The sequence below is a fragment of the Chaetodon auriga genome, chromosome 17 (assembly GCF_051107435.1).
Source record: "Chaetodon auriga isolate fChaAug3 chromosome 17, fChaAug3.hap1, whole genome shotgun sequence".
Classification (NCBI taxonomy): Eukaryota; Metazoa; Chordata; class Actinopteri; order Chaetodontiformes; family Chaetodontidae; genus Chaetodon; species Chaetodon auriga.
The window spans coordinates 7307501-7368528 of record NC_135090.1 but is presented as its reverse complement, the minus strand read 5'-3'; the positions used below and the strand labels follow the sequence as shown (position 1 = coordinate 7368528).

At 44.0% G+C, this 61028-nt stretch overlaps 4 protein-coding genes across 5 annotated transcripts in view; 1 reads left to right on the top strand and 3 right to left on the bottom strand.

Annotated features, from left to right (window-relative positions):
• Positions 1-6876: 6876 nt before the first annotated feature.
• tent4a (terminal nucleotidyltransferase 4A) lies at positions 6877-22621 on the bottom strand. 2 transcript variants are annotated; one of them, XM_076755047.1, is made up of 13 exons: positions 21590-22621; positions 18453-18576; positions 16699-16745; positions 16480-16600; positions 15404-15511; positions 13471-13599; positions 13068-13281; positions 12465-12591; positions 12257-12360; positions 11817-11998; positions 11292-11450; positions 11013-11186; positions 6877-10236 (listed from the first exon to the last, which is right to left on the bottom strand). In XM_076755047.1, the coding sequence occupies exons 1-13, from the start codon at positions 22417-22419 to the stop codon at positions 10072-10074; spliced, it is 2484 nt and encodes an 827-aa protein (XP_076611162.1). In that variant the 5' UTR covers positions 22420-22621; the 3' UTR covers positions 6877-10071. The 2 variants fall into 2 exon arrangements, with proteins under 2 accessions (XP_076611162.1, XP_076611163.1); XM_076755048.1 differs by having other exon boundaries at positions 11133-11186.
• Positions 22622-25233: 2612 nt separating this feature from the next.
• srd5a1 (steroid-5-alpha-reductase, alpha polypeptide 1 (3-oxo-5 alpha-steroid delta 4-dehydrogenase alpha 1)) lies at positions 25234-31498 on the bottom strand. Its single transcript, XM_076753771.1, has 5 exons — positions 31013-31498; positions 30720-30886; positions 28930-29031; positions 26664-26814; positions 25234-26573 (listed from the first exon to the last, which is right to left on the bottom strand). The coding sequence occupies exons 1-5, from the start codon at positions 31324-31326 to the stop codon at positions 26507-26509; spliced, it is 801 nt and encodes a 266-aa protein (XP_076609886.1). The 5' UTR covers positions 31327-31498; the 3' UTR covers positions 25234-26506.
• A 441-nt stretch (positions 31499-31939) lies between these two features.
• On the top strand, positions 31940-41974 carry nsun2 (NOP2/Sun RNA methyltransferase 2). The gene is made up of 19 exons (XM_076755353.1): positions 31940-32163; positions 32908-33065; positions 33357-33461; positions 33539-33644; positions 33845-33916; positions 34096-34180; positions 34336-34528; positions 35191-35265; positions 35442-35572; positions 36817-36890; positions 37073-37203; positions 37952-38048; positions 38264-38478; positions 38606-38698; positions 38781-38916; positions 40007-40087; positions 40566-40704; positions 41147-41186; positions 41282-41974. The coding sequence occupies exons 1-19, from the start codon at positions 32098-32100 to the stop codon at positions 41580-41582; spliced, it is 2298 nt and encodes a 765-aa protein (XP_076611468.1). The 5' UTR covers positions 31940-32097; the 3' UTR covers positions 41583-41974.
• Positions 41975-60535: 18561 nt separating this feature from the next.
• ube2ql1 (ubiquitin conjugating enzyme E2 QL1) overlaps positions 60536-61028 on the bottom strand; it is a 13796-nt gene continuing 13303 nt past the window's right edge. The window contains exon 3 of the mRNA XM_076753831.1: positions 60536-61028. This exon is cut by the window's right edge and continues 3080 nt beyond it. The gene's annotated coding sequence lies outside the window, so the exon portion shown is untranslated.

Below are 61028 nucleotides of genomic sequence, written 5' to 3'. Positions count from 1 at the left end.
CATGCTAATTCTGCATCAACACCCTCCCACATACAGACAGAGGCACAGTGTCAGGACGGAAGCAGAGTGAGAGAATACGATGGAGCTATGCTGCCTTCATGTGCTGTGGGAAATACTGCAGTAATAAACTTTATTTGTGTAGCACAATTCATGCATAAAATGCAACGCAAAGTGCTTAACATTAAAATGAAAAATATCATGTGTGATAAAAGAATAAAAACAAGGAAAATAAAATTAAAATGAAAGAAAGTAGAATCTGAGGTCAGAGGCTGGTCCAGAGTTTAGTAACAGTTAAGAGGATTCGGTCAGAGAATCTAAGACAACAGGGAAAAGCCATTTTGTGATTTAAAAACCAATAAAATAATCTTAAATAATTCTGCGACAGACAGATAACAAATGTCAAGATTTTAAGATAGAAATAATGTGGACTCACAACACGTGCTGCTGCGTTCTGTACGAGCTGTAAGCTGTGAGTTTTAATCATGTTTCTAATGTGATGTTCAAAATTTAGGTCAAAATCAGTGATAACGCCAGGTTAACGCCAGGTTTATGGACTTGTTCCTTGGTGTTTAGTGTCAGTACGTTTTGGTGTTCAAACAGTTTCTCTCTCTCAGCTTTAGCGCCAGTAAGGATCTCGGTTTTGTCTTGTTTTAGCTGGAGGAAGTTCTGAGTCATCCACAAGCTGATGTCGGAGATGCATGCAATTAAGCTATCGATAGAACCGTAGTCAATTGAGCTTACAGACATATAGAGGTGGGTATCGTCTGCGTAATTATGGAAATTGATGTTAGGATTTCTAAGAAAATTGCAAAGTGATAGCATATAAAGACTGAAAATAACTGGACCTAAGATAGAGCCCTGCAGGATACCACATGCCAGGCCTGTTCTATTGGAGGAGTGATCATCCATGGCCACATAGAACTGTCCACCGGTTAGATAAGACCTGAACCATTTAAGAGCTGTGTCAGACAGACCAACCCAGCGCTCAAGTCGTTACAGGAGAATATTCTGATCTACAGTATCGAATGAAGCACTGAGATCTAACAGGACCAGCACAGACACCCTTTTCTCATCACTAGAGCTGTTTCTGTACTGTGCTGGGCCCTAAATGTGACATTTCAAGTAGGACTTGGACTCAATAGCAGACACACAGACAGGGAGTAAGGGTGCTGGTGCTGGAGAACTCACTGATTGAAAACACAGAGGGAAAATGACACAGGTGATGAGACACTGGGAATGGAATACACACTCGATGACAACAAACACTTGTAACACTGGTAACTGGCCAACTATCCCCCTAAGCAGCGGAAACAATCTGACAACGAGTCCTCTGCAGTCCACAGTCTTTATGCTGTGTTGATTGTGATGAGTCCCAGCTGTGTTGGAGCCGGCTCCCAAAGCCACCTGGAGAAGCAGCCTCTGCCAAAAAAAAAAAGGACACACAGGAAGCAAAACCTCACACCTCTACACAGCACACAATAACCAAAGTTCTTCAGAACACCACACTAAAACCAGACTGGACTTTTTCAAACACACTGTTGTCACAGAGGAAGTCATGAAGCTGTTTAAAAACAGGCTTTTTCTAAAATCTTACTCGGAAAAGGCAGGCTGGAGATCGGTCTGTAGTTAGAGATGACAGACCAAACTAAACAGTCGTTTTAAAAGTGCTTTAATTAGGGCGGAAAGGTTAGAAAGCAATTTTCAAAAAGTAGTGCGAGTGGGATCACAGGGAGCACAGGAAGAGTTTTAGTTTCTTGATCATTTCTCAGTCCACTGCTGTAAAGCAGTGCATGGTGCATTTGGATTTTGGAGTAATAATGTTTGTTCTGACGGCCACGATCTTATCTCTAAAATAGGCAGAAATTTAATTGCATTTTGTTGCGCCCGGGTGATCAGAGACGCAGTTACGGGCAGGACTCATGAGACTATCAACAGTTGAAAAAACTCTTGGACTGTTACAATTTTTATTAATAAGTTCAGAGAAATGAGATCGTCTGGCATTTCTGATTGCTGTATTATTTTCTGCCAGCAGTTCTTTTAAAATATCACAGCGGACCTGAAGTTTTTGCACCTGCCTGGTGCAATATGGTCGATAGCTGATTGTAGTTTTGGATTTAGATTATCCACTAGATCATCAACAGATGATGGGAGAGTTGGCAAAGACGCAGACCTATTATTTGTATCCAAGATAAAAATTTGTGCCAATTCAGATGTAAGATATTGGCGTTTGACAGTGCATCTAGAGTTAAAATTCAGCATTTGAAGAGAGACAGTAAATTCTTTGAAGTAGTGATCAGACAGAACCACATCCATGACTGATGAAATGTCAACAAAGTCCCCGTGTAATGACGAGGTCTAAGGTACGACCACAGCTATGATTGGTTCAGAGCATCAGTACATGTGGTGGCTGTCCCTGCAGCCCTCTTCCCTTGTCTGATGTAGTAAGAGTAGGAGAAATTATAATTCTGTTGTGCTTTGAGATGAGCACGCACAAATGCCCCCCTAATAAAGTGGTAAATAATAATGTGAAGGTTGTTTCTGAGGATTTTTACCTTGAAAAGAATCAATTTTTGTTAAAGCTGCATTAATGAGGGCGATCGACCACACTGTGAAAACACAACCTGACACATCATCCCCTTATAAAGTTTTCATGGTCCGTCTCAGACATTAAAACAAATGAAGTGCAACATCTCTCGACAAACATTTTCCTTTCCAAATTCTATTTTGGTAGTAATGTTAGATGCAGATGGAGTTCGTGCATGCTTACATGTGTGGACTTCGGTCACAGGTGCAGCATCAGCTTATCAATTTAATGTGCATGTTGCCTCTTTAGCCTACATATCCAGCAACATTAGCAACATTAGCACACCTTGAAATTGTGTTTCTGAATAACTGCTGCATGTAATCCAATATGCACTCTCCTTTTGGCTGTGTGTTGGTCTCCACCAGCTCCTGTGGTGATTGTCTGGTTCTTTAGCTGCTAAATGCTCCACTATGTTCACCAACTAGTGCTGGACAGGTAGCATACAGTGGCTTCATCACCTGCCTGCTGTTGCTGCTGGAAAGAATGATGACAGAGTTTGCAGGCCAGAAATCCAAAACAAATAGCTAAAATAGGCTATAATTTCCATCGACATCAGGGGAACTTCTCTGTGACTTCATCATTACAAGCAGCCCCCTTTTACATTACACTTAATGTTATATAGTCTACTGTTTATTTAAATATTGATCAGTGCGGCTTTAATGATATGATGAATAATTTAGAGCATATTTTTAGAAGATATCGCATTATTTGTTGTTTGTGGGTGCATTAACCCCCAAAGTATTAAATTATTAACCATATAATATGTATAAGGAAATATTTAAATGGTCTATCTATTTGTGATCAATATGCTCTATCGGTCCCAGGCTATTCCTGATTGAAGATGCTTGCTGACTGACAGTGACAAGTCGTATTTATAGATCGGGAGCTGGAAGAAGAACAGTGGAGCCTGAGGTGCAAAGTGAGAGACATCTGACCTGCTCAGATGCTGTGTGGTGGAGACAATGGGTGTGAGTCACACATGTGCTTGTTATTGTGCTGTTTTAACGCACAGCTCCAAGACATTTCCTCTGTGTTTAAGAATCAGGTTGTTTTACTTTTTAGCTTGTCTTGGATAATCAAATGAATAATTAGGATGCATGATGCTGGCAAGGCCTGCTGAGAGAAATCTGCAGCTTGTCACTTTTTTTTAAAAAAAAACAGAGAGCAGCATGAGCCCAGGAAGAACAGAGAGAATAACGATTGGATTCGAGCTCGGTCTCCTCTGCGTGCTGCCGTTTTAAAGGACACCGGTTACGGCCATACACCCACCAGGATTGTCACAAATCAGTGTATGGACAATCTGCTTGGTGTCACAGAGCCACCTTCACTCATATGGGATCCTAACAGGGACTGGGATCAGCCCAGTCTTATGGATTCACTGAAGCACACACATATTAAACGTCAAATACAGAATCTGCTCGCCTGTGCCCTGTCATGTCAAATAAGACTGTTGAAGATATCGAAGGCCAAAACGAGATCTAGGTTAAAAAGCATCTTGTGAATATTGAATTGGAACAGATGCAGCTGGGCACGAACGGTGATAATTACAGCAGGAGTGACGATGTGCTAGAAATTAAGCTGATTTCCCACCTTGATGAGAGAAAAGTGGGCTTCATCACCTAACTGGGTCTCTCTCAACCCAACGGTGATTAAAACACACTGAGAGATGACCTAGATAAGTAGCAATCAAGGTAGGAAGGTGGGAAAGAGAGAAGCAGTGATGGAGAGAGAGAGAGAGAGAGAGAGAGAGAGAGAGAGAGAGAGAGAGAGATACCACCCACACTGAGAACTCCTGATTCCTCATTAAGACGAACACTGTGGGATTCATTAAGGACCACATGCAATGTTTTTCTCAATCAAACACAGTGATTTAAACCACTCTGTACACTCAGCCTGTTTTGCATTTGATCCCTTGACAAAAATTCCTCATTGGAGAGATACACGGGAATTGACAAAATACTAAGCTAATCAGTCTTTTAATTGCCTTTGATTGCTATTCTTCGGGGGATTCTTACGAGCCTTGTTAAAATGCGGTTTGGCTCCGATTCCCGCCGCACAAAATCTCGAGAAGTGGACGATGGTTGAGTTTGAAGACTCCCCGGACAAATACCGGAGCCTCACAACGTCATTAAGTGCTGGAGACGGGGATCTCTGCACTGACACTGTAAATATAGTCCTAAATAAGACTGTTTGTAAGCGCTGGTCCCTGATTTGTTAGGTCTGAAAACTATCATAAAGCTTAAATAGCAGATATACTTACAGAAAATCATAACATCATCTACTTTAGCTTTACAGCTCACAGGGATTCAGTATCAATGGTAGTTATGTTAACATGTCGAGCACTAATTTCCCAACCTGGGGGTCTCGTCCTCCTCAGAAAAGAAGGGAAAACATGTTGTATTTATGTATTTATACTCTAACCTATATATATATTTATCTATAAAGTGCTGTCACCAATGCCACCAAACTCCATTTACAGAAACAGTCATTTTAACAAACTTCATTTAAATCCACACTCATCAAAAACTGTCTCGGACCTTTAATTCACCGGGTGAGATGTGAAAACATCGGCAGGGGAGTGAGAGTCTAGAGTTGCTGATTGTTGGAACAGCAGGAAGATGAAGTTTTCTTTTGTTTCAGTCAGATTTGAATGAAGCGTGTTGGTAGCCTCAGAGTGAGAGCAGCTGTTTCTGGTTAAACAATCAGTTAGCAAACAGGAGTCTATTAACACATCGAGCAGACACTGAGCAACGTTTGCATTCATCTGGAGCCAAGTTTCTCATCCTCGGGAAAACGTCACGCCCAGTGTTCAGTCTCCTTTGAGAGAATTGATTAGTTTGATTCATTTGATTAGTCCGCTATGTTCCTCAGCCAGTTGCTAGCTTTGCCTGTCTGCTGTTTGAAAACAATGAACTCAAAGATGCTGAAATGCTGCGTAGAACAGAAGGAAACTGCAGAATTGGGTGATAATTTTGTTACTACGAGTGACACCGTTCATATGTGTTGTAGCTGTTGCTCTCAGTGTGGTTTAGTTCAGCTTTGGCTGATGAGAGACTGCTGGCCTTGGTCATCAGGCTGTATCACTGACTCTACTCAGACATAAGCCAGAATATCTGTTTATTGGACAGATTCATGACCAGTTTAGTGATCATGGATGGTTTTCTGATGGTTTGAGGTGAAATTACAGTGGTTTTTAAGCTGAAGAGACAGGTTCAATATGTTAAACTCTTTACTCTCTCTGTTTTTGACTTTCTTCACCTTAAGAGCACTCCGGAAAACTCTCATTCCTTCACCTTGTTCCTCTCGTTCTCATCTATGTCATTCGACCTCACTTCATTCGAACACGAATCCATGTCTCACTTTTGGACATGTGGCAGCTTTACAATTCAAATGCTCTGACATTTTGGCCCCTTTCACCTCGTTCAGCCAAAGCACGGGGTCTAATCTCTTCAAGCTTCTTCTGCAGTTCATCCACATCACTTCTCAGAGGTCACATCGGCCAATTTAAGACAGGCAGATCAGGATTGTCACAAAGATGCCAGGGCAGGTGCTTCAGAGCTGGCTGGACTGACTCTTTTCTATTATGATAAGCACAGCTACCAGTACACCTAATCCTGAGCAAAACCTCACATACAAACACCTGACATCCGCTGACGGCCCGCTGTGACTGAATGTGAAACTTGTGGACAAAGTCTGGCAGTGTGGAGTTAGCGCCTCTATATTTGGTTTCAGGGTTTAAGCGTACTGAAGACACCGACGAGCTCAGCAATGTCGAGCAGCCTCGTGCTTGAAGGGTTCTGCTAATTCAGCGCCAGCAGCAGTACATGTGCGCCACCTAGTGTTGATGAGGAGGATAACATGTTGAGTGAGGACAAAACCACACAGACACTGCTGGAGGGAAACCATAAACCCTGGGTGGTTCTGCCTAATTACAGACAAATAGGCTGCTTTCAAGAATGACGAGTTAAAGCTGCACCAACCATATTTTTATATGAACAGAAGGTCAAATGACTGATGTGTAATGTGAAAGGAGTCACTCATAACGCTCCCACAGAGAATGATCACCTGACTCTGCAGTTCCCCTCAGCCCTACGGCAGTTTAGCATCTTTCAGCTCATCAGTGTTTTCATTTTTATTGCTCTGTATCTTGTGAAAGTGTACATAAACAACAGCATGTTGCACCATGACAACTGCATACGGAGATAAGGTACCAGTGTTCTTGCTGTGCTGCCGGCACAAATGGCAAATTCCACTTCTAAAAAAAAACAAACAAACACAGAACGACTGGCAGTTTTAAAATGTTTATTAAAAAATAAAATAGAAAAAAATATATTTACATAAAAATGTCAAAAAAAAGAAAAAAAAAGAAAAAAAAAGCTGGGCAGTGGTTCCCTCTGGCCACTGGTAAGCTAGTTGTCCATTTAGAGGGCCACTGCTCACATGAATCAGCCAGGACATAAAGGGGCTGCCACCTTTCTCTAAACAGCAGCCGCCAGTTTAAAATCCCTCATTGTATTGCAATGGGGGTAATATTACATTGCATCTACATGTACATGTGTACGTCAAAATCTCAGCGGGTCCCCCGGCCACTCTGTGTCGCTTCCCTTCCCCGTCACTCGCACCAATCAGTGTCGTGAAGGCAATGCGTCAGCCCAACCAAGACCTTAGCTTAATCACCGCCACCATCAGATAGAGAGAGAGCGATGAAGGACGAGTGAGCGCAGAGAATGAGCCGCATCGGACCGCTGAGATGCACAGAGATTTTAATCCATACAGACTTCCTAGGATACTGCATGTCAAGTCTTTGCTGTGAAGATGAAGGCAACTCTAACCCAGTCAACAACCGTCCGATAGCAATTTCATGTTCAGCCTCATCAATGCTGGTTCTCATCTCTAAAAGCAGACGTGACTGTCAGGGGTGCAGTCGGAAAGAGTTTGCCAACTACATCCACCTTGTTATCCAATTTATAGTGGGCGAGGATTGCATGGAACTGAGTGTTTCATGCACCAAAACATGATCACCTCCCTATGGGTGGATGACAATCATCCATAGGAGAATAATCGGGTCTGTGGGTCAAGTCATTAAAAGTGAAAGGAGTTTCTCCAGCTGGAGGAGACGATTAGCTCATAATCAAACCGGAAAACCCTTCATCTGAGATTGAATTGAAGCCCGGTGCAGGTTGGACTGAGGGATTGGAGTTGCCGTGGGTCAAAGAAAAAGATAAACAGTGTAACAGCACTGAGCGGTCTCAGTGGAAGGGAAAGAATTGTTGGTGGACACTTTGGCCCTCTCTGAAGTGCACCTGCAGAGTGCAAGTCGCTCTCTGGGTGCACTTGCTCATGAGCTGTCGGGCGTTTGATTAAAAAACCTGTGGTGGCAAGTCATGAGTCTCAATACTTTCTCACACACGTTTCACTATGTCACACACTACACAGACCCAGACCCAGCCATTGAAATGAACATCCCCCATTCCTTACATTTGGTGGATAACATGTAGAAAACTAGACTTTGAAACATGTCAGGACCTTCATACAAACACGAGGGGGGGGGGGGGTCAGGGGATGCGGTTCGGGTTCACACGAGTGTGACAGTCGGTAACATTACTCCAGTCCAACAAGCAGTGTTTGTCATTTGGAGGGGGGGAAAAAAATGGAAAGACAAGAGAGTTGACACAATAATTAGAATAATCCACTTGCATAGTAATAACACCAGCGTGTGTAGTGTTCAGGGCGAGTCACAGCCTCCGACAGTCCAGTCTGTAAGTGTGTGTATTTGTGTGACACGGTGTGCTCGCGGAAAACGACGTACACACACTCCAAGTAAACACAAAGAAAGGCATTGCAAACAATTAGCGGAAGTACCTGGCAATCAAATATACACAAGATTCCTGAATGGAATCAAAATATAATTCCCTTTCACTAGGGTCCTTGGTTCAGGAAGACTCCCCCTCCCTCTCCCTCCTCCTCCTTTGTCCAGGACCACAAAGGAGAAAACCTTATCGCTGAGCATCGTAGTGTTGGTCTGCACTGATTTACAGCTGCGGGCGAGACTTGACCTCAGCCCCGGGGATCAGCTTTCCACAACCGTGTCCCTCAACTCGAGAGAACAAGAGGATTTCTCTGACCTGGAATCAGTGGCTTTCTGCCCTCTTACCCTAATCTTGATCTTCAAATTCAAGTCAGATGAGCTGTTGCCTTCTTGGCCCCAACCCTCCTACGACGTGTCAGAAAAATAGACGAGCACAAAAATGAAAAACACGATAGCATATATGTTGAACAGAACAGACCAAAATCCTGCTCTGTCTGGAAGCTTATCTTTTAAAACGGCCTCCAGTGGAGAGAAAGATGGCCAAGACAGAACTAGCAGGCCACTGCCAGCCTTCCCCTGACTGACAAAATATGGCAACAACACGGCCCCATATGGGACACACACACACACACACACACACACACACAATCTCGAGGTGGTACTGCTAAAGCTCTACCTGCACACAAGCTACCTCTGTGAGGACAAAACAGACATCCTCTCCCCTCGTGTCTCAGGATATCCCAGGGTGCAATTTCCATCCCTCCACTTCCCCCCAGGATGCCTCAGACTAACTGGGCCGAGGAACAAAACTTCCACGAGGAATTTCACGTTAACCTCGCCCATTTTCACGAGACAGAGGAAGAAAAATGGAAGGAGTGTCACGACAGAGCTGCGTGTCCCTTTCTGCCCCGGCTTCCCTTTAGCGAACAGAACAACACAGGTGAACAGGAGAGAGAAGGAGGGGGTCCGTCTCAACCTTATGACAGACAAGCACATACACTCCTGCACACACACACACACACAGAAACGACAGATGAACACACACACACACACACACTCCAGAGATGCTGCCTGGGGAAAGGTTTCGTAAACAAAATTTAAAATTCTACAAAAATAAAACAGTATAAAAATGCCTTTACATTTACACACACAAAATTAAATAAGCATTTACTTTAGTTCCAAAAAGAAAAATAACATTATTGCACAAAATGAAAAACCGTTTGCTCTTAAGTGTATAAACTATTGAGAAAAAAAAAAACAAAAAAAGCCCTAACACTGAACCACAGGCAGCTTGGCTGCGAGGGTCAAGACGAGGTCAAGAACTTGGCAATGGCATCACCATCAAGTCCAACAACAAAAAAAAAAAAAAAAAAAAAAAAAAAAAAAAAAAAGTAACTGACCTGAAATGAATGAAGATGAGGAACAATACTGAAAGTAACATAATACTGAAACTACAAAACCGTGAACAAAAGTCATGCAGGAAAGGAAAGGTGGAGATAGTAGGAGGGAGATGCAGAGCCGAGGGCTGTTGATCCGTGTCGCTGCAGCCCCAGAGTGAAAACTGCTGGTCTCTGGTCCTCTCTCTGCCTGTCCGTCCTCCTTCAAGACCAAACCAAGAGCCAGGGTCTTGCTGCCAGAGAGGAGAGGGAGGAAAAGTGCGGGGGAAGAGGAGTGGTTTCTATCTGCTGAGGCTAACCGGGAGGCTGTCCCTCTTTCTGCGTCGCCAAGTGTTGCGGTGGTACTGTGTGTGCGTGTGAGCGTGTGTGTGTCCACGGTTAGCCAGAACGGGGTTGTTGACCAGCGGCGGGTTGTGGAAGCCCTTCACGTTGAACTTGGCTCCGTTCTGAGGAGGAGTGGAGCGAAGAGAAGGGAGAGGGAAAAAAAATACAGAAATAAAACTTAGGTTTTCTTTGCTTAAAATGCATTGAAAGGGAAATTATGTTTGCTCATTCTTTTATGGGACAGAAGGTTTAACCCTGCAGTGACTCTGTGTTCAGACCAAGAGTCAAAAAAGACAAACAAAAAGAAGTTTAATTGACATTTTACATTTACATATAATGCATTTACATGTAGTTAGATAAGGTGATTGATACCGCTCTCATGTCTGCATGCTAAATACGCTTTCAGTGTGAATGCTAAGCTAAGCTAATTGCCTGCTGGCTGTGGCTTCATAATGGATACAGCTATGAGAGTGGTATCAGTCATCACATCTAACTCTTGGCAAGAAAGTGAATAAATACATTCCCAAAATATCGAACCGCTCCTTTAATAAGCCGCTCAGCCGTAAGAACTAAAATCTGGATGACTCTTTTGGAAAATGTCCCTATTTATGTCACTTCCCGTAGGAACAGGTACACGCCAGATGTTGCCACATCAGGCCTCTGAGCAGCAGTAGCAGTGTCATTGTTTACTGATCAGTTACAGACTACAGATGGCGACTGCATCTTTATGTAAGCCATTGGATGGCTGGTTTGAAATGAATGTGAGAGAGAGAGACAAATCAGACACTTGACATGACAGAAAAGATGAGATGGACAGAGTGTGAATGTGTGTATGTGTGTGTGGGACAAGTAAGCCTTGACATGATGTTTGAGTGTGCTTGTGGCATCCGGCGCCTACCTTGTGTGTGTGGCTGGAGTGGGGGCTGGGCGGAGGCTGGGGGCTGGAGGGGGCAGGGGCATGAGCATGGGCTGGGGGGGGCATGTGGAAGAAGGGGGGGAGCCCGGTGTCTATACACACCTGTCTGCCAGGTATGGAGTGCATGGCTAGACCACCGGGCAGTGAGACGCGAGCCTGGAGGACAGAAGGGATCATGATTATTTACAGTTGTTCTTGTTTGTAGAATCTCCATACATGACTCCAACTCACGCAACCCCCATTTTCCTGCTGTGTGCCGACCTGTGAGCCTGGAGGCATGAGGAGATGGTGTCCTCCCATGCCGGGCTTGCTGGTGCCCATGCTGAGGCCTGGCGGTAGAGCCAGGCCCAGAGGCGGGAAAGACGGGTACGGAGGCAGGGCTGGCGGAGGGATGGGACACGGCAGCGTGGAATCAGAGTCCTGGCACACGACACAAAAAGGACGAGATGATGAGCAGGGTTGTGTGTATCACTTGTAGCTGCTAATATGGTTCAATCGAATGCGACAATCAAATGAGATGTAAATTGGGTGAGCTTCTATCAGACGGGCTGGAGGGAATAAAATCAGGTGGGTGGCAGGACGTCAACTGCACAATCACAAGAGACTGTATGGCAATTCTATCTGCAGCGATGTACCAGTTAAATTGACCAGTTTGTCAGGGTTGATACCAGCTTTTCATGCTGTCTGCAGACTGCGCTGTGGATATTTAAACAGAAATTCAACAGAGTCGCCGTTATGTTGATTAACTCTTCGCTGTGTCAGCGAATCCTGCGTGTGTTTTCTTACGTTGTCTGATCCGGACAGCGAGGAGACAGAGGAGGCTGAGGAGTGCTGCTGGGGGCTGGAGATGGACATGGGGGAGTCTGCGCTGTGGGGCGACACCGAGTCCCTCTGCTGCTCCTCCGACCCCACACCACCACCGAGCACACAGGGCTCCTGCTCTGCTGCTGGCTCCTTGGGAGGTGAAACTGCAAAAAAAAAAAAAAAACGGATGAAATGTTGACATATCCTGCTCAGTGGATTTCATCATTTATTAATAAAAGTTTGTCAGCAGTCTATTGAAAGCTCAAGCTGTTCAATTAGCTGTAATTCATTCAGTGCACTCCCACCTCATTTTCCTCTAATTAGAATAAAATACACAGTGCTGTACTCCTCATAAAGTCTTGGCTTCAAGCAGTTTTTCTTCATTACTGTAAAATTGTTTATTAAAGTGTGAGGAATCACACCTCTGTTGTCTGTTCGAGTGAGATCCCTGCCCCCCCACTTCTTAATGATCCATTCCCTGTAGTCGATCACTTCCTGGGTCAACCTGATTATTCTGCCCAAGGTACTGCAGGGGAGAGAGAGAGAGGAAGAGAGGGGAGGGGGGTTAGAAGAGCACCACTTTCATCATCCTGGGTCTCTTTAGCGCTGTTCAGTGTATTGAACACTAACCTTTCAGAGTCTTTGTTGGGATACGACCGTGCAAGCGGGGACACGGCGTGACTCAGGACAGTGTAGGCATAGTCAAGCACCTGCTTGACATGCATGGCACCATAGGAACCCCTCCCCACATCATTACCTGTGAGGAGTTAAAACAAACACAACAGCACAGTAGTAAATACAGCTGTGTTACTTGAACCCCGGACCTTCGGGTGAGGTGACCTACATCGTGAGCTGCTGAGGCCATGCTTTGTCATATACCTTCTCACACTCTGAGGAACAAAATGACACAGGTCAAACACGAGCATTATGGCTTTCTAAAGTTATGATGCTGCTACTGCGCCACCTATTGGCCAAATGGCATCAACAGGTCCAATCACATATCATTCTGCTGATTTAGCTGGACATATGTTTAAAAAAAATTTTTTTGAAGTTGGGAATCTGAAATGTCTAGAAAAACTACTGTCTGCCAATCATCATCTAAAGCCTCATTTCATGTTAGCCAGCTCACTAGCAGCCTCATCCTGACCGACTTCTATGATGGATACGTTTCTGTCTGCAGACGTGTTTGTTCTTGGATGACCTGTATTCACTGTAAGCCCGTGAAACACACACCTGGAAGCAGCGGGTCCTCTATGCAGAGCATGGATGGTCTGTATCCGTTAGTCATGGCCTTCATGATCTCCTCTTTGGCTATGTATGCTCCTCCGTTTTTGATGCGAATCCCTGTTTTCAGGTAGTTGAAATGGCGACCGTACAACTCGAAGAACTCGATCAGCAACACGCCCAAATTCTCATTGGGGTTTCTGGCATCGATGCGAGGATGGAGCTGGAGAGCAAGCACAGAAGACTGGATCAGTACGGATTTAAAACAAGGGTCTTACCACTACAGCTATTACACTTCAATACTGCGAGTGCCATTATAGCACTTTCACTTTCATTAGCACTGCGCTAGAGCTACTTTCTGCTCTTCTTACAACAGCTTGTTCTTCAGGTGGGTGGGTGTGTGTGTGCGTACCTGTAGGAAGCTGATGACCATGAGGATGAGGCTGTACGAGCTGATTCCCCCGGTGAAGACTTCGTTCAGATCTCTCTGCAGCAGAAACTGCTTCAGCACAAAGATCAGGTAAGGCAGCACTGGATACATCTGAAAGTGGAAGAAGAGACAGACGCGGAATGAGAATGGTTGATTTAGTCAAACTCGAGGTGAGGAGAGAATCCTAAAAAGGAAAAAAAAAAAGCAGATTTAAATTTGGCTCAGGTTTCATTTGGATGACTCACTGAGGAGAAGTGGGGCTTTGTGGTGAGATGTGTGGAGTTCAGTGAGCTAAAGACAGGACTAGACTGCATTCAAAGTGAAGAGAGCAAATCATTCAAAAAAAAAAAAAAAAATCACACGACATCACTCAATGCTCAAGGATGCTGATTTGATTCAAGAGCAATTACTGTTCAAATCTGAGTCAATTCAATTCTGTAACATCAGGATTTTATTAAGCAACTATGAGGCAATTTTGTTCGAGCATTCAGTAAATGTGAGGACGGTTTCTGGTCAAGAATTACGGGCACGACGTGCAGCCTCAGAGTGGAAATGCTGTGTCGCCTGTGGTGGTTTTATACATTAGTCATATTTCCGCAATAACTTCACTGTATACCGTTTCTCCTTTTAGGAAGTTAGAATGCTGCCAACCCAGAAAAAACCTCAGCTGATGCTACAATTATTACTAAAACCACAATGATTCTTTTTATGCCTTAGTAAGCTGAGGCAGCGTAATCATAATTAGCGTCGATGCTACGTGTGAATTGTTACCCCCCTACTTACCAAACAAATACTCCATCTCGCTTCCAACTGGGCCAAATGTTCTAAAAAGGTATTCAACGAGGCTTCCTGGTGCCTATCACTTGATAATGTGCTGAAACCCCAGAGGGTCTGAGAATGGGAATTACAGACATGTTCATTTTCCAATTGAAAAGGAGGCATAACCTCCTGGCAGCGTGTGTGTGCATATCTGTGCCAGTGGAGCGGCAGGGCTTGGTTGACTTTTCAAATATGCTTTTAAGAAGTGAGAACGAGTCTGGGAGGTAACACCGCTCCAGCTGGCTGCTTGGGAACCCGATGAATGATGATTAACATTGAGGCGACCCCTCAATGGCAAGACTGCACTGGAGTCTGTCACACCCACGCATTAACAATGTCAACTATCGCTAGATCGATGCTGAGCGCGGTCATCAACTTTCGAGCTGTGGCACAGATTTCCAGAAAACCATAACAGATAAAAAAGCAACAACAACAACAGAGGACAAAAGCCAAAACCTGACAGCATGCTGGAACATCAACCGCCCAAATTCCTCTCCTGCATTAGATACTACAACCGTGACTGAAGCAGGCAGAGATCCACCTTCAGCAGGAATCCTGTTGAAGCCACAGGGTGAATTTCACCTCCGCTGAGCACAATCGGCGGCAAGGTCTTTCAGCAACACACATACTCAGTTTGACTTAAATGGAGATTATGCTGAGCACAGTTGCCGGGGTCCGTTCCAGCCTCACTTTGGAAGAGAGCCGAGCCAGTGCGAGATTTAAGTGAAGTGAAGTGTCATGCTTTAAAACTGCTGGCTTGCCTGATTCGCAGAGGGAATTTCCAAAGTTCTGTATTTAGCCCGCACTGTAAAATGGTAATTATGTGACTCCTCTGGTGGCTTTTATTTAAATGTGTCTACATGACCTCCTCCCGCTCTCTTCCTTCATCTCTATGCGTTGCTCGTAATGTGCGTTGAGGACGGATTTCATTTACTGTCAGGACTTTAATTCACAATCCATATCTGGTTGTAAAACACAGCAGCCAAGTGTGCCAGTGGCCTTCTGTGATGTGATGGCATCTGATCAGATTTAATACGACTGACTGTAGACACACCTGTAAGCTGTAGACAGCAATTTCGCCATCAGCATATCTCACCTTGACATAATCTTTAATGAAGCTTGCAGCCTTGACTCCAGTCTCCACGTTGAAACTGATGTCCACCTTCACCTCAGTTTCCTGGTCTGTCAGCTTGATGATTGGCACCTGGGCGGGAGACAAAACTACATACATTAGCAAAGGTAACAGTCAACTCATCAGCGACAGGCACTTTCAGCGCGCACGGAAAAAAAAACCCATCTGCCGTGACTGACAGCCTTTTAGAAGGAACGGCACATCCAAAAAGGAAAATTCAACCATTAACTACTTATTATCATGTCAGTCGAGACAGCGCTGCAGCTTGCAGTGGTTAGCCTGCTACCCCACGGGATGAGCTACCATGCTACTGTGGGATTGTAGCTATAAACGCCTCCACCAGAGCTGCTCCCCACATTGCATGGCCTTTTCAAAATCGCGGTTCGACTTCAACACAATAGAGAGAAACAAGCAGAAGTAAACAGTGGGGTATCGCTGACCTGAGGGCGAGCAGTCCACGACCAGTTTTAACAAAGCCGACAGTATTCACTGCTATTGTAATATTACAGTGAGCAGAAACAGTGTATTTACAGTTAAACAGAAAAGATGACCACACAGCTCCGCCTGTGTGCCATCTATCACGCAAACAGATGGAGGACACTAATTGAGCGTCTTCTCTCCCCCCCTCATATTTCCATGGAGATAAAAGAGTGAAGGAGCCAATGCTTTATACTTCTAACTCACTGCCTGAAGGCCAGGAGAACTTTTCTAGGAATACAAAAAGTGCTGCCAAATTTTGATTGGGCTTATTCCAACTGGTTTCCCAATACTGGGGCTGTAATATTTTAGCACTTTGTGTGAAGAATAAAACCTTGAGGAAGACTGAAATTAACAGTCAAATAATTCCATTGTGCCAGATTATTCATCAGTGTACACGGAATATTGTAATATTGTCATCATTTCATCAAAATGTGCGTTTGATGGAGATCTGTTATTGCAAACCACTGTGGCTTTTTTAAAGGCATCGATTTGAACACAGCGTGACATGCATCCCCAAAGCCTAGAGAGTTGAGAGACATGTCCTGCTTCCCACTACTCACTGTAGCCTTGTCCAGCACTTTAATGGAGAACGGTTCTGCCACATTATGCTTGCGAAGAGCTTGTTCCAGCTCTTGCAGCGGGGGGCGCTCCCACTTCCCAAACACCACCAGGTCAATGTCACTGAGGGGCGAGAAAAAAAAAACAGACATCAGAATGTCAAAACACAGCAGGTAGAAAAGTAACACTTTTTCTTTAATCAGAAATCCAGAGGATCTTACCTTGTTGGCAGGTACAGGCCTGTGCTGAAGCTGCCAAATATCTGGACCTGGAAAAATCAAGTTGAAGAAACGTGTAAAAGATGAGCAAAATCACCGGGGTTCAACTTTTAGCCTTAAAGACAGCACACATACACACACATACAGGTGAAATGTGGGATAAATGCTATCCTCTCACGTGCTGGCTGTAATGGGCTTGGCGACATGCTGACAGCGCTAATCCTGTATCATCCTGACCCACAGCTCATTTGTTGTGATGATGTATTCATCCATTCATCATGTTTGCAAAGTATCAGGAACGAGGTATTTCCGGGTTCCACTTCTGAGACAGCGAACGCTGCCAAGTTAAGTGAGCTGCCAAATTAAGTATACAATGGCTAGGGGAAAAAAAAGCTGTGTTTGGGGGCCGCAAGCGAAAGCCCTCCAAAGGAAGCGGAGTAGAGCTCTTTCCCTTTCCGTCTGGTAAATACGACAAGGCAATAGCACAAAGACAGGCCAGGATTAATAGGCTGAAATGAAAAGGGAAGGCTGGTACAAATCACGGGCTTGATCCATTTACCTGACAATCTGACTCACGGTGGAAAAGGGAAGACTGGCAGCCAACAAATCACCACTGCGCGTGTTTTACATGATTAAGTAATGAGAGGGGGCATTACATCAACCCTACGCCGCTGCATTACTCAACCTGCTGCAGGATCCTCCATCACTATTTCCGCACATCACACGGTGAGCGCACTTCAAAATGTAAATTACTTATTTTTAAAAACACAACGACTTTTGATGAAGTTGCTTTTTGTAACTTCCCCTCTGTGACTACGGTTAACATCAGGATAATGCACTACCTGGTTAGCTTTAAAAAACAAATGTGGCACAAGCAAGTAGCAGTACCACTGAAATAAGAGTGTGATTCTTACAAAGGTGTTACAACTTCTACTGTATTTAATTATTAAGTGGCAGCTAAGAAACTAACAGCCAATTAAAAAACAATTCCCTGACTAACACTGCGGGCCAAACTATTCCTTGGCCAGGACCAGTTGCTAGACAACCAGTAGAGACTCCAGGAAGTTACTAGGCCCAACCAAGACACAGTCCGGTACAACCCACCCACAGTAACACAGCAAATTGTTGTCTTTATACTTCATTGTTTGTACAGATTAAACAAACAAGATATAACATGTTAATTAGTGAGCTTTAGGTGCATGGGTAGGGAGATTTCATTCCCTCTGGGCAAAGTCAGGCTAGCTGTTCACCCATTTCCAGCTTAGCGTGCCGGCTGCTGGCGGCAGCTTCACACTTAGTGTACACATGTGGGAGCGATATCAATCTTTTCGTCTAACTCTTGGCAAGAAAGCGAATAACCAGATTTCCAAAAATGTCGACCTTGTCCTTTAAGTTTCACAGAATAAAGCAACTGACCTAAATTTTAACCACAATTAAAATTTCCAAAAGCAAATTCAATACTTTCTGCCAAGCTCGAACCAATCTCAACTCAAATGACATAGTTAACGAATCGAAAACAGCATATAAATATACAATAAGCTGCTGTTATCTTGTATAAACACTGCCTCGCCTTTAAAAAGAAATGCAGTATGTCAACAAAGATTTATGAGCAACCTGAGATCACAGTTTGTCTGCGTGCCAATAATTCTTGCTCCTGGAGGGGACTGCATGATTTAAGAGGCTGCTCTCTAAGATATTAAGAACCGGAGAGAGGGAAAGTTGATCCAAATAAACACAGGCATTTGTGTAGATCTTACATCTGCAGTGGGCCACAGCTCCTTGATGATCATCTCTATCCGGTTAACCACCTCCTTCCTCATCGCTGCTTCCTCCGGCCGAGGCGACATGAAGTTGTAGAAGTCCATCACCTCCTCGTGGAGTCTGGACAGAAAGGAGGACGACAGATGAGGGTTATTCTCACCACATTTACAACTCTGCGGCACACAGAGCAGTACGAAACCTGGATTAACAAAAGGAACTGTACATGATGTCTTCTGATTTGGCGCATTTGAGGTTTCTTTCATTATACTTATACACAACTGACAATCACATGAGGATATCGCCTAAAACTTGACTTACACTCGTGCCAGATTTCGCTTACATTTTGGAAGGAAGGAGGAAAAAAGGAAAAAGTCTCCAGATGGCCCAAGATATGCTTCCTCCTTATCACTGCTCTGATTAACCCCATCATGCCAGAGCCGGGGAATCAAAGCAACGGTATAGTATGCTGTACCGGTACTGATACTTTACTTGTCGTCACGTGTATCTGGAGTACGAAAATCCATAAAACTAAAACTATTGTGTAACGACTACATTCTTATTTGCTTCAAACAGATTTTCTTTTTTGCTGGCTGTTATTTCAGAATCACAGCTGTGTGAGACCATGAGCAGCAGTGTTTTTGCCAGTTCTTATAGTTTTTTTTTAGGAACACTTTTTAGTCTCACTTTAGTCAAAGCCTGCTTCTTTAGCCTAACCTGCATACTAGTCATAGCCCTGTCCATAACATCAACTGTAACCAGAGCCCCTAACATAACCACTAGTTCAGAAAAAGACAGAACTGAAGTGGTGTTGCTAAGAACGGAGGGAGAGTTTGCAGAATTCTTCTTATCTTATTATCAGTGAGGACATTCATTAAGACACAGGTACAACACACACCTCTGAGGTTTGGAGAGGAATGTGAAAAGAGGCTTTAGTAAAAACTCAAAGCCACATAATGCAGAGCATGCCTGAGGAGTGCCGGGCCTTATTGTCATTGCTGATATGGCTTTGTGTTTGGCAACACTGGGGCACATACAATGTAAAGATTTCTGGCCAGTCAAATGCCTCCGAACAGAGGATCTCTGTTCCACCCTGTGGCCATTCATTTTTTTCTAGGAATGCATGCCGTGATGTCAGTGTGAAATACAGAACAGGGAGACTGTCACAATCAATTACCAGGACCCTGGAGGAAAGGCAGCTAACCCGTGTGCCCACTCTTTGGTGGAAAACTCTCTGCGAGCAAGCCAGGGCGTATCCATGCCCACCGCTGTCAAGGGGCACGACTACTGCTGGGCCCCACACAGTCAAAATAAGAACCACTACTACAGCCACCCCTGACAGACTAGTTTAGGGTCAAACATCATCTCTTCCAGCAACTTTAGGGCTCACACATTAGGCAATGGTGCAGTCTATGACACCGCTATCATGACAGCTGTGTATCTCTCTGTGGTATCAATGAAGGAATGGAATCAAACTTCATCTGTGATCATCAAGATAGCAAAGCAGCATAATCCAATGATCTGGGACTTCAAATGGAACCCTGAAGGCAAACCACTGCAACGTTGATCAGTGCACAAGCCAAAACTTGCATCAAAAAACTTGTGCCACCATGAGCACCGTGAGAAAATTAAATATTATGTTTATTTCCTATCTGCAGGACAAAACACCAATAAACAACTCATTTTTTAAGCTATCTAATGGTTAGGGCTATTGTCAAACTTAGCATTAATCATGTGGCAAAGCTTTCATGACAAACACCAATTCCTTGTACAGGAAATTCCCAGATGGGTGCAAGCAGCCATTACAAACATCACAAGGTGCTGCAACACATCTGGAAGTTCCTGGTCTATTTGTTTATGAGGAAGGCATCTGTCAGAGCAACATGACTACAGTTATAACTGCAGGGAAAAATATAATATATTCAGTTATGCAACTCTTACTACATAATGCTGCTGTCAAACATTTACACAGCACCTAATAATCATTCATACTTAAAAAACAGTAAAGTTTTTATTTTGGTAAATCTTATCAATAGGACATATTTGCATTAAGTCCCACCCATGTCTGTCTGTTATGTCACACTAATGGCGAGCTTCATGTAAAACAACCTGGAAAAAGGGAGAATTACCTGTGACTGCACTCGGAATAACTTTGGTATAAAGACTTATTATCCAGAACTGAACACAGTGGAGTAAAGACGATGTGAATAACTCAATGTACTACTAAATAATTTTATTTCATGTTCATTCAGTGTAATGAAATAATGCTGAGACGACTGAACAAGGTTACTCAAACGCAACGCAAAGTGTTAGCATATTCTCGCTGTTAGCAGTCTGATTATCTGTATGATCAAGCAATTAGCGCATTGTCCGAGTGAATGAACAGTCAGCTCACAAGCCATTACACAAGTTAAATGTTACCCAACCCTGTTAGCTAAAAATCTGGACATGTTGGAGTATTTTACGTTTGTTTTGGTTTTACGTTTAGAGTTTTAAATCTTCTTTCGATTTCGGCTTAATTCAATTTGACAGACGGGGAAAGTTTATTAACTTTCTTTTTAAATGGCTGTTCGTTTGTCTTTACTTCGACATAGAGCCAAATGGGACAACCGTTAGCTAAGTTAGCTCCTCGGACTGGCTAACAAACGGACTACACTAGCTCGAAAACTACATATCCGGTCAAAGCCTTCTAAATAAATTACCAATTGGAAAAATAATTTTTCTCGATATAATTGCATGACGTTATTTACACTCTTATTATAAACATTAACACACTGTGTGTTTTGTATTGGTACTTCTCGCTGGTTAGTTGGAAAATGGCATTTTTTAACGGCTCTATTCAAACTTCAGCAGACAAAAACAAGGCACTTCCGGTCTTGCTTGGGACGACGATCGCTGTCTTTACGCAACTAATATAACGGTAGGCTAGCTTTGTGGCTATCCAGCAAACAGCCCAACTCCAGTTTACACTGCAATGCTTGGTCTGCTGTCACATATATATATTTGCACTGGAAAACGAATACCTACATCACGTTGTACGTACCATAATACTTGACACCATTAAGACCAGTCGCGAAATACAAGCTTCACCGTTAGCCTTTCAATCCTAAAGCAGTTACAGTGTTCAGCCACTCACCCGAGGACCCCGGGGTTGTACTTCCTCGTCTTCCAGGGCGTCCAAGTGCTCGCATAATTGCCATTAGTGTAGTTTGAAAGCAAGTAATTCATCCCATAAGTGCTCGCTTTGTTGTCACTTTTCCTTCGGCCTGGGTGGTGATTGTGTGTGTGATTTACAGGTACAGAGGGGAGAACCTGATGGCGCTTCAAGCAAATCTGCTGGAAATTGAAAGCCGGGTGCTCCTGTAGGTGACGGTGATGTTGGTGGTAAAGGTTGACATTATTGTCAATGTTGTCGCTCACGCTGAAAAGCAGATTGGCACCCCCGACGTTTTTATTCATGCTGCCCGTTACATTTCCACCCATAGTCCTCTCAAGTGAGCAGCTGGAAGGGGGGTTGTCCGTCCCGGATTCCTGCGAGCACGACGAGGAGGAGACAGATCCCGTCTTCTGGGGCATGTTTTTTCCCTCACCTGGATCGGCGGTGTTTGCCGGGCCAAAGGAGCTATGTACGTTCCCGATGGAGCACGCTCTCCCCAGCGTGGACATCGCAGTGCCGTGAATAGTAGTAGTGCCGTTCATGATGCTGTGATGGCTGCTGCCGTTGCTCAGACTGGCAGCAGCGTTGCCGTTGCTGCTGCAAACGCTCTTGCCCGATGCCACCGCGGTCGCCACATTTTTTAAAACATCCAACGCGGCGTAATTCACGCACTGGTTGTGGTTTTGATTGTGGAGCTGCTGCTGAGCGGAGAGTGTCCGTACTCCCTGAGAGGTCTCCCAGACGTGCATCCATAAGGCGTTCGCAGGTCCTTTCTGTTCGGGCTGAATCCAAGCTACCCTCGGATCCATTCAACTTCTTTCTCTGGTAACCCCCCTACAAGTATACAACTAACACAAGCGAGCCCGTTGTGAATCTGTGTCGCTTCCTGGACCCTTCAAAGGTCGCTGCGCCGTCCGGGGTAATGAAAAGAGAAGTATTTAAACATTAAACCGAATTAGGACCATTGATAAAGTGGCCCTTTTACACCGCTAGCTGGGAAAAAAATGCTAGCCGTTTCCTACGGGAATTCAATATGGCGTATTCGCTTCAAACCCCTGCGCATGCGCTCTGCGAGGGGTTTCTTAAACGACGACTGCGCCCCCCCATCCGCCCACTCTTTCATCACTCCGGCTGCTTGATGGATTGCACGGAATAAATATTTGAATTTTTATTTGATAAATATTTAATACCACAACAAATGAATTACACGATAAAAAGTCAATAATAAATAAGGGTCCTGTAGTCCATTGGCTCTTGAAGCAAAGCCTGGGAGCCCAGAGGTCCTTGGGCACTCTATCTCCACCTCCCAGCCATCTCCAACCGGTGGGTGGGTTCAGAGGGGATCCCCCATCGATGTGAAGCTGGACAGTGGCTGAATGTTGCAGGACAGATAACTGCTAACATCCTACCCTCAGAGAGCACATATTTCAATCGAAATTAGATGGATGTTATACTTACAGTATATGCAAAGCTGTGGATTTTGGGGCCATTAGTGGGCTGGGACCCCCAGGGAATCTGCTGTCTTTCTCTGAGGGTAACCCAGGCATGGAGCCACAGCTTCAAGAGCCTGTGTTAAGGAGAGCTCTGACAGAAAAAATGCCCACTGTAAACATTTGACATCCTTGAAGAATAGAAAATTAGAGCCAACTCTTCAACAAAAGACAATTTACATAAACATTACACAGCGAGGGAGACCACACTGTGATGTCAGCTGGCATCTCAAATTCTGCCGGTGGTCATATTCGCAACCTCTGGCCCCAGAAATGCTGCTCGCAGACAGCAGACTCACACTGCCTTCCACAGGGTGACACACACAGGTTTTTATTTCTCAATTTCTAAGCGTAAATGGAGCTCCTACTTTTTTCTCTTTATTGTTTCAGATGCAGATATGTCTCCGCCTGTGAATCCAAATGCTCATTTTCAAGGGGCAATACACAGCAGGTGGTGTTGATCATTCCAGCACCACTAACAGCCATCTCTCAGCCCATTAAGCTCCATGATGGAGTGGAGGCAGGCTGGATAAGGCATAACCAGCACCTTCTGGGATAAGCATGCATGTAAAAGAGAGAGTGAGAGTGTCTTGCATAATGCCCGCCCCCCCACCCTTGCTACTCACGTGCCGCATGTGACAGAGTTAAGGAAAACCCCCCAGAGCAAACTATGTGTCAGCTAGGATATGTAGCTCTCTGTAGAACACACATAGGCACAGGCACAGGCGCACGCACACACACACAGCTGCACACTCCCACTGTAGAAATCTATGCTCTTCTCTTCCCATCTCCCTCTGTCTTACACTGTATGAAACACAGGCGTTTGAGTGACACACCAGATTGAATAGGCTATTCCTCTCATCTCCCATGTATCACAGTCTCGGCTAAAGCCTAACGCCAACGCTGACTGCGTGCCAGTGCGTGTGTGTGTGTGTGATTTCAAGGCTGGTTTGCCTCATTGTCAGCTTTTATGGGATTACCACATTGGTGACGACTGGACCATAGTTGACAGATGCCTAGCATGCACACACACACACACACACACACACACACACACACACACACATATATATAAACAGAGACAGGGCAGGAGAAGCCAACAGTATGCTCTCAGGCTTAACAGTAAAAGCAGATAATATTAAGGAAGCAGGCAGTAGTCTGAGGCTGCATGTGACTTGAATGGTAATGAGGCCGCAGCATGTTCCAGATATTTAACCCACATTAGTGGAAAGCTGCATTTACACTGTTATATCAACAGTTATTTCACATTTCTGCACATGAGCATATTGCCTGTGGCATGTCAGCCCCATGGTGGGTGGGTGGAGAATAATGGGCTCAGCAACTGGCATCCAACTACAGAGCAGCAGGTACAGAACTACAAATCTGGACCAGTCAACCTGCACCACCTTCAAGCAACAACAGCAGTTGAAACCTACAGTAGGTCTGCTGATGTGTGACACCTACAGGCAAGGAAAAACCTGGCTTCTGTGATTTTAACACCTGCACCACCTGCGGGTAGTGACTGGGGCTTTGTGTTCATTATTATGCATTGATTTTAATGCAGTTTGCATAGCATGCTTTTTACAAATTTTATATCAGCAAAGCATGAGCGCTATGCTAACTGGAGCATATTTTTTTTATTTGTTTCATTATTCTAAGAATACAGAGCTCACACTGCTCTGAATGTCATGCCTGGTTGGTTTGTAAAAGGAGAGGATCTGACCAAAATTTCATTCACTAAGACACAAGCTCCACTGTTCAAGTCCATCACATGTGTTAAAGCAGCTATTCCCATCTTTGTCTGAACTGCTTTTGTTCCCTATAGATGGCGCAGGTTGGCATATGTATACGCAGCCTGCATGAATGAATACCAGTTTGAGAGTTAAAGGCCAGGGCATTGAAACGCTTTGCATATAAAAAGAAAATCCAATGGCCTCTTCCTGAAGATGAATGGTATTATAGTCAGATGGCAGGCTCAGTAAATATTGGCTGTGTAATATAGCGATGCTATTACAAGAAGCGTGGATAAAGAGGAGACACAGAGGAAATAGCCTGGGAGAGCAAAAGAGACAGCGGGGACCTCGAACATGAAGGATGTCACTCTGCATAGCTCTCAGCGACACGCAGCCTCCGCTTTTCAGCGCACTGGACGCAGCGGCCCCATCATTTATTGATAAAAACATGTGGAAAGATGACAAATTTATTTCAAATACAACACATTTGTAAAATTCAGAATAATGCGACCTTGGCTGCAACTGGTGTTTGAGCTCCACTGGGAGAAACCAGTGAAAAAGTTGAAGAGGCAGATTACATTAGTAGTCTTCAAAAAGTAAGACATGATTCTGAGAAAAGTCCCAACTCACTATGACAAGATTATCTGGCTCGTGGTAAAAGGGATTTTGAAACCGTAATAGAAAAAAAGATTGATACCGAGGATTCCTTTTCTTTTCGCTCCATCTTTCACTCAACCACACAACCTCATCCCTTCACTGTCACTTACTCTATGCTCAACGCACTCTTCAGCACTTTCACTCCTTCCCTCTCTCTTTCTCAGACACCCTGCCAGGAGTGATCTGTTGAGGCCGCGCTCTCCTCTTCTCATTTCAGGCATGAGTGAGTTATTGAGGGCCATGCTTGATCGCCATTTGATTTCCCTGCAGCCCAGTAGCTGCAGACCGGCCCGCTACAGTCTCGGTCTTTACGGGACAGAGATGCAGTTAGCGTTTGTTCCAAAGTGGCTTCTCCTCCAGGAGTTCAAGGCCATGAGGTAAGTAGAAAAGTCTCGCCGATGACGTCCAGAGCAAAACGAGGCAGGACTGAATTCGCGGTCCCTCTTTCATCCATTTAATTCGAACGAGTGTTAAAAAGAAGCATTTGCAACAGATGACTCCTGAGAATGAATGAAAAATGTCTGCTTTGCATTTCCAAGTTAATGTTCCATCTGGGAGAATATGCAGATCAGCAGAGGGTCTTAAAACTGTTTATTGCTGGTGCAGAGAGTTATAAATCCCCTGTATTACCATTGAGGTATGCTCCATTCACTATCTTATTTCCTCCGGAGGAGTATGAAATGCTGCCTCACTGGCAAACACACCTCCTCCAGTACATTCAGTTCATCATCGCTGAGGTTACTTTGTTTGTTTCATGGACATTATTACCAAAGTAATGACAATAGTAAACATGATGGCTTTTAACTGTTGCTTACTTGCAGCTCAGATGAGATCATTTACAAGCACGCAACCTGTGTTTCATTCTGTTTTCAGAGAAAGAAAGAAAAAAAAACAGCATCTTCAAGGCTGTTCTGACATCAGAGCTTTCCTAAATTAGAAAAAAAAAAAAGGATTATGGGAAAATTCTTCTCAGTCCCTGTAAGAGCCTTTTCAGGCTTCTAGTACCGACAGTGTTTTTAAAAGAGAAAGGGAATGAGTGCCTTCCTGCTTTTAGGGTAGTCTTCAAACTTAGCGAGGTACCATCTGTAGAGAGAGAGAGAGGGAAAGAGCCATGTTCTTCTATTAATGCAAAACATGCTTACTGTGTGTGTGCCTGTGTGCTATTATTCTTACTTGTGGTGGGCCACAGCCCTGCTGGTGAGGACCACTGTGGTACTGATGGCGAAAGATGAACTGTGAACAGAGTGGGCAGCCAGAGCGAAGCCTGCCCACTCTGTTATCTCTCCTAAGAAGTTGGCTCCAGACACATATTCAAACATTCCGCCTGTGGGTGGAAGACACAGGAATTAGGACAGGTATGCTCATCCTTTCAGACGTTCACTGACCGAAACAAAGCCAACCCTAATATTCGCCTCTCGAGGAAAAAAGAAAATGTGACAGATTTTGACTGAGCACCGTTCAACGCTGAGCTGAATGAGTTCTGGCATTTTGGCTGCTCTCTGTGTGACTGTGAGTCGGCACACTGCTAGAAACTAGAAGGGAATCCACATAACCAGCTCCGCACTGACCATAGATGGCTGAGCACTCACTATTTGACTGCAGGCCATGTGTAGCGTTGCTCCACTCATTGTGAAAATGGCAGATTCTTGGCTGCGGGGATTCCAGACGTGCCTGGAGGTTCATTTGGAGCAGCGCAGCTCACAGCTTCCTCCCGCCTCACCTCTCTCCACTTTATTTTCCTTCAGGGTCCGGGATGGATTGTTTCAACAGGTTCACTGCGAGTTCGGGCTCAAGGTGCTATTATTGTGACTAAGTTGTGAGTCAGGGGAGCCGCTCTCTCTGTGTGAACCTGTTATGATTACTGATTCATTTAGCGGAGGACAAAAACATCCAACTTCTGGTTTGAATTTGCCAATTATGTGATCTGAAAAAGCAGCGACATAGATTTGATTTTGCTTTTCCAATACATACCGCCCTCCAGGCTCTTTGTCAAAAGGAATTTTGGAGATGGGCCAAAATCTTGTTTACCCAGCCTCACTCCTGCAACTTTCACATCTCACAGAATGTGCAGCCGCTTCCACACAGTAAAGGTCACACACTGTTAAAAATATCCACCGTCCAAACCTTCTGCCTTCTGTTTTGTGAGTGAACGGTTTTCATTGTTGACTGACGTGGTCTGTTTTCGTGATACGAGCAGACTCACATGTCCTGTCAGTCCTTCTTTTTAAGGAATAGTTGGAGATTTTGGGAAATATACTTGCTCATTTTCTTGCTTAGAACTTGATGAGATGATGACACTTTTTTCCATTTAGTATAAAGGTGGAGCCTGCAGCTGCTTAGCTGAACATAAAGACTGGAAAACGGCCACCTTACTCTGTAAAACCCCAACTTATTACTTTTACTCTTCCTTGTTTTGTATGGATTAAACAAACCAGATTAACGTGTTAATTAGTGAGCTTTAGCAGTGCTGCTAAGATTTCTTTTTACCACGCTAGGTGTTACCCCCTGCTTAGAGTATTTATGCCACACTAAGACAACTGGTTGCTGGCTGTAGCTTCATATTTACTGTACAAACATGAGTGTGGTGTCAGCAAATAAGCACCTTCACAAATCGTCACACAGTTTCTTAATCATTTACACACTGAAGGTAGTTATTACTGCATCCAATTAGCAAGATTGTATAACTACCTCATGAAAAAGACGCATTTACTACTCAATATGACAGTAATGATGATAACATGAACACTTCTTCTTGAATCTTCATTCAGTCTGGTCACAACATGTGCAGACATATTATGTGCATGTTCCAGTACGGGCCTGGCTTGCTGTTCAACATGATTACCATCAACACTGTGCACTTTAGAAAATGTGTCACGTAAAGCAAAACTAGACACACAAACACTCCAAGTATTGTGAGTCACTGACACACAAGCGGAGTTAGACCACATTAAAATCAAAGCAGCGAGAACCTTTTTAGAACACTAATGTAAGGGCTCGCAGAGGGCACAGCACAGAGGCAAAGATAACTACTGACAACCTGTGATTCTGCTCACAGTGTCATCCTGTATAATCATGCGACCACACTGGAAAATTAGCATGTAGCGCTGCGTACAACGACCACAGAGTTCTGTGCCATGATGTGATTACTGCTTTCTTGACTTTCTTGTCACCCCACAGCAGCGCTGGAAAAAGGATCCGAACTCGAAACTTAAGTAGAGGTAGCATCACAAAGTCAAATGTGCCTTTGACGGTAAATATCCTGCATTTAAAAGTAAAAATACTCTGAAGAATGGTCCCCTTCAGTTTGTTAAATTTTTGTGTTTCTCACTGTACTTTTCCTCTGTGAAAGCTACATGCACTGTGCTGTAATCGGAGTCAGGCTTGTTCGCTGTGGTGAGAGAAATAATTTCGCCCAGTGGTTGATGATTAAAGCCCTTACCTGTGGGAATCTTGTAACCAGTCTCTCCAGGCTTTCTCAGGTTCCTCAGGATGTGGTCAGAGTGCACATTCAACAGCCAACCGACCAACCACAGCACAGACCCTGGAGACGAACCAACCAAAAGCTGCATCAGCACGACATTTTACTGACCACATGCCAGTCAGCCAACTTTTAGAGGTTTTAGACAAAATACTCCTATTTGCTTTCCATCCAGGAGTGAGATGAGCAGATCAATATCTTTATGCTAATGTCAGCTAATCGCCCCACAGCTCCAGCTCCACGCTGCATGCACAGACACGAGCTTGACGAGCACTCAGATAGAGAGCAAATGAAGGAGTGATACAATGTTTTTGTTAACACCTGGCAAGTTTAGTAATAATGTATAGCATGAGAAACATTCAAATTGATTGCTATGACCACATTACTGTATGTACATGTACATTTTCTCATTTACTACCAGCCCCTTGTCCTGTCAAGGGGCTGGTAGTAAATGAGAAAAAAAAACCTGTACTTTCAAACTGTCATTCCATTCTCGTTGAATAATTTTCTATTTCGTTCCATTTGTCTTTATCTGCTGCAGATGCAGCGTTTGATAGTGACAGTAAGGGGAGTAGAGGGACAGCCACGGTGGAAAAACATATATTCTGAACAGACATGTTCCTGTGTTAGCGGCAAGCTGAGCCAAGAAAAACTGTTGAGCACTTTGAGTGAGGTTTGGAAAGCAAGAGAAACACCTGCAGTGGAACAAAAGCCAAGAGGTGACAGAAGAGTTTGAATGACAGCAATGTTTTTAAGCTCAGCTTTGCCGTTTCATTTAATTTAAAAAGGACAGAGGAGGCACAGGGGAGAGAAGGCGAGCCCCATGCATGAACTCCCTTCACCTACACCCGGCTCACTTTCTTAGATTTGCAACCAAACAGCACTGATAGAATTAGAATTTTAGATGAGAACATGCAGGTTATTGTAAAATCACAAAGAACTGCTGGTGTAATTTTCACAGTGAAAGAGTTGTACTCTACTCACACATGACAAAATAAAATGAGAATAAATCAACTGAAAATAAATAAATGACAAAAAAGAACCAAACCAAATGTCGTGAGAGATACTGTTAGCATAAAGAAATAAACTCAACCCAAAGATTCAGTCTGTTAAAAAACAGTGAAGCCAGGATATACAGTATGACACTGAATTTCACTTTAACAGGGGAATTTGTCATTTGAACACTAAAACTTGTCAAACTCCCACTGCTGAGGTTTCATTTGTGTAATAGCAGGTTTATGAATATCACTGAAAAGTGTGTTGCATGTTCATAGGGAACCTCCACCAATCATGCACCCAACATCAGCCCTGATCACACCCAGTGGTCATATCTATTCATGTGGCGCACAGCACAGCAGGAACCATGCAGGAACAAAATTAGACTTTGGTCATTAATCTGTTGCATGCTGGGACGTTCCCAACATGGTCAGCTGGTATCATCTTCAATCACATGATCGTTTGCCTTTCTTTCAAAATAAGAGTGCACTGTTATTCAAGACAAATTCATCCAGGATGAAGAAATCAATCCTCACATTTCACAAAAAGCAAATTAGCTGGAGAGAATGACAATAATCGGGACCATTGTAGTGTGAACTAGTTAAGCCACATTTTGAAGAACCGGCCCTGGAGCACCACTTTAAATCTTTACATTCATCCTCTCTTATCTTTGTACACTATGCACACTAAATGTCAACACCTGCCAATATAATTCATGTTTTCCTTGTAGAAAGCAGCAGACACAGAAGACCTACCTGCGATGAAGCATGGGTGTGTAACCCAGTGTGCAGGGTACTCAGCATAATGGCTCAGGTACCTGATCTGCATGTATCCATTATAGATGCAGAAAACAAAGGCCATGGCAAATGAGATGACTGGTGTCGGTTTACCTCCTCGGATTAAAAATGGATAAATAAGGGATCTGCAGCAGAACCAAAATGTTATTAACACACCTCAGTCATTTCTAATACTTGCTTTGACACACAGATGTAGATAAGCTAGCTGGTATTACGGTGCAGCCTGATTGGTTGTAACGTTAATTTCCTACCTTTGAAAATAGTGGCAGAAATACATAGCAATGAGCAGCTGGTTGGGCAGTAGTGAGGTTTTCGCAGAGGATGTCCAAACGACTAGGCAGAGAGGAACCAGGAACGCAGGCAGCTCCTGCACGAACCAAGCAAACCGGACATTCACTGGAAATCCATATTTGCTGGTAGCATATCGGCCGTATGGGACATTTTCGAAAAGTAAAGTAATGGAAGTGCAGGCTGCCATGAAAAGCATGAAGTAGCCCATGCAGTCCAAAATGTACAGCTCCTCTTTTTCCGAGGAGAAGAGCCTGGAGAGCAGTGAGTCCATCATGGCGGGAGGACTACTGCTACAAAACTAAAAAACAAATGATGTAAACGTATTAAATATTCGTAACTATTTGACAATATGCTGTATCACTGGCTAATACCGACGCATGCTATGGATTTTATCACACAGTGAATGCACACGACTGACGCACGGGTGTCCCATCCCGACCAATCACAGCTCAGCGAATATAGCGTTGCCCCTTATTAGCCAATCAAAATGCCCTGTTTTGCATCGAACTTTATACAATTGTCCTGTCGTCCACTATCTATGCATGGGTGTGCCAGCTGATGTCAATAATACATATTCATAAATTAACTGACATATATGATCCGCTGTATACAATGACCTGGTTACCTGGTCGCTCACGCTGACGTTAACTTGACTATTCTCTGATGTTTCTATGTGACATATAAGCAAGAATTAACAATAATACATAAATAATAATAGCATACAAAAAACCACAAACAACATAGATAAATAATTTAAGCGAATTCGAGTAATAATTTCATAGTGTAGTTATTTAATTTTCAGTTCTTTCATAAATCACACGAGATGTGTTACTTTATTTCAGGCAAATTTCTCGGCCACCTCGAAGGGGTCCTGATTCACGTGCGTCACAGCAGAGGCAACACGTTTCGAGGATACACAGCATAGCAGTCCTTCCTTAAACGCTCTGTAGATATACATTTCAAACAAGTTGCAGGCCACCTTTCTCTGCATCCACCCACCACGGTGTTCCGCACACTTTTCTCCAGAGTTGTCTACTACTCCAGCATGGGGAAAAGAAGCAGACAGCGGCAGAAAAACCAAACTACTAGCAGGGACAACAGAGACAACGCTGTAAGGTTCACGCACAAGATGCAGCAACTCCGGCTAATGTGAGGTGTAAAGTGCTCAGTCAAGCAACATGTTAGCTTAATACACTAAATGCGAATGGAGCTGGGACATACACGGTTGTGTGTTTCAGAAGTTATCTTCACCAAACGCGTGCAGTCATGCTGTTATGACGTCGCTAAACAGCTGCAACGTCGGAGAGCTTTACTGTTAGCTACCGTCATCAGTTATTTTCAAAGCCATGTGTGACCACTTTTTGTCACGTTTAACTTTTGATATGCGCCTTTTTGTTTTTGGGTTGGAAAGATTGTGGGGCTTCACCAGACTTGGTTCAGAAATGTGTTAATTGTATGTGGACATGCATGCAGGTAAGGGGTGGGCGCATGAGTTTACCTCACAAGTATATTAAAACACTGATGGGGTGGGGCAAGCAGGGTTGAAAAAAAAACCCAACAACTCCAAAATGTCATGAAATAAGTACTATTTGTAGGTTACTTCATGCCGAATTGACCAGAAGACCGTAGTAAAAATGTGACAGGTCTTATGACATGTTCTACAAGTTATTTACTCCTGACCATAAGCAAGAAAATATTTAATCGACGGAAATTTGCATGACATTCAATGTATTTTTAATACGAAAGACTGCAACCCCAATTAGTAGGTGTTTTTTCAGTTAGTTATGTACAGAAAGGCAGTTGAAATATTCAATGTATGTGACCCTCTCTAATAACCATTCATCCATGTGTTCAGGGCTGGGGAGCTGGCTATGCTGACATTGTCAAAGAGAATAAGCTGTTTGAGCACTACTACAAGGGCCAAGGCCTGGTGCCTGATGGAGAGTTTGAACAGTTTATGGAAGCAATGAGGGAACCGCTGCCAGCAACCATCCGCATCACTGGATACAAGAGGTGAGCTGGACAGATTTATGACCTGGATTCACACTGGTTGTCTTGTTCATTGAAAAGTGACACGGTCAGCACCATCCAAGATGAGCAAAATGAATATTCCTTTTCTTTCTGGCAAGTGTATGCACCCCATAAAACAACATTCAAGACTTTTATGATTCAACCCACAACTTTGCACATCTGTAACATCTTGATCTAAGCTCCAGTATTTAGCCTTGTAAAGGGGACAGTGGTTTGACAACTTGGATTCCATAACTTCATGCCCAATTTCCCCTGCTTCCTGTCTTGTTCCAGCCATGCCAAGGAAATCCTCCACTGTCTGAAGGAAAAATACTTTAAGGATATTCAAGAGCTGGAGATTGATGGCCAGAAGATTGAGGCTCCACAGGCTCTGAGCTGGTAAAATCTCATGATTTACCTACGACACACAGATTCAGACGAGAAACTTGGTGCACACTGTGTCCTGTCCTCTCCAGGTATCCCGATGAGCAGGCATGGCACACCAACATGAGCAGGAAGATCATTAGGAAGTCTCCCCTGCTGGAGAAGTTCCATCAGTTTCTGGTCAGCGAGACTGAGTCGGTGAGTAAAACACAAACCAAACAGAAAATGTACCAGAAATTGCCAAAAAGTTAACAGTGCAGCAGTGCTGCAGGTTTGAATTTTGGCCTTGCTCATAAAATTTACTCTGGATAGGCAGTTAAAAAAATAAGGAGAACACAATGTCAGAAGTCATCAGAGAAATGAAAAGACAAGCGGCATGTTTGTGTTTGTCCTTGCAGGGTAACATCAGCCGACAGGAGGCTGTCAGTATGATCCCTCCTCTTCTCCTGAAGATTGAGCCCCACCACAAGGTAAAAGCCCTCTTTGAAGGTTAAGAATGCGTCTGTCACTGTTTTAATGCATTTTTTGTGCATCATTTTTTTCTCCCTTGTGCCCTTGTGTGAAACTCTTTCCCTGTAGCTTGGAAACAGCTGTCTTCAAAAGAAGCTCTTGTTTTGAAGTATTGGCATGTGTGTGTGTTTGTGCGCAGATCCTGGACATGTGTGCAGCTCCAGGGTCGAAGACAGCCCAGCTCATCGAGATGCTCCATGCTGACATGGACGTGCCATTTCCAGGTGGGAAACACACATTTGAAACCAGGAAAGATGTTACAGTGACTGATTACTTTGTATTTGAGTGAAATAAAAAAAAATCATCTGCACAGAATTATGATAATTAGCAACTACAGAGAACATCTGTGACCCACAGTCTCCACTTTTCTACCCTCCAGAGGGCTTTGTCATTGCCAACGACGTGGACAACAAGCGCTGCTACCTGCTTGTGCACCAAGCCAAACGTCTCAACAGCCCCTGCATCATGGTGGTCAACCACGACGCCTCCTGCATCCCCACCCTCAAGATCAGCTCCGACGGCAAGAAGGACATCCTCTTCTACGACCGCATCCTGTGCGATGTGCCCTGCAGGTCAGCAAAGGGCTGCATGACACTGTGTCTGCATCACTGACATGTATTACAGCACAGCGAGAGAGTTAGTGTTTGGAAGACAGAGGAGGAAATATTGAGAGAAGAAATAGGGTTGATAAGCTCTGCGGTGTGTGTGGTTGTTTGGAGAAGAGATTTTGTGTGACAGAAAGAGATGAAGCTTCATTCTGTCTGTTAAATGCAGGGTATTTACAGGTCCTTTACAAATGGCTGTTAATAGTGATTTGTTCTTAATGTTTCAGTACAAGCTTAGAGGTAAAACATCCTCCTCGTCTTGAAATCTGGTGTCATTTGGCCAAATATATATATGTAATATATGACATATATAAATTTAACATATGGCCAAAACCGAACTGCATTTGTTTGCAAATGCTGCCTGAGTTTGGCCAGCTGTAGTGCTGAAGCCAGGAGGCCCTGCCAAACACAACATAGGGAGAGGGAGGGGAGGAAAAGCTGTAATGAAGACAGAGAGAAGCAGGCAGCAGTGATGCGAGCAGTCAGCTAAAGCCCAGCGTTTAGACAGTTTGTGCTTGGCAAACGTTTTTACCCTGTGAGAAGTGTCGGGGATCTCTGGTGGTTTCAGCGCCTCAGGCCGAACTGGGGATGTGTCTGACTGGTGCTGCTGTCTGCTCTGTGCTCTGCAGCGGGGACGGCACCATGAGGAAGAACATAGACGTGTGGAAGAAGTGGACGACCAGCAACAGCCTGCACCTCCACGGGTGAGTGGGGGGAGGGCGCGCGTTTGTGCTTTCGTGACAACATAGGAATCCATGCACTTCTGTGGTAGACCAAAGTGACTCAGCGACAAGGGAATGGACTGTGCTCTTTTGGTACTAATTAAAAAAAAGTTGGCCGTGTTACAGAGCGAGTGTGTGTGTGTGTGTGTGTTCACCAGGCTCCAGCTGCGTATCGCAGTGCGTGGCGTTGAACAGCTGGCTGTGGGAGGGAGAATGGTCTACTCCACCTGTTCACTCAACCCTATAGAGGACGAAGCTGTCATTGCAGCGCTGCTGGAGAAGAGCGAAGGTAACACACACACACACACACACACACGCACGCACACACACACACACACACGCACGCACTCACACACAGGGCTGTACAATTTAAGCAATATGTGGCAGACCTTTTCAAATGAGAGCTCAATTTTAGTTTTGTTTCATGCATTCCACTTTTTACCTTTATTTCCTGGCACTAAGATTTTTCTTCATGACCTTATGGGGCCTGCTCGTTTTTTTAATTTTCCATTTCTGTCTTGCTTGTCTGTTTCTATTGCCAGCTGTTCAACACAAGTCAAAAGTCTTGGCTCTGATTGTTTCACACAACCTTCTGTAAACGTCTCAAAAATGGGAAGACACGTCCACATTAATAAAGAGCTCATGTGGTCCGCCTCAGTCAACCACGTCCACCACAGATGTCCGATTAGAAAGATGATCTTAAGTGCAAAGTTACCTATGGTGTTAACTAGCTTACACCTATTTGACAAGTAGCATAAAACTAGGTTCTGATTAGCTTACAGTTTGCTCATTTTGTCTGACCACCAATCTAAAATCCAACAATATTCATGTTATTGTCACATATGACAAGCAAAGGCAGCAAATATGACATATATTAATATATATCATATATTTACGGGTTTCTGGAAGCTGACTATCACAAAGTGGGCTGATGTTTTTATCTGATTCACTGAACCTCATGCAGATGTATGAGAAAAGTGTGGGGCAGAACCTTTGCACACCTGGATGAACAGGTGTGTAGGCGGATAGTCTGCGGGAATCTTTTCGTCTAAAACAAGCGTGGAAAACGTCTGGTATTATCATATAAGTTATGCATGTGCATCCATATGTGATCCATTTGAAAGTCCAGTGGAGTGTAATAATGTAACTCAAACCAAATGAGTTTGTACTGGGACTCTGTTCTGGATGAAGAAATATTGTATTAGCACACGTCTGAATGCCCACACAGAACATTTCAGAGCTGATATCATACTGCTAAAGACTGCCAAGGAAGAAAGTCTCATTCTCCTTGTGCTACGCGGATCTTTAACGCTGTCTGTTATATTGTAAAACTACTCAGATAGCACAAAAGCAGCAGTTGGATCACTTCTTTCATGTTGAAACACACAAGGTCAATAGCGACAGAGCCTACAATAAAGTCCCCTTCACTTTTGAGCTGCTGAATGTATCAGAATGCAGTAAATAAAAATGACGTTTAAATATAGCCACTCGTTTTCTGCCAAGTTGTAATGTCTTTCCCATCCCTGTTGCCAGGAGCACTGGAGCTGGCTGACAGCTCAGCTGATCTGCCAGGGCTGAAGTGGATGCCTGGCGTCACTTCCTGGAAGGTACTGGAACGTTTAGTTTGTGGCAGTCAGTACAAAACCAACCACCTCAGCAACATATCATGAAGGAAAACGGTGTTTAAGTCACAGAAGCGCTTCAAGTCAGACAGAATTGTGTATTCCAGTGTCCTGGCTGTGGATGATTTTGATTTGATTGCGCACTTAAACAGTTGTTGTCTCTGTAGCTGATGACCAAGGAGGGCCAGTGGTACTCGGACTGGTCGGAGGTTCCAAGCAGTCGTCACACACAGATCCGCCCCACCATGTTCCCACCTAAAGACCCAGAGAAACTTGCTAGCATGCATCTGGAGAGATGGTACGCCCACACTCACACACTAAACGTTTGTATGATTTTAAAATGTGGAGGACTTACTTTGCCATGAGAGTAGTCCACATACTTCAGCTAAAGGCTCAATAGCCAAAAGCAAACAGGTGCAGCGAGAGCAGGAAACCTCGTTTAAGGCCACTTTGAATGTATTCTGTTGGTGAGTTCAGTAGCAGGGAGGCAATTCTACAAAAAAAACAGATCCATCTCATAAAATTTTCTTCAGTTTATAAAGGAGGAGGGTTCATTTGACCAGATCCAGCCCTTCCCCCCCAAACTCTCGTGTTAATTTAGCAAACGTTTCTCATCTTTGTATCCTCCTCAGAGTAATGTGTTGTCATGAAAGCAGAGAAACACAAGCGCTCACACACTCGCACTCTTTCCTGTTTTCACCGGTGCCAGATTCATTAGCTGAGTAATGTGTGTGATTTATTTTTTTGGCACAGCTTTGCACACACACACACACACTGTCTGCATGGATGCACATATATGTACACACCTGCACTCTCACATAATGGGGGATGATGTCATTTCTACTCTGCAGCTTTTACTTTAATGCTCAGGCTGATATCACAGTGGCCAGCAGATGGCGCTCGTGTCACATGTTGTCCAAGCACCTTTTTATTTAATGCTGAAACAGTCCTTGTTTATCTTCACAGTAGGTGGTACAATAAAAAGCAAAACTATGACTTATGTTTGTGTGTGTGTGCATGTGTGTGTGTGTGTGTTATAATGTCAGTATGAGGATTCTGCCACATCACCAGAACACTGGAGGTTTCTTCGTGGCCGTGCTGGTGAAGAAAGCCCCAATGCCTTGGAACAAAAGATATCCCAAGGTACTTCCTCACAAACACACACACACTTAATGGATGATTAGAGTCCTACTCGAAGAGGGAGGTGGAGGAGAAACTCCCCCGTGTGGGTTTGGGGGTATGTCTGTTGAACCAGCAGCAGCACCCCACCACTGCATCACTCACCTGTTCAGCGTTACAAACCACAGCTGGGACTCCTCCTTTCTTTGTCTGCTCATCACACTCCTCGTTGTCTCCAGCTGAGGAAGGATGTCTCGTCCCTCTCAGCGGCCCAGACCGGGGGCTCTCCGGCGGCCTCCATCCCCGCGCACACTTCTTGCCTCCCGGAGAGCACTGTGGAGGAGGGGGAGGCAGGAGGCCCAGAGGGAAAGGCGGACAGGGAGGCAGAAGAGGAGGAACCCACAGGAGCTCCCTCTGCCCAGGAGACCACTGATAAACAAGATGGAGTGTGTGGGTGAGTCATGTTGGTCTGGTGAGCGGATGAACAAAGGGAAGCTGCAAAGTCTTTAGCCATGATCAAAAAAAAAAAAATAATTACAATGCAGTTAAAATAAACAATGTCTCGTCTCTCTGCCTCCCAGGCCTCCAGCCTCGAAGAAGATGAGGCTGTTTGGTTATAAAGAAGACCCCTTTGTGTTCCTTACTGAGGAAGACCCCGTCTTCACCACCATACAGTAAGTGCCTCTGCATGTATTATACATGAAAATGTTCGTTTTCAGTGGCAAAATGTTTTTTTTTTTTCCCTGTTGTCTCTAGATCCTTCTATAATCTGTCGCCCGACTTCCCCAAGCTCAATGTCCTGACCAGGACCCACGAGGGCAAGAAGAGACACTTGTACATGGTGTCCAAAGAGCTGCGCAACGTGCTACTCAACAACAGCGAGCGCATGAAGGTGTGTTTGTTTTGGAGCAGCGTTAACGTCATCGCACATACTCACAACCATGTCTGATGGTGATAATAAAGCTTTTCCTCACGTGGAAATCTGATACAAATAGATTCAACATATCAAGAATCACTTCCTTCCCGGAGACAGTGCGTCTGGTGTTGATCAAACTACACAGTGTAGTCAAACAGGCTGCAGTGTGTGCAGATTTTGGATACAGACATATTGGTTTTACGTTGGTACATCGGTTTATTTTTATAGCGTGTGCTTTTGTGTGTGTGTATGTGATACAGCGTGTGTGTACATGTACCAGCCCATCAGAGGGAACCAGCCTAGCAGATGGGACCCTCTCTATCCCAAATCCCTCTGGTCCTCCACCCTGTAGCACCTGCACAGGTGGCTGTGTTTGTGTGCGTGCGTGCGTGTGTGCGTGTGTGCGTGTGTGTGTGTGCTTGTGTACGTGTGTACATGTCTACGTGTGTGTGTGTGTGTGTGTGTGTGTGGCCTCAGTCTCTTTGTTCTCATCATTGTGTTTAATTTTTCTCAGTTTTTAGTCACTTCTCCACATTACCAGATTGAAAACAGGGCCTATGTTCACTTCCCTTCTCTTTCTATTATCTCAAGTTTCACAGAGAAAAGTTGTGGAATCTGGCTTTTTATTATTAATTTCTATTTTTCCCACCTTAATGTTCTCATATTGAAATGCCATGCAAAGCTAACTTAACTTGCTCCACTTCCATAAGGCTTTTAAAGAATTCAACATGCATATTTATTTGTAGAATAGTTGAATTTTACTGTGCAGATGACTGACAGTCGCCTCCCACTCCTGCTTGGACACCAGAGCCCAGCTGCCCTGTGTTTCCCCACAGTTTTGTAACAGCTTATAAGGAGATGCCTCGAGCAAAGTGAACATGGTGAACATCAGTAGTACTGCAAGACCACAAGTAACATAATTAGTCCTCTGTTTTTATTTAAATGACCCTTGATCGTGTTTTCTGGAGAGATGTTAATTAGTGTAGTAAGCGAGTAGAATTTGGCCTCATTGCGTTGTTTTTGTGCAGAGCCGTGTGTCAGCGTGGTCGTTTCACTTGTTTCGTAGGTCATTAACACGGGGGTGAAGGTGTGGTCTCGCAACAGTGATGGAGAGGAGTTTGGCTGTGCCTTCAGACTAGCCCAGGAGGTAACACACACACAGACACACCACAGCACTGTGAGCACCACTTCCCATCCTCACATTAAATCTTCAGGAGTAAAAAGAATTTTCTGTAAATCCACCTGATCAGTGTTCAGTAGTGTCTTTTTAATTGAAAGCTGTGTTACTGTGAAAACATCCTCTCCACACATTTGCTGCACACAAGTGCCATCATTCTCTTTGTATGCAAATCAACCTCATGATGTGAAGTGATACACACAGTGATCCATGTTGATGAATTCTTTGATTTTATAGTATATTTGATTGTCAAAGCAGCTCCTCAAACATGCATTCAGCTGTCCTTACTGTAATTGCTGTATTCACCACAGAGGCGATGCACAAGGGAGTCCACACTCAAATGAACTTAACATTAATTCACATTATATGCGCCGTGTAACTATAAAAAATCTGGGTTTATTATAATGGTCTGTCGATTTTCAGCCACATCTCTCCTTTGTCCTACAAGGGCATCTACACTCTTCAGCCGTACATCCGCTCCAGGATAATCGGAGTGAGTGTGGAGGACATCAAAGTGCTGCTGACCCAGGAGAACCCCTTCCTCAGCAAACTGGAGGACGACGCTCACGCTCAGGCCAAGAAAATGGGTGAGCAAAACATTCTCATCCCAAAGACGAAGGCGACAAACGATATAGCCACTTTAAGAAAAGTATCACTCTGTAATTAGTAGACTTGAGATTTTACTTTTGATTCTACAACTAGAAGAGTGTGGGAAGCAGCCGTAGCAGCCTAGAGGTTAGAGTGGTGGGTTAGCGATGGGCAGCTTTCTGGCATGGAATGAAAAAATGAATGAGTAATGCTCAGTCTTCCTCAGCAACTGCTGCTGAGCTGCCCTTGAGCAAGGCACTGACCCAAAAACCTCACAAGAGGGGCCGAGCAAAAGAAGAACTGTAGTTACACTGGGCAGTTAGCCAGTATTAATATATGGAAGTGTGCATGTCCAGCGTGGTGGAGTCGCTAATGTTAAAATGCGTTTTTGGAAGAATCCGTTGTTGCTTATAAGTTATTGATTTGCTCTTCTCTCCACAGTTATGGGTAGCATTGTGTTGAAGTACATTCCTAATCCAAAGTAAGTAGATTTGTTAGATTTTTCTATGCATATTATGTTTTTGAAGCGATGACCTTGCTCATTTCTGACAGCCACCGTAACCCTCTGTTTGTCAGCGCCCCAGCGGAGCCGCAGTGTCCCATCCAGCTGTGTGGCTGGAGGGGAAAGACATCCATCCGAGCCTTCGTCCCCCGCAACGAGAGGTTTCATTACCTCCGAATGCTAGGCGTGGAGGTCTTCAGAGACAAACAGGGCCTCGGGCAGAAACAGAGGGATGAAGACAAGGAAGAGGTGGAAAAGGACGCAGAGGAGGAAGGAGCGGCGGAAAATGAGGCAGAGCTGGACTTGGAGAACGGCGATGAAAATGGATCGTCGCAACCAAAGGCCGACAGCGGCAGCCAGGCGACGAGCAGCTGAGGATGTGGAGGAGACTGAAGATGTATTGGAGCTCTAAGAGCTGTTGACCAGATCCAAGACCACGTTATGTGGAAGAGGAGGGCGACGTGCCTGTATGGGTTTCTCTGTTTACCACACTGCCACTGCAGAAGGATTACCGCCCAGAGATGGACTCCCTTTGGACTGTCACGTTTTGGAGCCCCTCCAGGTGTCCGCTTTTTAGTTTTAATGGCTTGTCTTATTTTATAGAACTGTTTTTTATGGTTTAACAAACTCACTCCACTGACCCAGTGGCATCACGTTTCTTTCAGTTGCTCATGTTTAGAGAGGTTTCTATAAACTGCCGTCTCATTTTCTACACCTGTAATTAAGCAGAAATGTGGAGTTGATTAAAAGTGTTCAGGTTAATTGTGTCACCGGACAAATTATTTGACTTTATGCTCACTCTTGGCCCGTTGGAGTGTAAAAGGCATGCGTATGATGGGGTTGATTAGGTTCTGCAAATTAAACTAAATAAAACAGCCATGAGAAATTTGATAGATGGGTAAATTAATCGAATTAAGCATACAAGTTTGTATTTTTTTTTTATTTGACATTTCCCTCTCCTTGCATTGATTAAACCCCTTAGAACCCAGGAAAAATATCCCTCCATGCCTTAAAATGGCTTCGATTGTTTGATTTACCATGCACAGATCAGTACCCGCCTCTGTCTCCACCCATCCCTATGCCACACTCCTGCAGCTCGAGCGCACCTGCTCACTGAACACACAAACTTCTGCTTGTTTTCTGTTTTGCAAGCTAGTGTGTGCTACACAATGGCAAGTGGTCATATAATGATTAATGATGTTTAAACCAGAGGACTGTTCCGAAGAATGACCCCACAGTCATGAAGTTTTCTGTCAGAATCATCATAATGAATAGGAGCCATACTTGCCCAAACTTTCTTCATCAGCCCTCCCGAGCCATAAAGCCAAAAAGGGGACTTTTTGATCTCATATTTGTATATGTAGAAAAATAAAAGAAACAAATAAGGCTGAAAGACAAAACATGTTTTCCGAGTCAACCGATATTTTATCTTTTTGTTATTGTGTCTTTCTCTTTAAATAACTAAGATTGGTAAATGCAAAGCACATGTTGCACACGTGTGTTTGTCCTTGAAAACCTAAAACCAAGTCATAGAAGCCATGAAAATGTATCTCTATGAGGGGACGCTTTGGATTAACCAAGACTAAGAGTTAACAGCCATGTTAGAGCTCCGTGAGGCTGCATGGGAGTACTGTGAGAGGCTAAAAGCTAACATCAGCATAGCAGCATCGGATGAAATGCTCAAAATGACAGTGCTAACACGCTGATGTTTATGTCAACCTGTCTTTGTTTAGCATGTTAGCATCCTAACATGCGAGTTAGAAGTCCAGCTGAGGTTGATGAGAATGTCGTCATTTTTTGCGAGCATCCGGCCATAAACCAGGCAAAAAGTGCAGGATCCACAGGCCTTAAAATGTGTTAGAGAGGCATGTTTTTAAAGACGAGCCTCGCAGCCTCCACCAGTTTCCTCAGGGTGCAGAGGAGCACACGTGTCCTCGCAGTGATGATCAAAAAACATCAAATTTCCCACAACGGCAACATACTTTCCGCGTCTTGTTAGCGGTTGACAAGGCAGCCTCGCTGCACCGGATGGACGGACATCTCTCCTGTTTATTACCCAGTCCAGCTGCCATGACAACAGCTGCCATGACAACCAGCCCCCTCACCTCTCTCTGGTGGCGGGAGGGAGCAGAGGACAGAGGGACCACAGAGAGCATCCTGCACTCCTCCGCTCTCCTTTTCTCCTCCTAACTCCGTCCTCACTTTTCTTCTTCATCTCCCCCGTTGTGCCTCGTTCCCTCCCTTCTTCTTTTCTTCATTTGATCTGTGACCTCCAAAGTGCACGGCAGTGAGTATTACCAAGCAGCAGAGCGGCTGTCATGTCAATTCCCTCCGCTGTGGATATGCCAGTGACAGCGCTGTTTGCAGAGGCGGAAGGGGACAAGTCTGGGGCAAGAAGAGTCAGTGTTTGGGTTACATGCGAGGATCGAGTGGGAGAGTGAACCCAGTTGTAGCTTGTTTTCCCTGCTGTTACTGTTGGTCAAATTAAGCTGATTTCCAACCTTCGTCACAGCTTATATGACAGAGACGGATGGAAATTTGAGACCAAGAGGTTGATTATTGAACAACGTGGCTGACGGGTCGTGGTCGTGGAAAGTGGAGGTTTTTAAAAATGTGCAGAAGGTATTTCACAGTGAAGGTGAAGGCGTTAACAGAGGGAGGAGCTGCCTGTGGAGTCAGTCGAGGATGAACGAGGAGAGAAAAAGCGAGCTGAGCGGAGGAGAGCGCATGAAAATATAAGGAGTTGAAAATGATAAAAGCCTTGGGAGGATGAAGAGAGATGAGTGGATGGAGGGTTAGAGAGAGCGGGTGGGGATGAATAAATTGAATTGGACAGATAGAGAAAGGTTTGGAGATAAGGCAAAAAGTTGTTACTGAGTCACAGGCCTGTCTGTGTGCGTGGGAGTGTGTGTTTGAGTTAAGCCCGAGTGTGAATCTGTGTGTATGCCTCAGCTAAGCCCGTCTTTGTGTGTTTAAAGTGTGTGCGCGGGTTTGTCAGCGTGAGTGATGCCTTCTGCCTTTTAGCTTTAACGTTTACTGCCAACCTACTAATACTAGCGATGACATTAACTCCACACAGGGACACATTAACTTGCTGTCTTCTTTCTCCTTCATCCTCTCCTCTTCCTGTCTTTTGCTTTCTATTTAGATTTCCATCCAGTCCTCCTCCCTACCTTTATTCATACCACTCACTTCTTCTTTCCATTATGATTATCTTTCTCCCAGGAAGAGCTTTCTGAAAGCACTCACGGCCTCCCAAAGCTCAGATTCTAAAATGTCTAAACTGTCCTCTCAATTTAAGACTGCTTTTACTTCTCCCTCAACACACCATCTTTTTTTTATTGGAGCACTATCATTCTTGTATCCTCCATTGTACGCTAGATATTTTCCAAGGCTTCAAAGATGTTGTATCAGACATTGTATTATGTAAGCACAATTGAAACCCAAAAGTATTTGTTCCTGGTACATTTATTCACTGGTTATTGCTTTACTTTAAAGCTGAATTAATTACTTGTAATGAAGTCCAGAAAGCGTTATCACATTATTTGTGTGAATTTGACCTCTGGACCGTTTGTGCAGCCTGTGTTTATTCACACCAAACAGCCAATGTACGGACTGTACAGATGTCAGCTGTAAGATAGCTGGTGGTGTACACATTGACCACATGTGAGGTAGTTTGAGGGTGTGTATTGGTGTGGCAGCTCAGCCTTCTGTTTGATCTTAGTTTGATCTTCTCCAGAAAGCATGCAAGCTAAAGTTGAAACATTTCAACTCACGCAGGCTCAGTTTGTGTCGCCGCATGTGCATTCGGCTCTACTTGCACCCACTCACGTCTGTCCTTTTACTTTGTATGAGATACGCTGCTTTATACAACAGGCAATAACAAGAATAACCTTCAAGTTGCCAGGTTATGAGCACATTTCTCTTGCTAGCAGGTTAGTGGCTGGAGTAGACAGCGTGGACCTACAGGCCGTAAAACAAACCTGTACAGAAGCTGTGTGATGAGTTCGGCTTCACACACCAACTCAAGCCTGATGCAAAGCCGGTTTCCCTCAAAGGGCCACAGTGTGTGAAGAAGGTGCTCGTGTGCGTGGAGCCGCTGGATGTCATCAGCTGCACAGAGGAGTGGCGTTCCGGCATGGTGGCACCAAAGAAGTCTAAAGATGGAATTTGTGTTGGCCTCTCCCCCGTCAATGACGTGGTGAACAGAGGAGAGTTTGGCCTTCCCTCAGTGGACCAGACGCTGAGCTGGCTGTCAGGTGCAATGATCTTCACCAAAACTGCCACCAACTTGAGACCCATTGTCAAGGGAATGTGCACACCGCCTTCATCACACTGTAGGGCTGTGCTACTTCCACTGTCTCCCATTAAGCTTTCACCCAGAGCAGTTTGAGAACCAGAAGGTGATGGAGGTAACTGAATGCTTTGATGGAGTCATCTGTCACATGGACGACATTCACATTTGGTGGTCAAACAGGCCATGGCAGAAGCTTGGGACATGTTCATCAACACTGAGGATGTTGATAGACGTGAGAACAGAAGACAAAAGGTGAAAAATCTTTCCAAACATGGCACCAGGATAGCGAGTGTGGCTCACCGACACCAAGACGACAAGCATCTGCACATCTATGCCAACACCATACTTGGTCAACGGGCCATAAGGGAGGAGGAGTAGGGACCACCATCACCTACTGCTGATGCCGCCGGCTACAGATAGCAGCTATGAGACATGACAAGCAGGCATTTCCCAGGTGGATGATGGCAACAGCACAAGGGTCACCTCAAGTGTATCTCCACTGATTCCTCAAGTCGCACCTGCAGCTGTCAGAACCAGATCCGGCAGTTAGAGTTTTAGTTGTATTATATTGTGACAAATTATTTAATCCATTAACATTCATTACATCACCCTTTACTTTCCACTTGCACTATTTAATTCAATAAAACATGCCGCCTCCTCTGCTCTCCTGCAGATGAGTTTACATCATCATTAATGAATTTCCAGGAATAAATGTGTGATGGCATCGGAGCTGTGCTCGAGACGTCAAGTGCACTCTACGTTGTCCCCTGTTCACCTCTTTCTTTTCTTGTCCTTGTCCTTCCTCCTCCTCCACATCATCCCCCTCTTCAGTTTGATGCTCTTGCATGCTTCATGCACTCTAGCGCTCAGCCTCGTGGACATGCATATATGTTTGGGATTATATAATCAAGCTGTTACGCAACGCTAAAAGAGACCGAGGGAGGCAAATTCACACACACACTTAGAGGGAGAGAGAGAGTGACAGGGGGAGGGGTGGTGTGGTGGATGTGTGTGTGTGTGTGTGTGTGCGTTGTGGGGGGAATCTTGTGTTTCATGTTTGGATTAAACCAAATCCCACTCTGCTCTACACATACACACACACAACTGCTCGCCCTTTTAAAATCCGCTGGTAAATCTCTGGTTATGGATGTTGGCTCTGTCTGATAGCGTTATTGTGCAACGCCTGTGTGCGTTTGTATCCATGTGTGCACGTGCATCCTCAAAATATCACCATTTTAAAGCAGCTCCCTTCCCACTCCACACATGGACAGAGACAGAGCTTGTCCTAAATTTGCCAGTGTATTTCTATCTCTGTTACACACTCTGTTCTCTAGCGTATGATGCTGCAGCTTTCACAGGCTTTAATCCTTTTTTTTTTCCCCTCTCGTCCTCTGTCCGTGACTCATGCTAAATGTGTGCGTGTGCATGTGTGTGTCTGAATGTGCCGTCTCCTGGGACTGCATGGGTTTAAACCTGCATTTACCTCTAATGTGTAATAAAATCATCTCTCACCAGTGAACAAACACCCACTGCCGCATTAGGCCAAATTAATGCCTCAAGAGGTAGACTTGAGTACTCTTTGCCGTTATTGTAATCAACAGCTGAACAGCATCCACATCACAATGAATCTCTCTCCTTGCACATCACTTCGGACTCTCAGACCATATCAGCGTTTTATTATATTACTGTACATGTATGAGTTATGATGATTATGATTTGATTAAAAAAAAGAAAAGACTTTTTGGGGTCTAAAAGCAGCAAATGCCTTTCTATCACAGCACAGTCCAGGATCATTGCTTCCAAACTGTACGTACTTGCTGCCTGTCAGGTTGAGTGATCACATATATGGTCCATAGATTTATCCTCCCTCAGTAGCAGGGAGAGAAAGATGGGGTAGTATGTCAGAATGACAGTTTGGGGTTAGTTTTACCTGCCTGTGCCCCCAAGTGCGCTGTTTTTAACAACTGCCTCCTGAAGTTGCTGTGTCTCTGGAACGGGTCAGCCCTCATCCTGTCTCAGCTGACAAATCACCAAAACAGAAATGATAATATTCTCAAGGTAAATAGATTGAGGGTACAGGGCAGAACACAGGTGAGAGCCAGGTCACCTGTTCAGCCTGCGCATTAGTATCGCATACTCATGGGATTCCCGAGCATTAAATTGGCGGATGCATTTCTCTTAACAGGTAAAGCTCATACCACTCAACCTTTCTTCAATTTACTTCTCAAAGAGTGGCTCATACAATCTTCAACAAGTACAGTGCCAGGAAATAGTTCTGGTGGCTTTTACCACCACAGAACCCTTTTAAGAATGCATGAAATGCTCCATATACAATAGCTGTTGTATTAAGAGAACAGTAGGGAGAAGGAGAGAGTGTTTCTGTTGATGTCTGTGGAGGCGGTTTGTTGATTCTGGTTCATTGGTGCTCTGAAGGAGATCTGAGACACTCTGCATGTGAAATAATGATAATAAAAAACCTGTATAAAAAATGACATTTAAAAACTAAGATAAAAGGCCTGTATTACATGTACTAAAGAAGAACTTGTAGACTTAATTAGAAATCAACCCGCCTCCACATGCAGTCTTTTCTTCATGCTTTGGTTGTCCTTGATGAGGGCGACTTTCACTTTTCTTTCATATTAGCTATTCAATAAAGCATTTTATACCTTTTGCTGTAAAAGCGCCTTGAAGCACTTAAATGCAATGACTCAGAGACAGTAGGATTTCCACTAAGGCTTTGTGGAAGTGCAGTTTTTATCAGGACGATAATAACCTCTGTGCAGCACGAGCAGGTTGCATCAGCTTTTCTTAACTTCAAACTTAGCCTCGCTATAATATGCAGAAGCGTTGACTGAAGGGAGATTTACTCATCGCGAAATGAAAAAGGGCTGCATCACACAAACTGACTCTTACACAGAGATGAATTGTCACTAAATATTTACACCTTGAGGTGTAACAGCTAACTGCTAATGTTAGCTTGCTAATCTCAAGGTTAATTCTACAGCACAGCGCTGTATAGTGAAATGCAAGCTGTTGTTCCTTTACGCTAAACACACACACACAAAAATTTAAAAAAAATGTCAATTAATTATTCATACTGGAGCACAGAGGATGAATCTCACAGCCTGAGGAAAGAAGCTGTCTGGTGTTAGGGCAGCGGATACTTTTGTACTGCTTGCCAGATGGCAGCAGGGTGAACAGGCTGTTGTTGGGGTGGGTATTGTCCATACATTGTATTAAAAAAGGGTGCTTTTCCAGCACCACACCACAGGTTGTCCCACCACTCTTACCACTGTCCACATTCCCCTCACGTTTAGACAAGGCGACACACAGTGAATCCTAAAATCACCACTTGGGAACAACTTGCTTTCAAACAGCAACATCAGACAAGGATCAGGTTAACTTGTTTCCACATTAAGTGACTACAGTCAGGTGGTCCGAATCAGACACCTGGTTGAAAGTGTAATGCTGTGAACATTCCTTGATTATATGCATGAAAACACAAAAGGGTATATAAACTCAACACTTTGTGTATGTATTGCTTGAGGGATATGTGCACATCACTTACACATTACGCTTCACTCGTGATTCTGAGACGGGATACTGGCAGGTGAAGACAGGTGAGAGGGTGATGGTGTAAATACAGTCCCTTCTGAGCTTTCTTTACCAGGGTGGAGATGTGTGATGTTTATGACAGGTCCTCTGTGATGCTCGTTCCCTCTTGGCCTGCTCCACCTCAGCTCCACTGATGTAGACAGGGGTGTGTATCTTTTCCTCCCTTTTTTCTGACACCAACAATCAGCTCCTTTGTTTTGTTGACACTGAGCAGTGGACTCTCTGTGCACCGCTCTGCAAAATCATTGATTTCCTCCTCATATGAATTCTCATTGTTGTTTGGCTGATGATGGTGCTGTCATCTGCAAACTTGACGGCGTTCTCTCCATATGGGGGATTGCAGTCATGGGTGTACACCATGAACAAGAGGGGGCTGAGCACAATGCCCTGGGGGGGCTCCTCCACACCACTGGAGTGGAAGAGGTGTGACTGCATGAATTCTGTGAGGAAGTTCAAAATCCAGTTGCAGAATGTGATACTTACACTTTGCCTGATTGGGTTGAATGCTGACCTGAAATGCACTAACAGCATTCTGATGTACGTGTGGAAAATAGTTGATTAATCTGACCTGACACTTGATAAAACTGGAACAAGATTTTACATTGCACCTCACAAAAATAACACAACATACTTCAAATTATAAAACCTTGTGCCAGTAAAGAAATCTAGGTGTCACTATGGACCAGCTGTTTGAGTCATTCCTGTTTATTTCAACTGAGAAACACTGCAAACCTCAGCCCCTTTTATATCATCCCATCTTGCCTCAGTAAAACATCCCTTGCTCATCTACAAGTGGTCCAAAGTGCTGCTGCTAAGCTTTTGACCAGGTTCCCCAAAAGGTCTCATTTGACACCAATCTATATTTTTCTAAACTGGCTCCCCATCAAATTCGGAGTTCAATTCAAGGTTCTTGTGATGACAAATAGAGCGCTGCATGGACAGGCACCGGCCCACATTAGAGATCCACGGCAGACCTACATTTCCAGCAGATCTCTCAGAGCCTCTGATCAGGGTCTGCTGGGTGTTCCTCGATCCAGGCTTAAAACTAAAGCAGACAATGCTGTTGAGGTTGTGGCTCCTAAACTCTGGAACACTTTCCAATTAAATTGTAGCTCAAGGCCCTGTTCGGACTTACCTTTGTGCAGTTTTCCTTTATTTATATTTTCTGATGTTATACGTCTGTATGTATGTTGGTTTTCTTTTTTCTTTGGTGAGACACTCGGAAGGTGAGAAGTGAGTAAAGGTTCTTACGTACTTCACCCACAATGCAATACATTTATGAACAGCAGGTGCAACCTAATCTAGCCGATAACCTTTTTTCTGCTTCACATTTAGCTCCAGGTCACCTTCATCATTAGAGGCAGAAGTCAGTCATTATTGTTGATTTGGATTCAGCACCTCCGGTGGGAGAAAGTGTGGCCACTTCTCAGAACAAAAAGATGAAGCCTTTGAACGCAACACTGGCTCCTGTAATCTGATTTACCTCGCTAGCTGTGTCCCTAACCTTGTTTTTTTTTTTTTTTTCAAACCAATGAGTACTGTCGTTCCTGCTCAGTGTCAGACCAGAAGTTGAACCAAGACAATGAAAACAAACAAACAAACAAACAAAGAAACAAAAACCCACCGCTTTCCAGTGTGTGGAGAGGACGATAAAGGAAGAAGAGGATGTGCGAGGGAAAAAGTAATGGATGATGGGATGAAGGGTAAGGGTCCTGGAGAGTTAAGGGATGAATGAGACAAGGAGAGATGGATGAGCTTGATGAGGAGAGAGACGAGAGTTTGAGTTGGAGTTAGAGGCGGGGGGGTTGAACAGTGGGTACAAGGCTTTATTTAGTGCATGCCTGCAGGTGTTGCCTAGTAACAGAGAGGAAACAGATCGAGGGAAGAGAGCCGGAGAGCACATCTCCCTTTATCTTTTTCGCTCTTTGTCTTCCTGCTTCTGGCCTTACACTCTTCCAAAATCCCAATACAGGCACTCACACACAAACAAAACCACTTTCTCTGTGTCTTTCTCCCTCCCTCCCTCACACACACACACACACACACACCAACAGCAAAAAGCCCTGTCCCTCATTAGCAGTCAGGACAGCTGCTGTCCTCCTGTCAGGAAGAAGACGAGGAAAGGAGGGCAAGGAGAGGCAGGAGGAGAGAGATGAATTAGGGAGGAAAAGTAGACGCGGAGGTGAGAGAATGCAGTGAAAAAAAAATTAAAAATCATCCACCAAGGTTGTTGCCATAGCATTTGTTGCTCCGTTACACTTTGTCATCGTGTTACTCTGGGAAAGGTTGTTAGTGACGGATGTTCTGCAGTTCGAACATGCAGCACACATCCAACCAGCATGATGGCTTTTAATGTCTGTTCAGTATCTCACCGGAGAGCTTATAAGATGAGTAAGGGAGGCGGCGCAGCGAAGCGCTCGATGTGCTGTCGTAGCTCTCAGCCAGTCATGACCCTTCAAGGTTAGATTGAGGGCATTCTGGACGCCAGAGTTTGTGTGTGTAATCGACCCAGTTACCTTCAGCCTTGTTAAAAAATGAAACAGCAACAGATCAGGTGTAAAAAGAGGAGAGAGGTTAAAAAAAAAAAAACCCATCACACTGTATCTTTGCTGCTTCCACACTGAAAAAAGTCCCATGATGATGCTCTGACTGAAAAACTGAACAAATCCTCCTCTGTCCGTGCCAGAAACACACAAGTTGCATCACTGATGTGGCTAATGATCCAAGGATGTGTCTAATGTCTGCACTAGCAATGTGTTTTTTTTAATCTTTCTATTATCTCTTATGTCTGAGCAGATGCAAAAGGCTACATCCTTGGGTGTTTGCTGCGCCGCGCCTGCGAGTGTGTGACCGCTATCTGCTGCTCATGTTCATGCATGCATGTCTTTGTGGCCAGGGGTGTGCTTTGCATTTTAACATCCCATCCCGTGCTAGCGACGTCTGCAAAGCCTTTTCTCTCTTCCTATTCTTTGATTTCTCCTTGCAGTCCCCGTCTTGTGCTATCAGCGTCTCTATCTTCCTAATTGTCCTTCAGTAAAGAGGGATCACCTTGTGTAAAATCCCACATGAGACGCGGGTCCTTAAAACTGGAACTTTATTGAATTTTAAGCTAACATAGCGTATCCTACCTTAAAGGAAACTCATTGAGAATCAATGCTGTAGCTGTTGCCAGTGCACAGCAGTCAGGATTGATTGAATTATTCAAGGCCGACACCGATGCACATGCGCGCACACATGCACAGATGAGGGGAGTCGAATTAAGCCACACCAAAAAGCTGTCTGGCTTCACAGAGAGCTGGCTTCTGGTGAAAGCACTGAAAGAGGCTAAAAATACATTTTTCCCACATGCACTGTGCCATATAAAATATTTATAGTGAGCCCCAGTCTGCTAAGAATGGCAAAGATGCTACAGAGAGAGAGAGAGAGGGGGGGGGGGGGGGGGGGGGGGGGGGAGTAGCTGCCAAAGCTTGCAGTAGCCTCTATCTCAGTGCCAGAGCTTACATAAGAGCTAACTGCAGTTTGAAAGAAAGGAGTACAGAGCTTAACACACACACACACACACACACACACACACACACACAGTATTTAACACACACACTGAAACACAGAGTGACAAGGAAAGACAGACAGGGAGAGGGAGGGAGAGAGAGGACTGATTCTACTGTGCCTTCTTTCTCTGGGAATCTATATTTATCATCCCTTTGTACCTTACAACTCGCTACTACGCATGCCCTGATTCTACCAAGTTTACAGTTGTGGGAGTTATTCATCATTCAAGGCCATATCGTGCAAGGAAAGAGCTCAAAAATACGATTTGGATTGTATTGTATGTAGTGGTTTGAGTGTACTATGGGTTGTTATCTTGCTCTTACACTTTTTTTCACTCTGGACAATTAGGGGGTTTCGGCTCGCACATCAAACCTCATTTCTCATGAAGCTGTCAAGTCGGAAATACCCATTTTACACGCATCGCTTGAATGGCAGTGTACTTTTTGGACCAACACTTTTTGCGGTGGGGAAAATCATTTCCTCCCTGCAGAAAGTTGTGGACTTTCATCATGGTTGGCTGACGTGGGCAAGGTTTTTTTTTTTTTCAGCAGCAAATTTACACATCAGCTCACAGTCAGTTATGTCATCGCTACACGCGGGATGGTGATGCTGACAGGCTTTCGTTTTTCTTTTTTTGACATATTCTGCTTTATTTGTGATAGTGACAGCTGGAGAGAGACAGGAAAGGCAGGGGAGAGAGAAAGGATGAGAGCAAAGGGCCTCGGGCTGGAATCAAACCCAGGCTGTGGCGGTAAAGGACGCAGCCTTGATACATGCATAGGCATTCTACGGGGTACCGGGGCACCCCGACACTGACAGCATTTCTTCCTCAATGTGGGAGGACATGCTCTGACCTAACGTGGCCATTTCAAAGAATTTATCCAACAAAAAGTCACAAGTCAAAAAGTTATGATTCACAAAAGATCCTTCAATATGCACATTGGTTTTGAAATGTATGTTATTGCTTCAAAAATGATCACTGACTCATCATTCTCGGTCTGGATCTTATTTAACAAATAAATAAAATACTGTATCGTTATACACACTAGATGGCATATGCAGCAAAACTGAATTGTAAATATACCATAAATGAAGCTTATAGTACATTCCTCACATGTCTGAGGACTGTAATTCCGGTGTCAGTTTAAAACAATGTTTAGAGCTCTGGTAATGCGGTTTTGATACTGTGCCATGATTGCATAAAACAGTTTAGGCTGATGTTGACCTTGGCTGTCTCCTGCATTTATGCCTGGCTGTGCAGTCTCATCTCAGATGAATCTATATCATCTGATGAGGCCTGACAACAATGATGTCACAGGAAGACAAAGTGGCCTTTTCATTCCTGAAAACGATATTCTTTGAATCCAGAGTGAGATGGTGCACGATGGTCAGATGGTGATCAGATTTCCTGAAAAACGCAGAAAAACTGACTCTTACTTTGTAAAGAATAATTCTGAACACAGAAATTATTCCATTGATTTCACTGAAATCACTATAATCAGAAATCTAGACAAAAAGAACTGTGTATGGGAGAAAATTGCTAGGCATGAGTATCATTTAGAGGATATGACATACACTAAAATTAGCCACTTAGCTTAGCAAATGACAGCGACAATGCTAACTTAGCTCTGATAGAGCTTCGCTTATAACGACTGCTGCAAATAACTCCCATTCCTCACACAGCTCAGTTTGTCTGGCGGTCGTTTGCGCATGGAGCAAAATACATTTTGATGGCAGCAGTCATTCACACACATGCACAGCGCCCACATTATCTATATGCAAATCTTCCCTCACACATGCACACAATCCATACATTTGTGTATCAACAGGGAAAACAAATTCATTATTTAACACCATATTTCCAAATGAGACAGCAGTATATTGGGCACAGATGCATAATGCATGCAGCCTGCATGGAGTGAAATCCCGTCTCCAGCGTCCCTCACTCTGCACAGTCGAGCTCCATGTGCCGTATGCGCACAATGTTTCCTATTATTTCTCATGCAGTTGTGGAGGAGAGGGATCCCTCAGCTCCTACTCAAAAAAAAAAAAAAAAGATTTTTGAAGACCGCATCTGTTGTTCATGCTGATGAACAACTGATAACACATTATTTGATGTACAAATATTATTGATGCAAAAACACCTCCAGTATTTCATGCATTTTGAGAGACAGTGACTGTATATACATCATGTATTGACTTCTGTACGGGCAGGGGGAGAGGATCCATAATTCAACGCAAGCTTTTTGATGGCTTCTCCCCGGAGATTTCTGGCCCTTTAGGTTTTTCCTTCTCTGATCCCTTTACAACCCCTTCCTGCCTCTGCTGATCCTCTTGACATCAACTCTGTCACCAGCTGAACGGCAAGTGTTTCTGAGAGTGACAGCACTGGATATATGACTGTGCCTAATGGCGTGTGTGCTTGCGCATTCTGTAAGCGTCCTCTGGCCGGCTCTCGACATCGCTGATCTCATACAGAGACATTCTGGGAAATCTCCCCAGCATTGCAGTGAGGACAGGGCAGAGGAAATGGGCGTCTCACAAATCATATCTTATCTAATGAAGTTAATATAATTCAGATGGAGAGGAGAAACTAACCCCCTGCTCTTCAGGCTGTGTGGCCTATTTCACTGTCTTATAAAATCCCCTTTTGTTTACCAAAATCCCCCTCTTTCACTGTCTCTGCTCGCTTCACGGAGGGTCACTGTCCCATGGTGTTTCCCAGTCTTACTGAAATAAGGTGATTAATCAGTTGATCGGCCGACAGAAAACAACCAGGGCAGTAGCCAAATTATTGTTTATCAAGCCAGCATCTGGTTTGCTGGCTAACGCTAGCTCCGTCTCCTTACATCTGTAAATTGAATATATTTATGTCGTTTTGACTGTTAATCAAATAGAAGCAGCATTTTGACAGCATAAATTTGGACTCACAGAGAACACAAGGGGCATTTTTCAGTTAACTACATGATTAAAGCGGGACTATTTTAGAAAAAAAAAGTACAATTTTAGCTAACCTTAGCGAAGAAAGTGCTGCGTATCTGACATTCCTCGGGCTACTGCAGTGCTAAATTTTAGTATTCGTTTTTTTTCCTTGTAATTGCTATATGAAAGAACAGGCCCACTTACACATTATTTATTTATTTATTTATTTAATTATTTATTTAATATTTTTTGGACCATTGGATAGAGTCAGGCTAGCTGCTCCCCCTGTTTCTACTTTTTATGCTCAACTAAGCTAAGCTAAGCTAACTGCCTGGTGGCTGTAGCACAGAGCACATACATGAGGGTGGTCTTTCTATCTAATACTTGTCCAGAAAGTGAACAAAAATTCTTGAACTGTTCCTTTAAAATCAATGATTATTTCATAATGACCACAGCTGTATTCCCTCGTAATTACAGGTTAATAGAAAAGCATGTGAACAGCCACCTCTCTATGCAGAAATCAACATGCTTTTTTAAAGAAACCATTTATTTAAGCTGTTTTCTCTAAACAAAAAACTCCCCTTATCTAACACTAGTTGCGCTACTAGTCGCAGAGATGTATCCTCTGACTTTATCCTCCAGATTTATGTTCATTGTGAAAAGGAGGGTAAACTATTCCACCGTACAAACGTGGCTAGACTGCATTTACGAGGTTTTACCCTCCACTTCATCCATAATCCTGACCAAAACAACACTCCAGGTACGACACCGCCCATATAAAACAGCTTATCACCATTTCCTCACCCCTATTAAAATCCCATTCCAGCAAAGCTTACTCCATGAAAACAGGCACCATATGCTCGCATCTCTCAGATTGTCTTGGTGCTATTTCATCACGCTGCGTGTTGCTTTTACAAATCACATAAACAGCTTCCTCCGGGGGCAACGGTTGCCATTTTTTGGAACAAAAACAATAACTGAATACATAAACACAGTCATAGTCACCTTCCTCTTAGCTTCCTCTCTTGTCTCGCTCTGCCTCTGTTTTTGCCGTCTCTCTGAGCCTCGCCGAGGTTGTTTTGGATGTTCTCTGTGTCAAGGTAACCTTCAGGGGATTGAGTCTTGTTGTCTCACGATTGAATAATGAATGTTTTTATCTCTTGCTTCCACTCATGCAGGAGTGCACACACACACACAAAACTCTTTTTTTTTTTTTTTTGTTTTTAGGTAAGCTTACTGCATTAACTAATCAGTAAAATGAAGCTTCTTTGCTTGGCCCCGTCTCCAGAGTCCTCAGAGCATTCAGAATGGTGTCATCAATATCTTGCTCGATCTCTCTGATCCATACGCTGTTCGGTCTCTCTCCTGCCCTAATGAGCGGCGGGGAAATATCAACTAGACAAAAACAAGAGTGCTCAGGGATCAATTAACTGGGATATGTCAGCAATGATGATGGCAGTGTGCGTGTGCGTGTGGAAGGGTGGGCGGATGTGTGTTCAGTTCGCAGGCTATTTGCAAATCTGCATAGTTCAGCAGATACGAGTGTTGTCTAACACCTGCTGTGTTAAGCTAAGTTAACTGGATCCTGGCTCGTATTTACTGCACAGACTTGACAGCGATATCAGTCTTCTCATCTACCTTTCTCGTTGAGAAAGCGAACATTTTGTGAAACTGTTGTGCTTGTGCACTGCTGCACTTGATTTTATGCATTCTATGTAATCTGTCTTCACCAATATTTAATTATTTTTATTTTTGGCCCTGGATCCAGAGCACCTACTGATAGGATCTGTCTCACCTGTCTGTCCCTTTCCCTTCATGTTATTCGTAAGTCTGTCTGTTCCCTTGTCTGTCTGAGGCTGGGCGTGGTCTCCTCCACTCTCAGCTGTCTCCTGCCTAATCACCTGCACACCTGCTTCGCATCAGGCTCATCAGGCCAGCAGTATGTAAGCCTGGCTTTCTTCACCTCTGGTTGCCAGTTTGTCCTGACACCTCCTCTGTCAAGCGTTTCCCCTTTGCCTCTACTCCCAGTTTTTCAACTTGATAAGCAGCTTGCATAGAACAATGGAGCAGTTCATGTTCTGGTATCTAAAGGCCTTTTTCCTTGAAATGGGAGCAGCTCAATGAAATCCAGCCATCCATTTCAGTATTTACACCTGTGCTTCACTGTGTCTTCTCAAAATGTCTTCTGTGAAAAAGGCCTTTTCTGGACACAAAATAGATCAGTCTTCCAATGCAAATCAGCAGGTTAATCCCCCCCTCACACACAAACATTTTGGGGGGACTTTTTACGCTCCTTCTTCAGAATAGGTGTCCTCCCAGCACAAGAGAGTCCCGTGTTACGTTTCATTCGTAGTTCCACTTCCCTCATTCACTTCCCCTCAGCCCTTGGTATTACAGCATAACAGCATACGTCACACAGAGCCCACTTGGAAAGCAGAGAAAGAGTAGGTGGAGGAGGAGGAGCAGGGGATTTCAATGGAAAGCACTCGCTTACACACTTTCATGCCAAAGTGTCATGGATTGGCACTGCCCATTGTTCTGATGGTCCATTATTCCAAAATCCCAGTGATTGTATTGTTTTATTTATTCTATATTTTTGTACTGCTTAATATATTTAATATATTACTGTCTTTTTTGTCCTCGTTGAGCTGTGTCTTTTTGTTCTATGCAAGTACATTGAGTATGATGTTTAAACCAGAGTCAAATTCCTTGTTTGTGCCCACATACATGGATAATAAAGGTGATTCTGATTCTGATGTCTGAAAAAGCCCGCCCAATGTTGCTCTGATTGGCTAGTTTTCATACTTGGTTAGGATTAGATAGTTGGTTAGATGGTTAGGGTTAGAAAAGCCAACCAGAGCCAAAGTATGGGTTGGTTTTTGTGAAATATGAGCGGGATATCAGAATAATGGGCTGTTGGAAGACTGGCGTAGCAATGACTGGTTGAACACAGGAGCCAATGCAGCTGCAGCAACAGCTGTTTTTAAAAACCTGTGTAAAATGTTAACCATGTAACATTAAGCTTCAAAAGTGAAACAGAAGACAGACAAATGTCCGTCAAACTGTTGTTGTCTGTCGCACAGAACAGACGTTATGTCACTTCAGCCCTTGAAGGTATTTAATTCTTGGGGGGGCTCCCCAGTGAGCAGTTCCCCTCAGGGAGTTCCAAGAACTGTTTCGTCTGAAAACTCCCAATATCCTAAAATACACTAGATCACTGCACAGTCCAGTGTTCAATCATGTGGTGATCTAGGGCTTCAAGACTAGAGTCCAACATGATGGAACAGACATGTTGTAATAAACCCCTGGTTTAGCCATAATCGCTACACCACTTGTCTTCATGTCCACATGAACACATCAGAAATGTCAGTCATAACCCCTCACTAGGTAGCAGTTGATGTTTGGCAGCAATGCTAAGTGTTATGGTCAAGGTCAGTCTGCAAAATACTACTTGGCCTTTACTCGGGATGTCAACACTTGACGGTTAATCAGTTAACCACCAAGAATATTTTGGACTGATGATTGCTGGACAGCTCTCACAAACGAAAGCTACATCACAACACATATCAAATATCCAACAATTAATGTTTTTCTTCCCAGAGAATCTGTTGAAGTGTGACAAATTTAAGTCTCTCTGGTCATAATGTCTGGTGAAAATAATTTTTGAGTTAGATGTGAGAATATTCTGGCTCTACATGCTGTTTTCCCCTCCTGCTTCTCTGATGCCCTTCCTCTCTCTCTCGCTCCTCTCCTGGTATTTTCACATCTAACTTGGTGAATTTAAGGCTGATTTTGACTAGACCAGATTTGGTGGTGACTGTTGGAACAGTGAAAAGATGAACCAAGAAAGATTTGGTGAGTTTCATTTTGCTTCTGTCTAGTTTGAATGAAGTGTGTTTTACAATTATAAAATGAATGTTTCTGTAAATGGAGTCTGGTGCCTTTGGCGAGAGCAATTTAGCAGGTTTTTCTGATTAAAAAGAAAGGTTTCCATAATGTTGTCAGACACTTAATATAACAGTGTGAGCCTGTCAGTGCCAAAAACACTTTTAGCGGACATGGATGCAGATGAAGTATATAGATGAACACTGATGAACACAAATGCCTGGAGGGATTACACTGCAGCCCGTTTCGTGGCTGCTGGCTCTAGAGCTCTCACTCAATACTGGACCAATTTCAAAAACATGGAAAAATAGAGTCCATAAACACAGAAAATACTTGTCAAGAATTTCTCCCATTAGTCCTGAAATCTTCCAGGACACGTGGACCAGAACCAATTATTTCATCTCCTGATTGGGAGATGCAGTCCAGTGCTCTTCTCAGCAACCAGTTGATTACCTGTTAATGAGCGTCATGCTTTCTAAAGCAAAATAAACCGAAACTAACATCCCTTAGATTTCAAAATGAGTATTTTTTTTAATTCAGGGTAAAACTGGTGGTTTGTCTGCAGTCTGCTTGTCATCTTTTTGCACATGTGATGTTTCTAAATCCCAAGTGGGGGACATGATGAAAAAGGGTTTTTCCTTGAGGGCGTGCATATTCTTTACAGTGCACCTAATTTAACCTTCACAAAACTCAGTTCACCCTTAATCTCAGCATGACCTGCACACACTCTCTTGAACACATCTTCTTTCAGGCGCTCGTGTCAGATTAGGGCGACCACTCCACATACAGTGAGGGAACACTGTGTCTCCATCAAGCTGGAGGCCATCTGATAAAAGCCCAAGAGTAGAGGACGGATGATTACAGTCTGTCCTTCCTGAGGATGGTAGAAATAACGCCTTATCGACTGCAGTAAATGAAAGTAGGACAACGCAGAGGCCAAGCAGAGGACACAGCAGCCTGAAGTGGGTCATTAAAATGTAAGTGTAGCAGTAAATGGAAATTCCAGGTGTGGCATTACCTCATAATGCAGATACGAAACAAAACAGTCCAATCAGCAGAGTTTGAATAAGCTGTAACTTTTATTGCACATTCCTGTTTGGTCTTGCAACGACCTTTCACTTTTTGAACTTTTAAGACCTCGGTCTTGACCAAACACTCAAGTCGGGAGTGGGATGAAGTTGCCCAGAGTAACTGATCACAGGTCAGATGTGCACATTCCCTTTACGAGTGAGATTTGAAGCATAGGGAGATCAAACTGATCCTAGATCCGTGACTGGGGGAACTGTCAGTCCAGATCTTTGTGTTGACTTCATTATCCGTAAGCCAAATCTAGAGCAGGACCAATGGGGAAGGGACAGTAGTGACATCATGGGGGGGGACTAGGAAGTATTCAAGGGAGCGTAAGAATTTTCTTGATTCCACTTTGATGCACTCCCCATGACAGAGACACTCCACTTTTTAATCTTGAGGCTTTGCAACCTTCTGTCCTCCTTTACTCCCTGAAATCCCCCCAAATAAACACACCTTCCCCATCACACAAATACATAGGCTAT

Bases quoted from the DNA above. Each gene is read 5' to 3' on its own strand.
- tent4a (XM_076755047.1), bottom strand. From the start codon at position 22,419: ATGGATCCGAGGGTAGCTTGGATTCAGCCCGAACAGAAAGGACCTGCG. The intron at 16,746-18,452 runs GTAAGATCTACA...TGATTTTTCCAG, and splicing joins AGCTGTGGCCCACTGCAGAT to GTCCAGATATTTGGCAGCTT. The intron at 15,512-16,479 runs GTGAGTAGTGGG...TCTCCCGCCCAG, and splicing joins AAGTGCTGGACAAGGCTACA to GTGCCAATCATCAAGCTGAC.
- srd5a1 (XM_076753771.1), bottom strand. From the start codon at position 31,326: ATGATGGACTCACTGCTCTCCAGGCTCTTCTCCTCGGAAAAAGAGGAG. The intron at 29,032-30,719 runs GTAGGTCTTCTG...GTTCGTCTCCAG, and splicing joins ACACCCATGCTTCATCGCAG to GGTCTGTGCTGTGGTTGGTC. The intron at 26,815-28,929 runs GTAAGGGCTTTA...TTCCACCCACAG, and splicing joins TGGTTACAAGATTCCCACAG to GCGGAATGTTTGAATATGTG.
- nsun2 (XM_076755353.1), top strand. From the start codon at position 32,098: ATGGGGAAAAGAAGCAGACAGCGGCAGAAAAACCAAACTACTAGCAGG. The intron at 35,266-35,441 runs GTGAGTGGGGGG...TGTGTTCACCAG, and splicing joins AACAGCCTGCACCTCCACGG to GCTCCAGCTGCGTATCGCAG. The intron at 37,204-37,951 runs GTACGCCCACAC...TTATAATGTCAG, and splicing joins AGCATGCATCTGGAGAGATG to TATGAGGATTCTGCCACATC.